General features: G+C 42.8%; 1 protein-coding gene across 6 annotated transcripts; it reads left to right on the plus strand.

The window, feature by feature from the left end:
* The first annotated feature begins 39816 nt into the window (after window positions 1–39816).
* CTPS1 (CTP synthase 1) lies at window positions 39817–60580 on the plus strand. Of its 6 annotated transcripts, none has more exons than XM_062593933.1 (19): window positions 39817–39892; window positions 40440–40617; window positions 41115–41285; window positions 42092–42192; window positions 43397–43513; window positions 46050–46133; window positions 46276–46356; window positions 48189–48340; window positions 49606–49738; window positions 51305–51393; window positions 52104–52198; window positions 52770–52832; window positions 53583–53626; window positions 54513–54609; window positions 54893–54948; window positions 55032–55128; window positions 55507–55651; window positions 57497–57587; window positions 59181–60580. In XM_062593933.1, exons 2-18 carry the CDS (start codon window positions 40452–40454, stop codon window positions 57579–57581), a joined length of 1776 nt encoding a protein of 591 aa, XP_062449917.1. In that variant the 5' UTR covers window positions 39817–39892; window positions 40440–40451; the 3' UTR covers window positions 57582–57587; window positions 59181–60580. The 6 variants fall into 6 exon arrangements, 5 of the variants coding, with proteins under 5 accessions (XP_062449917.1, XP_062449916.1, XP_062449914.1 ...); XM_062593932.1 differs by having other exon boundaries at window positions 39833–39892; window positions 40444–40617; XM_062593930.1 differs by lacking the exon at window positions 39817–39892 and adding an exon at window positions 40178–40260.
* The last annotated feature ends 368 nt before the right edge of the window (window positions 60581–60948 follow it).

The raw sequence follows: 60948 nt of genomic DNA on the forward strand, positions 1-60948 counted from the left end.
GATGTGCAGAGGAAAATGCTGCTGATGTGTGGAATTCAATGGTTCCATGCGCCACTTTCCAGGAGTTAAGAGGAATCAGGTATCCTTACAGGACACCAGTCCCATTTCACACCTTTGGCAACCTGCATATGATGAGTCAACAAGATTTTGCAGTTGACCTGCTGTATTAGGAGGTGTGAGAAACCTTTGGGAAGCTGCAGCTGACTTCTAGTGTAGTTCTCTGAACTTGGAGCTTGCTGCTTTGACGTTTTGACTACCCAGAAAGACACATGCACAGACCATGCTGTGGCCTGGGCTCTCTGCCTTGCAATCATGTCCTATGGCTACTTTCAGGACTGTAAGAGGGGCTGGAGTCTTTTCTAGATGACCTTGAATCCAGCTACAGATGGACTGGAGGAGCTGGATTCCAGGTAATATAGAAGAGTATGTATCACGGGCATACAGCACTACAGACTAAAGCTCCCTGGTAGGGTTGCCAGTGGATCCTTAACCAGGGACCAGGATCACAGGTCTGCATCAGAGGCCCTTGAAGCAGAAGAATCCTCTAGCTCCTATAGAGCCTGTTGCCTCCAGAACCTCACTGCAAGTGACTTCAACCTCCCAAGTGGAGGGGAACATTTCTGTTTGTCACAAGTGGGCAGGTCTCAGAAAAGCCTACTAAGGTCCTGGTTTTCTGGAATGGGACCTGCTGGGTGGCACAGAGCATCTCCAAATGGACTGTTACATCTCAGTGAATAGAAACATCCCCCTGAAGGTATCTGGAATCCAGTCTTGGTACTTCACTTAATCAGACACTCATTCATGAACTTCCTGCTTTCACTCTGACATGTTGATGTACTTTAGAAATAATGTGTTGCACAGGGGCCTGGAGGGCTGATCATTGACTTCTCAATGCACAATTTGCTTACACTGTAAATATGCCCTTCACAAACAGATTGGAGAGGAAGAACTGACTGAACTCTGTCATCATATGCATAAAAATACCAAAAATTTCTAGGAAATATACCTCCAGAGCTGCCTATTAGACAAACAGGTAGATACAAAAGGTGGCTACAATCCTACCCAGTGCCAATCTCTCTAGAGGCTGGGTCACAGGATCAGGGCAGAGAGCACAGAAAGTGTTCTAGGTTGCCTGTCATGCTCCCCTTTCTCTTGCAGGGCTGGCTAGTCAGTTGTAAGGCATAGGCTAGCTGAAACCAAGGCTAGTTCAGACTAAAAGACCTGCCCTGTCTTCCTCCTCAGGAGCTCCAGCCTTAAGAGGAAATATAGTCCAGATACAGTGATGACCTCCCCCATCCCTACAAAGATGACCCAGATAGACTTTTCACTACTCGGGTACCAAAGCTTATGGAGGTGAAGGGAAATCTACCATATGGGCTATGGATCAGGAATAGAAGTTCTAACAGCATTTAGCTGTTCAGAAAGTTCCGACAGAGAAGTATTGTAGGAAAGAAAATTATCTTGGCTCTTAAATCCGCTCGCACATTACTCCACCCTTTTCTTAGTATTTTCTTGGTTGTCTTCGTTTACTGACATTTCTAAAAAGGGATAACATGTTGAAGACACTCAGCCATTCCACGATGGTGTTGTTTCAGCTGTGCCTCCCAATACATTCCCTTCATCAGGTTGATGAATGTTTGCAGGGAAGATGCACACAGTCAGGGTGTGACTTCCCAAGCTGTTTTCTCACAGTAGCTATGAGGGATGGCTGAGTCCTACAGCATGTTTATTGTTCAGCTCACTAGATTGAGGCCAGGATGCAAGGCTGTACTTCAATGCTTAGGTCTTGATATTTTTTCTTCAGACACAAATAACTCTGCATTCCTGACCAACTGATAACACAAATCATCCTGTGGTGATGCCATCACATATTGGAGCTGCTTTTTAACAGCTCAGTAACATCAGGAAAGGACTCAAACCCTGAAGGCTAGTCTTATGATCCCTATAATATCTTTAGTATCATTCAATAGTGACAGGCCAGACAAAAAGCACTCTATTGCACAATGTAAAACATGTTCATCTGAAGCCTGAAAAAATAGGACAGGAGCTAGTGACTGATGGAAACAGGTTAAGAGAGTCCTTCGTCTTGAGTGGCTCTTTGTGTAACCCAACACAAAACTTTCCCTGGTAGCAAGTCCGTATTGTCTTACCTCTAAGATAACACATCCCAATAGCTCCTGCTCTCATTTAGAGCGTCAGCTTCCAGCTTCCTAATAATGTAGTGAATCAAATGGACAGCAATCAGTTAAGGAGGCCCCTGCTGTCACTAGGATCCTGATACTGAGATCAGGAATATGAGTATGCTCTGTACTCAGAGCACACTTGCACCCTTGCTCAGGAGACAAATCAAGTAGGATCCATCTCATCAGATGTTAATTTGCTACACATTCTACCTCTCCTCTAAAGTCTTCTGCGTTCTCTCTTTTGTTAAGGAAGCAAAGAGATACCTGCGGAGATGATTCATCCCAGCCCAAGATATCAAAGGAAGGCGGGAGACGCCTATCTCCTAATAACTACAGACAGGACTCAGAGGGCATATCTTAGGTACATCGCTTCCTGCCCAGAATGAGTGGGAACTGGCTATCCACGGCAGACTGACAGCAGTCTTTAGGTATTGTGACTGTAGAAGTCAGCTGCATCATCTCATACCACTGACCCTACTTGATGATCCATTTTCTATTTGGGAAGCTAGCATGGTAATAGCTTTAGTGTATGAGCTAGGAGGGCAGTCAATCTGAACAGCAGCCTAGGGTATGTGTTGAGCACTCACATGGGGAAAATTTTGCTGCTGATGGCACTGATGAGCTTCTTTGCAATTCAGCACGCTACAATACTGTAAAGGAAATGTTTCTTCTCTAGAAGGACAGTTCAAGCACTTGCACTTTAATATACAAACAAACCAAAAAAACATAACTTCAACCAAGAAAACACAGAAGATTCACTGGAATCTCAGATTTACCTTCTCGCAGATACAGCCCAAACTCCTCAGCCATCCTAAGCTGAATACAGTTTGTCTGCAGTGTACTCCTCACTGTGTAAAGCTGCTATTTATGCCATGTTGATTTTTTTTTTTTTTTTTTTTTTTGCTCCTTTGGCAGACATTTCTAGTATTATAAAGTAGAGTCTCTAAAGACATGGATCTTGGAGATAACAAGTGATCAGAGGTCACTGTGGTTGCCTGTCCTTCTCATCTTCATCTGGGAGCCTGCAAGTGTCTGTAAAACTGCCTAGAAACAGGAAAGCATAGTACCTACCTCCAGTACCTCTACAGCTTTGTAAAGGGACAGAGGAGATTGCTTATATGAGAAAAGATCAGACTTCAGAGGCAAAGCTTACAAAACTGGCAAAGAACTAGGTCAGGCAGATGACCAGCATACCCAGGGTTTCAAGGGACTGGGAAAGCCAGAAGACAGAGAAGAGAAGAGGATCAGTACTCAGAGACATCTGAGCATGAGTCTCGGGGAGAAGTTGCACTTGAATGGCCGTTGGAAAGAGGAAAAGTAGCCAAGGGTATAAGAATCCTTTAAGCCCTCTTAAGCCTTTACAGTGAATTGGTGCCAGTAGTCTTAGGCTTAGATCCTGTGCAAGCAGCTTGACACAAATGATAGACTATTTCGCAGGATATAAATGATGCAAAAAAACCCAAACCAAAACAACAACAACAACAACAAAAAAAAAAAAACCCAAAACCCCAAAGCCTGAGAACCAGAACACAGAGCCAGGCTTCCAACAACTGTAAACCAGTGAATCATGCTTGGTTTATATCATCTTTGGACGTGGCCCACAGTTCTGAAGCTGCAAAACAGAACAGAAAATGAACAGAAAGAAAATAAGACCAGAAATAAATGAGATGAGAAGTGAATGTGAGTACATATAAACAGATAAAACAACTTTTGCTGTTTACATAACATGTGATATGCAAAAATATCTAAGAAGATAGAAGCTCGTGGGGGTCTCATTAACCAAACAATTAAAATAATAGAAACAAAGAGGGGGGAAAAAGGAGAACAATGGAAAGTTTTGAAACACAAGGATCCCTTTACTGAATAGAGTAAACAGGGAAAGAGAGTACTTTCTTCAAACACTATCAAAAGCTGTTTCACTTCTAAAGGGCAGACACAAGCCCCTGGGTTTGATGAGTCTCTGCATCAAGATGTACCCTCAAATAAGTTCACAGAGGAACTGCAGGGAAGGCTGGATTAGCCTAAGATCTTCTCAAATATTAAACTGAAGAAGCATAAGGAAACCAAGAGGCTCCTAACTGAGCCGTGTCGCTTTCCTTCAGGCACTTGATGCCTTGCTTATAACCTGAATCCTGATGATATCTGGAATTAGGAAGAACATGGGAGCATCAGCTGGGATCATACAAATTATGGGAATGTGCAGAGATGTGGCCAGTCTCCTGGGGCATCATCCTCTACAACAGAATGGCTTTGCACTTGAGTCAAGTAACACTTATAGCTTCTATCACTCCCAAACAGTTTTCAGAGATAGGCTGCTCTTCCTGAGAGTCATCTAAATATTCCTCTCTTGAATTCACCCTTTAGCCATAGATAGAGAGACTGTCTTTTTCTCTCTTTGTTTTGTTTTTAGTTTAGTCAAGCTAACATTAATTTCACTCATATCAGTTCAACACAAATATGTTTCAGCCAACCTTAATGGGGTCACTTTAGATTTACAGGCAAAGGATAGCATGATCCAGTTCTTTCTGGATCATTATTGCGATCATTAATAATTGGTCATTATTCTGGATCGTAATTATTGCATTTCCTCTCTCTAACTCCAAATACTGTCTTCCACTGATCAAGGAACAAAATAAAACCTTGCCATTCCAGCCAGACAAAATGATCACACACTCCAAAATCTCAAGTTTCCGTGTTTTAACCAGTACCAGAAAAGTACTGGTTGGCAGAGAGGGCATATACATGCTGCCTGGCCAAATGCTGAGAACATGCGAACTCTATCCATTTGAGCAGACCAAATGCAGATCAGCTAGCTGTAAACATGAAGTCCTTCAACTATGTATGCAAAGGATGGATTCTCAGACAAAAACACTGCCTCTCTATCACAGCATGATCTTGGGATCAGTAATGCCCCAATCACAGCTCCACAGACCCAGCTCATGTCCACCCTGTACAGACCATGGACAAAAGGACCTTGTACAAGGCCTGCCTATAAACAGAAATGTAGACCTATCTTGTTTGCCTATGTCAATCAGTCCAAGATGAATCTTGAACTGAGTAAAGAGAGATAACTGGTGAAGATTAACCCTGAAAATTCACATTATTTCCACATGGCACAGTCAGTATCCTGGACACAGCTGAGATACACTTGAGCCTTGGTGGTGGTGTGATCCCATGCTAGCTCTCCCTGCAGGGCAGACAGTACAGCCCTGCTCTGTAGACCCACTGTGTGGGAGTGCCTCACCTCTCACACATCTGAAAATGCATTTGACACTTACTCATGAAGGAGAAAAGCCCAAAGCAAGCCTAATATCAACAATGTCTAAACAAAGTGCCCCACTCACCCCATTTCCTTCATACCCCATGATATTTTAACAGTATCTCCCTCTTTCTCTCCTCATTCCCTCACCCTACTCAGAAGAACATGTTCCTGAAGATTGCTTTGTAGTAATTAGCACATTGGTGGAGCTGGGAGTGCAGAGCAGGGAAGTGGAACAGGAGGAGAAGCTAACGAGGTCAGAAGACAGCATGTGGCATCCCCACAAGGAGAAGGAAGAGGATTCAAAACCTGCTGCAATCAAAGAATCACCTGCCTGGAATGAATCCCTGGGGCCAGGAGAGCAAAAGCAGAGGGAGTTTTCTTACTGTAACATACGGCTGCGAGTCTTTCTCTCCCATTTGTTTCAGAGACTAATTAGGTCAATGTTGCCCTTGTAGATTCAGCCTGGAAACCTGAGGCCTGCCTGTGCTCCAGTTTGTAGGATCTCAGCAGATGGGGGAGGGAGTGAGTTGGACTGCTGGTTTGCAGCTTTGTAAAGGGTGCTCAGCATTTTCTGTCCTTGGGTGCTTGTTTGATTTAAATGGCTTTTCACCCTCAAACTAAATGGCAGCAGGACCATGACACCACCTCCTTAGCAAGATCTGCTTACATTGGCAAATTGACAGGAAGGTAAAATAGATGTGATTCAAAAAAAAAAAAAAAAAAAACACAAGTATTTATATTTACAACCCACTGCAACTAAAGCTGAATATAACAAAGACTATTTTTTCCACACTCATTGTCAGTGGTGTTCGGCCAGTTTGCAAGGCTGTTTTAAGTCCTAGCATCTTTCACCTATAAATTTCTCACTGATCTGTGTTTCTTTCCGTTCCTAGATCTGTGGTCTTAGGGATTATCTCTCGAAATCTGAGCTTTTGGGGCATTTCACCTTTGTATTTGGTCACAGTTATGAAATGTTGAGCTCAGTGCTGGTGTTCTAAAGGAACAACAGAGTAAAACAGTGTGCCAGGGAATGCAGCAAAAACAGGACAGGACAGAAAGGGGCCAGAATGGAAGAGAAATCAAAAACGTCCATTGTCTCTTCACAGTATCTAGTAACAAAAGAACAAAATGCCATGAACTTAAAGAAAGAAAATTCAAGACTGATTCAGAAGAATCCTGTTTTCTTCAGTGCACAGTTTTCCCAGGGAACTCCTTACCGCAACCCTTCTTCAGAAAAAAAAAAGACAAAATCAAGATGTAACTTATCCTGATTCACAGTTTTATTTGACGATATTATAAAAAACATAAGCCCTAAATCCCTAGGTACCAAGGTATGAGGCAGCTTGCAGAGGGAATGAGAGAGGAAATTATTTCCTACAAGGATTATTACATTGCTGCATCCTATAAAATCCTTTCCTGGATCCTCTGGCTCACTCAGGACAGCTCAGAGTGGAGGGGCAGAGTCCATCAGTCACTGAACACCTGAGCCTGTTGGCTCCTATGTCCATTATAGGTCCATTGTTAAAAGACTAGGATGGCAGTGGCCCCCAGATCTGTTTCCATGAGGAACAGGCACATTCCTGGCAGACAGACAACTCCATTTCGGAGGCTTTAACATATAGAAGACTACGATCCTCTGAACAAGTACAGCACAACCCTGCTTACTGGGAAAAAGGAACTGAATGCTGATACCACCTAGATAAATAACCCTGGGGATTGAATTCTGGTCACCTGTCTCTTCTCTCAGTCTCTTTCTATCACACACACACACACACACACACACACAAATGCACGCACACCCTTCCTCTCTTTCCATTTCAGCAGAAGCTGGTAAGTGGGTCACCTTGTGACACCAGAAAGCTCCTCCTGTATCACAGCTATTCTGTAGCAACACATCAGCGTTCAGCCATCTCCAGCACTATGTTTGGGTTGTGCAGTCATTATCTCCTTCTTTATCAAGTCAGTCTCCACAGCATCTAATCTGGGGACTAATGGAGGTTGATTCCTGTAAAAGGCTCACTTCTTTATCAGGCTTGCCAAGTGCCATTAGATTGCCTCCATGCAAATGACATCCTGGGAAGCTGGTAGTATCCTTGTGGCTTTTCCAGATCAAAGGTGCTTGAAAATCAGAAGATGGTTTTCCTCCCAGCCAGCTTCGTTCTGTTGAATATTATAGGCAAGAAACACTGTACAGGTGCTGTCAAAGCTCTCGGGAGTCAAGGCAAGAGCAGCAGGCCCTCTGACTCCCTCCCAGTTGAATGAGCTCAGTACACATGCAATTTGACCACTATTTGGGTAGGAGTGCCTGTCCTCTTGTCATCTCTGTCATTCTTGAAGTAATGCAGGTGGTCCTCATAAGGACGATCATAAGGCAAGTCCTTCTCTGCCATCCTTCTCCTCCAGGCTAATATCAGGTAGTTCTGCTCCTCGCTTTCTGCCATGCTGCACATTTCCTCAGGGCTAACAGCAAAGGCATCTTACTCCTTCCACTAAAAGGGAGAGGTGAGAGAGGGATGGCAGGATTTACACTTCTCCATACAGTCTCTTTTTCACCAGCCTCTTTTTTTTTATTCTCTCCTTGGCTTTTGAATCCTTAATTTCTTCATGTCTAAGTTGACAGTGGGAAGCAGCTATCAGAAGACAGACTTCTCCCTTGCTATCCTTACCTGCCCTTCACATGCCTATAGACAACCTGCCACAGGACCTAGCATGTGCCACCATAGCTTCCCTATATAGACAGCTCCTAACACCCAGCATATTTCCCAAATCTACCACCCTAAAGATTTGACTTGGAAACCCTTAAGTGAGAAGAGAGTGCCAATGTCTGCCCAGGGTAGTGCTGAGGTTTGTTGCTCTGTCTTGTCTCCATTGTTGGAGGAGCAAATCGGGTTCCCTTATGGCCAGAGCAGGATGCCCAGGGAGGAGGCTAAGACCTTTGGGACAGAGCAGGATGCCCAGGGAGGAGGCTAAGACCTTTGGGACTTGTACTCTCAGTCTCTGGCCACTTTGCTCCAGGCAGACTTATAAATCTCTATCGTAGCACTACTTACCGAGGTGCCCTGCAGAGAGCTCCCACTTTTTCTCTGACCTCCATCCCCAATAAGAAATCTCTCTCCACCCAGCAGCCCCCTCCCCTGCTCTCTGCTCCTGTCTTGGCAATGGGTGAGAGGCAGGAGAGGAAGCAGAGACAAGTCAAAAACTGGAGATAAGTTCTGGAGACCCAATGCTGCAGAGAGAGCAATAGTTACAGTTGCTGTTGACTCTTACCAAAGAATTACAAATCATGAGTACCACAGCTCAGAGAGCATCTTTGTTTTGAATAAGTTCATCTGATGGCAAAATGTTTGCAAAATTTGAAGAAAAAATATGCCATTGCTTTTGGAGGCTGGATTATTAAAAATAAACCCTTGCCTGAAATATAGATACTGTTGCTGTAATTTCTTGGTGTGGAGTTCAAAAAATGATTTTTGGTGTGTGTGTCTCTGAGATTTTGATATGCTTGAGTCTCCTTGGAAAATTGCATGCCTGTGGCATGGACAAAACAGATTGTAATTATGTTGTTACACATGTTCTTGGTGCAGATAGCTTCAGCCCAAACCTTCCCTGTTTGGTCTGTAAGCACTTCTCAGGAGTACGATAGGAAGAGCTTTGAAACACAGATGTATGCCTGCCTCCAAGCGGAGCAGCTGCTGGATGCACTGGCAAAGCAAGGTAAGCCTGCCAGTGGAGACAGAGAGCTCTTTATTCTGCGAATTAGTAAGTATGAATAACACTTTAAAACTTTGATTTTATAAAAGTCTCACTCACATGATGCTGGAATGGAGAACAACAACTTTGCAGGCATCTCACCTTTCTAGATCCTTTGGCAAGTAATCTTACATGCTCAGGGCTCTCAGCTGTCTTTTGTGTTGCTTTTCATGTGCCGATTAACAGGATAGGAGGATAGCAAGATGAGTCAGTAGGTCACCTTCTCTCACCATTTATCATGCTTTCTGCATAACCTGATGGATTTCTGTCAGCTTAACCTTCATATTTAGCTGTACCATTGCTGAGGACATGGATGGAAGTGCTATATCAATAATTACAAACATCGCCTCCTTCACCTTCTGGCTAGGAGGTCATATCTCCTCTCTGCTGCTGGTATTACACATCCTCTGTGTAACTGCTGCTGACTGTCAAAGCTGCAGTAGTGGGATTTGCAGGGATGGTTCATATCTCCAGGTAAGAAGATATAGATGGCTGAGGAAAATCAGACCAGTTGGTGTAATAAAGTTATCACAAAGTTATTTCCCTAGAACACAGCAAGGTGCAATGACCTAGAGAGAACAGGAGGCTGTTCCCACATCCCCAGCTTATGCGTTAGCACTGAGACCCCCCCCCCCAACATGCACTTTCTTATCTGTGCTAGGACCACGGCCAAGATCCAAGTCTCCCCGGCATCACTTCTCCATTTCACAACTCCTGAAATGCCTCCAGGCACAGACTCGGGACTCCAGTACAGTTGTTTCAAATCTCACTCATTCACCCATGTTGCTTTTCATCTGGTGATGGTTTGTTTAGCCTGTCCCTAACAACTGACCCATAAGGATTCTGGCACTGTTTATGCTACCGCAGATTAGCAAATAGCCGTGTGACCCACTGGGAAAATCTAAGTCCTTGTCTAGCTGCTGACCCATGTAAATACTAAGAATTACTCCTCTAGCCACAGTGATATAGGTCTGAGGTCTGAGGATTAAGTCACAGGGAGTGAGGGCTGCTTTACTTCTCAGTGAGTGCATCTATACATAGATTTAGTGACTTCCACTCGCAGGCACTAACTTCCCCACTCTGGCTAACTCAGCTTTCCTGACTCTCATGAGACAGGACCAAAGCATCCATCTGTTTGATTTGCACCACTCATGGGCCCAGGAAATCAGCAAAGGTTGCAAAGAAAACAGAGGTCACAGAAGCATCAGAAAAAACAAATGAAAAGGAATGGGAGGTTCTCTCTTTGCCAAACTTAGGATATCATCACTTCCAGCAAATGCCACCTCTCAAATTATCAGAAATAACAAAGAAGAAAAGCATCTCCCTCCTCCAGAACATCTCCAGTTGCAGCTATAGTCGCTGGAACAGGAATCAGAAAGGAGTGGTCTCTGGGGGCAGAAAGAGAGAAAATAAAAGTTCAGCTGAGCATTACAAGCAGATATGATGAACTGGGCATGACAATTCTGCTTTCTCTGTACAGGCAAGACCACAAGCATGAAGTCTGCTCCAAGTTTCTGCTCAGGTCTTTTAAATATCTAGTTTCACCAAGTTTTCAGGCTGGCTGTACCTTCTATCCTTTTTCTGTTTGGAAATAATTATTCTAGCAAATTTGTGGTTATCCACACTGCCTAGGCAAATACCAAATCTGCACAAGCAAACTGACATTTCTTTCAAACACAGTGTTGCATCAGGGACACAAAATGAAACAATATCTGCTCTTCTCATTTGTGCTCCAGTTCTTCCACTTAAGACGCACAGGTAAAAGGAGAGAATCTCTTCTGATGTTTGTTAGCAAAGGGATGAGTGAGGTGCATGAAGGGCTAGGGTGCCCCAACCTTCACGATACAGACCAGGAGGAGAGGGCACAGCATGCAGAGCACTGGGCCCTGTGTCTGGACTGAAGGCAGAAGTACACTTCCTAGGTCCCAGTCCTCCTGTTGATTGGATGCCGCAAGACTATGAGGCCCCAGGTGGCCTCCATCCTTTTGTCCAGAGGGTGATGATTTCTGGTGCCACTTCCCAGAGACAGCTGTGGTAACACAGAGTACCCTGCCCAGGAGAGGTATTGGGCTGGTTTATACTCATCAGTGTATTTCATCTGATGCAAATCATGCTCTGTGATATTCTGTTTTTTCTGTGCCCAGGCAGATCTGAGAGGGCACGGAATCACATCTACATCTCCTTACCACTTCATCAACTGGACTATGGCAAATGATGAGAATCTCTGTGTGACGGCATTTCTCCACTATTCTTTGCTCTCCAGGTTGATGATGCAAACAGCAAATGAGCTGATTCAGCTAAGGGCTGGGTTTACAGAGAGTAGGAAACAAAGATACAAAACACAGAGGCTGTCAACTGAAGCTAATATTTTCTGCAGAAGTCTTTTCCTCACTTCCTCACAACTGCCTCTGAACTTGCAGGGCAGCTGGATGCTGTGACACAATTGTTCTGGCACACTACATCATCCAAAGAGGAGAATGGATTTGCTGGGATTTGGGTGACATTAGTATTTGATAGTAGTCCTGAAACAGAAGTTTCATCTGTACCTACTGGCTTCCTACAAAGAGAAGTCTCATTCCTGGAGCATCACGTCACCTTGTGGACCAGTAGCAGAGCTAGGAACAGCAGCTGCTGTCCTGCATACCAGGTCTGGGTCCTGTCCCTGGTGGTTCTGCAATACGTACATTGTACTAGAATGGGTCTCTCATCTTGTTGCTTGAACCTCCAATCCCTAACCACATCCAGGGGGTAACACAAAATTCTTTCCTTTGTCCCACTCTCATCTGTGAGCTGATAACCCACAGCAACTGTCTCTCACATAGCTGAAACTCATCCTTTACCTGGTCCATTGACCATATCCCATACCTGCTGCTTTACATTGGATCAGGCATAAATTAGGAGTGGACCTATTCTGGGAGATAATTTCTTCGCTTTTGTTGATCTGGGTCACTCATAAATTTAGACATGAGTTAAAAGCTGTCAGCTGTTCTGCTTGATAATTATGTGCACACAGGATTTGTCTCAGTTCAAAATAAAATATCAATTTCTTTGAGTAAAAGTTGTTTGGAAAAACTGTGGCTTAGAATCATAGAATCGGTAAGGTTGGAAGGGACTGGAGATCATCTAGTCCAACCACCCTGCTCAAGCAGGGTCACCTAGAGCATGCCAGACAGGGTTGCATCCAGGCGGGCTTTGAAGATCTCCAGAGAAAGAGACTCCACAGCCTCTCTGGGCAACATCTTCCAGTGCTCCGTCACTCTCACAGTGGAGAAATTCCTCCTCACATTCAGGCGGAACTTCCTGTGGTTCAGTTTGTGCCCATTGCCTCTTGTCCTCTTGCATGGGACAATTGAAAAGAGTTTGTCCCCGTCCCCTTGACACCCTCCCTGCAGGTACTTGTAGATAAGATCCCCCCCTCAGCCTTCTCTTCCCCAGGCTAAACAGGCCCAGCTCTCACAACTGTTCCTCATAGGGCAGACGCTCCAGCCCTCTGATCATCCTTGTAGCCCTGTGCTGGACTCTCTCCATGTCTCTCTTGTACTGGGGAGCCCAGAACCTGGCGCAGGACTCGAGATGAGGCCTCCCCAGGGCTGAGGAGAGGGGCAGGATCACCTCCCTCCACCTGCTGCCAACATTCTTCCTAATGCACCCCAGGACACCATTGGCCTTCCTGGCCACAAGGGCACATTGTTGGCTCATAGTCAGCTTGTCATCCACCAGCACTCCCAGGTCCTTCTCTGCAGAGCTGCTCTCCAGAAGGTCAGTCCCCAGCTTAGGGTTCCTAGGGTTATTTCTCCTTAGGTGCAGGACTCTGCACTTGCCCTTCTTGAACTTCAGGAGGTTCCTCTCCACCCAGCTCTCCAGCCTGGCCAGGTCTCTCTGAATGGCAGCACAGCCCTCAGGCGGATCAGCCACTCCTCCCAGCTTGGTATCATCAGCAAACTTGCTGAGGAGGCACTCTGTCCCCTCATCCAGGTCATGGATGAAGAAGTTGAACAGGATGGGAAGCAGTACTGAGCCCGGGGGATCTCCACTAGCCACAGGCCTCCAGCTAGACTCCACGCCACTGATGACAACCCTCTGAGCATTGTCATTAAGCCAGTTCTCAATCCACCTCACTGTCCACTCACCTAACCCACACTTCCTGAGCTTATGTAGGAGGATATTATGGGAGACAGTGTCAAGAGCCTTGCTGAAGTTAAGGTACCCAATGTCCACTGCACTCCCCTCACCTACCCAGTCATTCCTTCATAGAAGGCTATCAGACTGGTTAAGCAGGATTTCCCTTTGGTGAATCCATGGTGACTACTCCTGATCACCTTTTCCTCCTCTTCCTGGTCAGGTGGCCTATAGTAAACACCCATAACAGTGTCCCCTGTGTTAGCCTGCCCTTTGATCTTCACCCATAAGCTCTTGACTGCCTCCTCCTTCAACCCTAGGCAAATTTGATGCATTCCAGTTGCTCTGTCACATAAAGAGCAGCTCTACCACCTTGCCTTCCTGGCCTATCTTGCTCTAACTGCTATCCCAGCTCTAACTGCTCTGAGTCCTGCTTTATGCCTTCGTATCACATCCCTTTGTTATTCACCTAAGCACTCCACGGTTAATTGCAGAGCTCACACTTTTCCTTGGCTAGCTAACTTCCTGCTGTTTCATGATTCATTACTTGTAAATGAGTCCCCACGGTTCCACCGGCAAAGTTGATTCTCAGCTACTCAAAACTCTTCAAATTTGTCCTTTGGCTGAGGTGCTTTTGCTATTAACGCATGCGTCTGCAACTGAGCAAACGGCCGTTGAGTTACAGGTGGTAGCTGCACTTGGAAGAATTGTTTCATTTTGATGAAAAATGACTTTTCCAGTGAAATCCAAAAGTTTCTATTGACTCTGGGACTGTAAAGTGTGTTCCCTGCTGTACAATAGCTCCAGGGCAAGGGCCCAAGAAACACTGTCAGCTCTAGGCACAGGATTAGAGACAGACTATATGAATAAGACCTACCGACAGTACAATAGCACTTCCCCACAATCTCTATAGTAGCCCTCTCATGTCCGGTTTAGGTGCTAGTTCACAATTCCACTTGAGTCAAGATACCATCAGCACTCAGGGACAGCCTGGTTACTTCTTTGGGAACAGTCATTTAGCATGATGACTATTAAGCATCATCTCTGAACTGGAGCAATGATTTTTGATCACTCAAGACTGATAGAGAATAACTATTCCAAATTGGTTTTTTTTTCTTTTTTTTTCTTTTTTTTCAGTTTACAGTGAAATCCTTAAATTTCAGAGTGCTTCTCCTAGAACGGATGAAGCACCTGCTCCAGGATGCTGTGTCTGGCAAGCTTTGCTACCTGGGGCAGTGCAGTAGGCTACAATGGGGCAGGCCAGCAAGAAATGCTTGCTCCTGACCAATCGCCACATTCTGAGGGGAAAAAATTTTCACTGGGATTTGTGTGACTCATATATGCCAAAGGAGGCAGGACTAGCACAGCCTATATAACACATGCTCCGTACACCTATTCTGGAAACCCCTGTGGCTCTGGGCAGGTTCCAGTCTGTCACTGCTCCTGGACTTCAGGGCTCCCTCCCAGAACACTGTCTCCCTGCCTGGTAGCCCCTTCCATGCTTCCTGGGGAGGATGTTGCTATGGTAAGGCCTGCAAGCAGGGTGGACCCCCTCAAACTATGACAGTGGTTGATCTACTGTTTCCCTCAGAGCACCATGATTTAATTTCCTGGAGACTATGAGGCAGTTAGGATAAGGAGCACATACTTATACAGCAGTTTTTAACCTCTCAGAGAGATCATGCATCAGCCACAAACCAGGGCAAAGCAGGACTTCTTGGACCAACTCCCCTTGGGCCCAGCTCACAGTTCACTGAGGTGAAGTCTGAGATACAAATGCAAAGCAAGTCACTGTGTGTTAGCTCCTCACAAGCAAATGAACTCTCAGTGAATGCGTGAGCATGAGGCATGCCGAGCAGTGGCAGGGCACCAGCTGAGCAAGCTGGGCACTAGGAGCATGAAAACAGGACAGCATGTTCCCTGGGAAGGAAAGAACTGAGCTATATGCACTAACATCCAGGTGTTTAGGGAACAGTAGAACCCCTCCAGAAGGGAATCTGCCATCTCAGGATAGGCTTTTATCAAGTGTGTTACGTGTTCACAGCCTGCAGAGTCAGGACAATGTGGTTCACAGGGAGGTAGCCACCCATGAACTCACAGCTGGGAGTCACTCAAACTAATGGCTGTACATGAGGAGACCCATGTTCTTCTCCAAGCTTAGTGCCTCTATTTCCATTACAATTCCCCCCAAATTGATTGTTTTCTGATTCCAGACAGACTTTCTCATCTGCACTGATACAAGAGACATAACTGTCAACCCCCGAGAGAGCATCCATCATGCTAGGATGTCAACAGAGTGCCTTATGCCTGCCATCATGGCTGGTTGCCGTGGATATGACTGTAGAGGACAGAGCTTTTCAACAGGGCCCACAGTGCCCTCTAAGAGGTCCTGGAAAGAAAAGGAGGAGGAATGTGTGTTTCCATTACACGCTCTCACAAGGCAGTGGAGGGGAACCTTCTTCTAGCCATTGGGTTAAGAATATTCCTGCCTAATTCCCCATCTCCCAGCAACAAGTGAAGATTAAGTGTCAGTCAGTAGCTGGCAACCCAGTTTGGCACTCATTTGGGGAAAGATCCCTCACTTTGAGGGAAAATTTTGGAACACCATGCCCAAGAAGGGTATGCAAAGCCCCAGGGAGCGAATACCATAAGAATGGGCCATTTTCACCACCACTTCTCCAGGGTTTGACAGTATGTGAGTCAGACCTTTACACTCACAGCCATGTCCCCTTCCTATATGGATGTGTACATGATGGCTCACCCTCTCGAGTGGGTCTCAGGCAGCAGGCTGGCAAAGCAGGAGTCTTCATCTTTGGAACAGTATCCTCCCCTCTGTAGTTGGATAATGATGATGATTTCATTTTTGGTTCACTTTCTTCCTTGTTACTAACATTTCTTTTCTCCCTTTCTCCCTTTACAAATGTTAATTTCTGTCTTTGTCTCAGCTATAGCTGTTTCAGTGCATTGTCTTTTGCCAGCTGAAATGAAATCCTCCTTGATAGGCAGATCTTAGAAAATTAACATCATGTAGCAATTTGGAACAAACACAGCTGAAGCAGCTGCTCTGCTGAAGGGAAAGAGAGAGAGACAAGAACAACAGGACTGTCAGCTTGTAAAGCACCTCTGACCCAGAAGAGCTCTGCAAACTTGGGGCCATATTCTGCCTGTATTCATCAGTGGTATTACTTCCTCATTTGAAGCCAGGAGAAATACCTAGGGATAGAAAGTTAGGCTGGATTTTAAACTCCCATTGAATTTGCATCAGCTGGGGCAACAAGAGGGACCGGCAAGCAAGCCAGTCACTTGAGTGCCTGGAAAGGCATTGTAGCACACCCTCTTGTAGTTCATTTCCAAATATGTGAAGGAGAAGGAAGCAACCAGGAATCAAAGGCAAATCATACTCAGGCAATCTCACTATCTTTTATGACAATTGGCTTTGTGGACAAGGAGAGTGGTGGACACAATGTATTTTGACTTCAGCAAAGCTTCTGACATCATCATCTACAGTAGTCTCATCTGGAAGCTGAAGCAGTATGGGTTAGGCAAATCGACTCTTAGGTGGTTGAAAACCGGCCAGAACACCAGGCTTAGTGGTAATGAGCAGTGGACTGATATCCAGCTGGTGGGCAGTAACAAGTAAGTGTCCCTAGTGTGATACTGGGGCTCATGTACAACATCTGGATGATGACACAGAGCGCACCCTCAGCAAACATACAGAGGGTACAAAATTAGAGGCCATGGCTGACTTGCTAAATGGTAGGACATTGGTCTACAAGGATCATAGAAACTGGGGGGGGAGGGGGATGGGACCAACAGAAACTTCATGATTTCCCTAAGGAGAAGTGCAAAGTCCTGCACGTGGGGCAGAAAAACCCCACGCATCAGGCCAGGATGGGACCGATCGGCCTAAGCAGCAGCCTCGCTAGGAGGGATCTGGGCAATGCAGTGGACACAAGGTTCAACATGAACTCATACAAGTGTGCTCTCACTGTGAAAAGGGAACTACACAGCAACGTGGCTGTCAGACGAAGGGCAGTTACTGTCCTCTTTACTCTGCCTGGTGAGGCCACACCAGACTACTGCCTCCAGTATTGGACTTCCAGGTCAAGAGGGATGTTGGGAAATTGGAGAGGAATCAGCGAAGGGCTACCAAGATGACGTAAAAGGAGAAGCCAAGGGGGCCGGGCTGGACTGATCAAGCAAAGTGGGTAAGGGATGATCAGATGGCAGCCTGGAAGGGGAGTTACAAAAATGTCAGAAAAATTGCCAGATGGTATAACAAGGGGCAGCAGCCACAAACTGAGCCTTGGTGGACTGGGTTGGGCATAAGGGCAAAAATTATCACCAGAAGGGTGGTGCAGCCTTGGAACAGTACAACAGAAATGTAGGGAGTTCTGTTCTTGGAGGTTTTTAAGACTGGGTTAGACAAAGCCATGGTCATTTTGCTCTAGTGTTGGAGTTGTCCTGCTTCAAGTTGGACAAGCTGGAAGGCTGGACTACAGAGCAAAGATGAGCAGGCACCAGGAACTGAGGAAAAACACTAGATGGTACGCAGCTAAAATTGCCGAGGATCCATAGCAGCATGTTAAAGTATGGCTGAAGCATCTGGGTTAACAGCCAACATCCATGTTTAACTTAGATCTGGTAGGAGCAACTGGTTTCTGAAATGGTGCAGCTCAGTGCTAGATTTCTGATGTCTTATACAGTAGGGTTGTGAAACTTTTATTGTGGTTTGGACATTCATAATACAAGCATAGATTCTCTGTCATGTTTCCACTTGCCTTTCTTCCTTACAGAGGAAATATTTTGTTAACTTAGTTCAACTTTTCAAACTCTTTCAACTGAAGAGGTGGTAAAGTCATGGCTCCTAGAGAAAGTTAATACTTTATTCAGTTGCAGGATGTGTTTGAGTGATGAACTGTGGAAGGCTGGAGCATTCTGGGGAAGTGTCATGTATGCTGGCTTCATCTACTTTCTTGGGCATCTTCTATTATTTGCTATGTCATCTTACCAAGATAGACCTTTGGTTGGAAGAAACATGGAAAAGAGTAACAGTCCAGAGGCTGGAGAAGATGGCTGTGATGATACATCCCTGACAAGGATAATATGATTATTTATTACTTGGCAAGGTAAAAGCTACAGTGTCCATATTACGATGTTAACATGACCAGATTTGTAAACAAAGTCATGCTCATTTTTGTTATTTTTGCCCTGCTTTCATGAGACTGTCAGGTTGGTTTTCTCAGGAGATCAGGCTTGCATAAGAGCTGCAACAGATCAGGCTGACAAAAAGTTTCTACAGTTTAATTACAGAATAGTGAGAAAAACAGCACTTCTGTTGGCTCTCAACCTACCGCAGTTCAACGGGATGGCCTTAACTTCTCATACCATGAAGAACAGTGAGCAGTCATTCTTTACTCATCTTCTCTTAGTGGTTTATGGTTTTATAGACCTCTCTCTTATTCTCCCTCTTTTCAAAGAGAATGGGTGCCTGTCTGTTCAGGGCTCCTCAGATGAAAAACACTCCAGACCCTTGATCATTTTTGTTCCACTTTTCTGCACCTTTTCTAGTCCTATCGTATGTTTTCTTGTTATTTTCTTACCAGCTGTGAGTATAGCCAGACACCCCAAAACTTGGTGTGTGCCACAACTTAAAGGGATAGTGACATATGCCAGAGAAAGTTGGGGGCTGCAGAGGTGAGGGCTGCACTGAAGAATGAGGACACAGTGACATACATGCATGGAGCAGGCGAGGGCAAAGTAAGCACTGGTTACTGCAGTAGAATTGATGCAGACCTAGAGGGAATGAAGGCAGCAACCAGTACTTGTGAAGAAAGAGCTTGTGCCAGCAATGCTGCCTGCCACTTTTAGCTCCATGATTTCAATCTAGCAACTCATTTTCTACCACAATCACTCCAACATCCAGTGCAAGAAGGTACCTCCTGTCATCTACAGCTCTCAGAGACATCCCTGCCCTCCAGGAGAAGAATGCAGGAAGGACACTACAGCTCAACACACAGCTTCTTTTGATATTCAAGTTCCCACTCCGATTCTAGTTTCAAAACTTGGTTTCAAGCCTTTGCATTGCTACAAATATACGTAAATAGTTAGACATACTTTTTCCCTTTAGATTAAATATGTGGCTTTGTTTTATGCACTAGTTTTCATAAAGTCTTGTACTTTCCTCAGGAAGCCAGGAAAAGCTTTTCATTCATATTGTTGGGGAATAGCCAAAAGTCTGCATATCTGCATGTCAGAGCAAAACTCTCATGTGGCAAAGCTGGAAAATATAGAAGATAAATCCTTGGAAGCCTTGACTGCCAGGGCCAAAGGACTCAGCTGCTTTTGGGTAGGGCCTGCACTGTGAGTGTTGGGGGTAAGGAGCAGGGAGCAGAGTCCTAGAGCAGAGAGATGTGCAGTGATGCTTTTATGTTTTCACAGAAACAAATAAACATTACAAAATGGTTACAAATACATTGATGTTTGTTGTAGGTGATGTAGTGAAAGAAAGAAAATTCCTCTATTTACAGTAATATTTAATATGAAATGTCTTCTCTCACTACATTCAGCCAATCACTTGTAGATGGATTGGAACACTGTCTTTCTGCAAATCTCTGATCTCAGATTGCATTAATTGAGGATAACTTTCCTCATGTGTGATTCCCTTTTGGAGAATCTCTTTCTTGGATTCCTCGGTAGCTTCCATTCAGATTCATTGCCCTTCTCTCAAGGTTTCATCTCTCATTTGTCCGGTCTTGATTCTTTTCTGCTAAATTATGGAGACCCTCTTCACCCAGGAGATCCACTGCCCATCTCTTGAGTGATCTACTCCAGTATGCCACTGGCCTACTATCAACTCCTTGAGTGACCCACTGAGAAGGGAAACAGCCCATTCAGCCACCTACATTTCAGGAAGGAAGAGGCATTCTTCACTATACCTTATATTTAGATCAACTAGTAAACTGGCAAACATATCTGATACAATCGGGTTACTGAGTACAGCTCTGTCCCAAGATCGGAAACAACAGTATCACTTTGCATGATGATGTGTCTGAGATTATATCTTCAGGAAGTTATTCCTGCTGATATAATGACTCTGCTGATGTGGATGGGCTCAGCAGCAGGCATGTATTTCACTAGTGCATGGTTTTGCCAGCCAACAGTTATAGAAAATTGGGACACTCTCTCAGTATTGAGAGAAGTAAAGCAGCCCAAAATCAGGACAGAAAGATACTCCTTCATGTTGATGTATGGCAGGTGAATAGGACAGAGGGTGCAGATTTGGTCTAGTCAAGGGCTCAGAAATAGTTGCGGAATAGCTGGGTTGAGAGTCTTCAGAAGTGCACTGCTGACTGATCATTCAACACAAACTAGCAGTTTTTATACTGTGACTTATCAAGATCATCTTCTTGTCAAGTACAGATGAGAATGGCACACATCTCCCTGGACATCACTTTTCATTCTGAGGTTGTCTTTCTGCTTATGATTCTCACATGTTTAAAGTACAGCTCCCCTCCTGGGCCCCCACACTGCGCAGAACATGAGCTAGCACACCACTCCCTCACCATCAGGGAGGACAGCTGTGTATGCTGTACTGCCAAATCCACCTAGACCAAACTTCACTGCATGTGGTCCACACAGAGCAGGAAAACATGCTCCCTGTGCAGGGACTCTGCAGAGAGCTTTATTTCCTTTTGTAGAATGACCTTTGGAAAGGCAAAAATAGAACAAAACCTTTGCAATATCATAATGCACATAGGATCATTGCAGTTGTCCCACACTCACCAGGAAAGCCTTTCCAAGGTGATACCTATCATCCCCAATGACTTTTGATCCTCTGATAAATGTCTATAGATTTTGTCAGAGATAGAGGTCTCAAAGATCCTAACTTCATACAAAAGCAAAAATCAAAAGCTGGCTAGATCACAAACATCCCACCCACGAAGGTCTTTACATTCTACTTGGCAACAGTCAGCATATCAACCATCACATGTGTCTTGGCCAATCAACTATCATGTTTGTAGCCTTAGGATAGCCATAGCATAGGCTCTCTGAGCTGTTCAAACAGTGAATTATAGTAGATGAGGAATGGTGATAGCACACTGTAGGGTCATAAGGACCCTGGAAGTGACATGGTACCACAGTGGCACAAGGGACAGGGCAAGGACCTGAGGGAACTGAATTTGGGCATCTAGAGGGAAGGAGCTTGCGATACGCAGTTTCAGTATCACATGGTCATGGATAAAAGGGGGTGTTACTTCAGTAAGATGTAGTCAGGGCCTCAATACTTAAACTTGCAAGAAACAGGATTTTTGGTTCCTCTAATCCTGGCACAATCTGATTTGTCTTGAGGCAGACAAATCAGTACTACCATTTAAGCTGTATTAATACTCATACAAGCACACTGCTCAGGAATTGTGCAGGCACGAAATAATGAAGACGGACAGCTGCAGCTTTGAGACATGGTGAGAGGTTTGGCCTCACTCTCAATAGCTAAAAGCAAGGTCCTCTGTTAGTTGATTAGTAAATGTCAAGGTGAACACTTGAGCTGAGACCTGCAGAAGAACCCACAAACATTCTTCTCAAACTTTTGTTTACCACTTTCTCAGGGACAAAATGTTTTTGGATCATTGAAATTCAGGCAGCTAGGAATGGTGTATGAACCTATGGCAGTAAGATCTTGGTGCTTCTGGTAGGCTGACACAACTGTATGTATGAAAAGCCTATTAGTAACTTTAATAATTTAAAATCTGTAAGGACATGAACATGTTTCACTACTGCTAATAAAACACCCATGGTGTCAGCTTGTAGAAATCTTCATCTTAAATAGGTAAGTTACCATGACGGAGAACTAGTAAGTTTCAAGTGTCTTTTCCATGTTTCAGTTGCCTTGGAGTACACTATTTATAATTTAGGGATGATGGAAGACAAGGAAAAAAAAGATTTAAAAAATGCTTAAAAAAAATCTGCAGCTGATTGCAAAAGTCCAACAAAAGGAAAAAAGTCCAGACCTGTTTCTGCCCTCTTGTCCCACGATTATCCCATTACCTTATTCCAATTCACACCAGTTTGAATAAGACCAGAATAATCCCCTAAGATTTTGAGATAATCCCTTCAAGATTTTGTTTATTCATGCTATAGCTCAGGAGTCCAAATTTAATCAAAGTGCAGTTATTACCTTGCAGCTGCATTACCTTTTACAGTTACAATTTGCACAAATGCACTGAGTGACGTTTGAAATCTCTCTGGGTATTATATAGTTTTGAGAACAAAAGCTAAACATCTTCCTGGGATACTAAGACAAAGGCCAGAATCAGAGCTAATAAAAAGCACAATCAGCTGCAGCTGCACAACTAGTACATGAAGGGAAAAAAGACTTTTCAGCAGTTCCGCTTCCTAAGTGAACTTTTTCCCTTGAGCTGCAGGCAACACAACAGTTAAGCCATTAGGCAAGCACAGTGATAGTAAAGGTCTCTGCAAGATCTGCAAAAAGGACTGTTCTTTGAGGTTTCCAGCACCCACCACTACAGAGATTTCAGTGGATGTTGATGATATTCAGTTGTTTACAGGACTGAGTCCAATTACACAGGAAAGCTCTAGCTCTGGGAAGCTGACTGATTATGCTGTGGTAACCTGCAGAATGCTTCAATTAATTCCTCAATTAAATCCTCAATTAAGTTATCAGATGTAGGACATACTGAGCTGGACAAGGCAGTTGATGCCTCAGCAGATTCCTTTGCCATGCTGGAAGGAATGTGGAAATCATTCAGGATTAAAATTCCTCTGGTCCATCCAGATTGCCTCTCTGCAAACGCAGCAGGATTGCAGCCCTGAGGTGACAGTGGGGACAAAAGCCTGCTCTCTGATCTGCTGCTGGGACGCATCTCCTTCTCACTACTGGACTCTTAAGACCATGCTCAGGCTTATGCTAGAGAGATCAAGAGAGACAAGATCAAATAAAAATGCCAACTCATGTTTCATCATGAGGTGAGTAGGACTGAGTTTACACACCTGGCACTAGGGCCACCTGGCTTGGGCATTTGCAGCACCACTTGTTGTTGCATTTCCCCTAAAACAAAGGCTATGAATGGCACTCATTTATATCTGAAAACAACCCAGGTGTGCTTGCACAGAGCATTCCTCTGTTCCTGACCCAGTTTCTTCTACTCTTCCTGACTGAACCAAATAAATCTTATTACCCCTACACACTCAGCCTGTATATCACAGCTTATACAGCTTGCAGCTGTTCTCACAGTATCCATGCTGAGGTGTGGGTAGCTCAGCATGCAGGTGTTGTCTGTCTTTTCACACCTTCACTCCCTTTGAGCCCTTTATTCTTTTGTGTCTTTCCTAATTTTGGTCTCCTCTCAGTAAGGATTCTAGTTTATAACCTGCTCATACATAACAGCCTGTCTTATCTGCAGGCATGGAGTGGGGTTTGCAGGAATGTTTAACAAAAAGAGCTGGAAGCATTAGCTTGACTGCAGCTCAGCAGGAAAGCACACCAAAATCCTTTCACTGCACTTGAGGGTCTCTTCTATAATGACTCGCTTTGTGCAGGGAAATGTTATAAATTTAGGCAGAAATCAGTAGCATAAGTGTGTGAACGTTTCTTCATTGACAGTTAAGCAAAAACAGTATAAAAATTAGATGTGAAGTGGCCTCCAAATGAAAATGCCACTTATCGCTACATCAGCCTAGTCGAAATAGAGTGCAAATGGTTTTGTTTCAAGAATGCAAATGGTTTTATTTCAGGAGTTTTGATTGAATTAAATAGAAGTTCAAATTATCCAGCTATTTAATTAACTGAAAGTCGCTGTATTTCTCACACGTTTCATAAAGATGAATAACCCAATCATGTAAGATTTCAAAGAGTACTTAGCGCAGGATTTTGCTACATTTAAGACTGTACGAACTACGAATGCTTTGTCCTTTTCCATGCAGTCCACTTTCAGACATTCCACATTGTTTACATGATTCACTAATTATCCATCAACAAAGGTAGCATGTATGCATTCAGAAAAGAACTAACATTCCCCAATGTTTTGTCTCTTCCAGATTAGAAACTGAAGGGCAGAGAAAGAGGAAGAGGCCACCTGCAGAGTCAGATCCCAAATGTAGGGGTCCACGCTTGGCAAAAAATGAGTATGAGAGTGGAAAACATTTCAGACCTATGAGTCTCTTAAATGGCTCTGCATTGTGGAGCTGCTTCCAACCTTCACAATGGATACAGAGGTGTCATCCTGACAGGTCATGGAGCTCTTCATGGAGCTTCTGCTCAGTCATAATGCACATTTCAGTATACCTGCTATCTGCCTAGCCAAAGGTTTTGTAGGTTCTCAGGATTTTGATAAAAGAGTGTGTCAGATCCCATGATGGCTCATACCCCATCCAGCTAATGAAACAATCATTCCAGTTCTGCTGATAACAAGAGTTAGTACCAATACCTCCACTCATATTAGCAGCAGGGAGCCAGAAAGGCTGGCTGTTAGAGGCAAAGCCCAAGACTTTTGTGGGTTTCTCTGACTTTGGCCACCGACCACAGAAATCCCACCGGGTATTGATCCCATGGACGGGCCCACTGAGCGGCCATTTCTCAGTGCGGGACAACAGACCCACAGCTGTGGTGGGCAGAACATAAGTCCAGCTGCTTCTGTAGGTTTTCCTTCCACCTTTGCAAAAGTCTGTCCAAGAGTCACAGCAGGGCAGTCTTCCTCTCCTAGGTTTCACTGACAAACCGAATTTCCTTCATTCTTTCTCTTGAAGGGTCTCTGGACTCTGCCTGACCTAGGCTGGATGTTTCACAGTGAGCTCCTCCAGATAGTATGAGATCAACTTCCTAGTTCTCCCTTCTCCTCCTTCTGCCTGGCTTGCCTGGAAGAGAATCACAGGAGTGTCACCATGTGTCATGACCTTCTCCAGCCAGCTACCCTGCCCTGAAAACTCTTCAGTGAATACATTTGTTCATTTGGTTTCTTATACCCTCTGCTAATGCTGCTCTTCTCTCACTCAGACTTTTCTGTTTCCTTTGCACTTTATCTGTGGAGCTTCTTCTGAATGTGGTGATCTGTGCTGATCTGTCCTCTAACAAAGGTCAGGTCCCCCTGGCTCATGCATGTTGCTGTGTCAGTATTATCCTCTCCCCTGCCGACCATCACATATGCTCTGCTCCTAAAATGGAAGTAGAATGCTACATTTTTTAAAGGCAGAAGAACCTGAAGGAACGTGACGCTTGGGTGACACAGTCTGTATCATCTGTTCTCTGCAGGAGAGAGTGATCTTGTCAGATGCTTTGTTGTTTATGTTGTGGAGTGAAACATGGAGATTTGATCTCACTCCTCAACTCTGCCAGAAATCTTATGTGGCCTTCAGCAAAACACTTAGTGTCTTCATTCCTGGACCATCACCTTTAAACATGCAGACTACAAACTTGTGGGAGAACCCAGCTTCCTCCCAGTGCAACGTGACTGATGCTTGTCTCTGAAAGGTATTTCTCTTTGACACCACTGTTTGCAGTCTCAAATCTTCCCCTATACTGCAATGAAAAAGCAGCTCCCTTATGCCTTGGATAGAACTGAATCCTGCACTGGAGTGGGATCACTCCCAGAGGAATTGGGAAGTCTTGATGTTCTCCTGCTATCCAGAAATCACCTTTGCTACTAAGTAAATGTTGAGGTCAAAAATGACAATTCATTCATTACAGTGCAAATATCATAAATACAGGTTTAGAGATAGGGTACAGAAATGAAGAAGTATGCAACCAATGTTTTCAATTAGCTCCAAATAGCTCCAAAATAGCTCCAAAAAGATTGTTTCATGTGATTAGTGACCTGTCAGGAAACTTCTCCATGTGGAGGGGAACCAGTACTTCCACAGTCCTGAATTAGGGATGAGTGTAACTTCACATTCCCAATCCTCCTCTGGAATTTTGCTTCGAATAAAGCTTTTCCTGTTTACTTGTGATACACAAGTCTCGCCTTACCTGACTATGGACTGTTCCCACTTTAACAGCAGTGATGACCTTCGACTGAGACAACCACCTCCTCAGCAGACAACAAACAGACTGAGTAGCAGGACAGGGCTCACCTTCTGGCCATTACTTTGTTACATACACCACGTATACTGTATATAAACAGACACGTGGACAAATATACTGTCTACAAATATATCTCTGAAAATGTCTCATGGATCAAGGCCTAGACATGATGGCAGTGAAGAAGCTATTGGGGGATAATGAGCCTGGGGTATATTTCAATCCAAGGAAAAATATTAGAAAATCACACTCATTATTTTGTCTTTTCTATTTATATTATGAACTGTTGGGAAAGAAGTGACCTCTTGAAGTGTGTCTGCACAGTACCTCAATCCTTCCTTTGGGCCCTGGCACCCATGGCTAGTACAAACAGCAGATGTTAAAATAAATCTCAGTCATACTCTGTTTATGTATTGTACATTGCAAATAATGAGACCAAAATCTGTTTTGCCCCTTGGTACCTTGCTGCTTTGCTGACTGTTCAGTGTTCCTGCCCTGCTGGGGAGAAGTCATACTTCATTTTTTCTAAATCTGACTCTGTGCCAAGTAATTGCACAGAGCACTGAGCCCCTCTATTCTAATAGCAATGACCTCTTCGACCTCTTCGTCTCCATGTAAAAGATGCCATCACAGCAAGTTCTGCCCATCCACTAAACACCCAGTCAGATGAGCTTTCCTTGTTTTATCATGAAAGCAAGAGGTTAGTGTTTGCTTGTGGAACAAGATATCACACCTTGGCATCTCAGGGTGAAGTCACCTCTGCAAACTTCCTTACAGATCTTTTACCTAGTCTTTTCACCTCTCTTTATCTAGCCTCTTCTTCAAAACTGTTAATTGCCACAGCAGTATCTGACAAGTGCCCCTGAGAGATAATTTTATAATAGCTCTATATCATTACTAAAAAGAGGAAAGGGACTAATTAGTCTCCTCAGTCAACAAAAACAGAAAGCTAACAGATTTTCCCCGACAATAGAAAAAAATAAGCTAAGCATAAAAATACAAAACCTAATGACAGTACCCCTGGAGCTGGACAGCATCCTGAGAGACAGTCGAGAAATCCCTGAGATGGGCAAGCAGACAACATTAAAGAGGTAGGTTTAAATGACTATATAAGAATAGCACAAGCTGAAGAGGCTAGGTGATTCCAGGTAAAATCCAACCTCTATGTTGCCTGGGGTGGGAAGTCTATTGTCCCTATACCATTACTTTTCTTGAACTACCCACTATGAAGTCCTTTTATGAGTTTTCCTGGTCATTACTAGAGGCAACTTACTGGACTAGAGAACTAGCAACCTGTCTCAGCACTGTGGGTTGTTAGGAAATCTAAATTGCATGGTTCACATACAAGCACTAGCCAGCTCTCCTCGGAGCAGATGCTATTAAAGTTTGCTCAGCCATTCAGGCAAAGAAGAGGCTCTTGATAATCTTGCCTTTTGTCCTTGTACACCTCCTTAACAGACTTTCTGGCAGCTGGCTTTGCCTCTCCAGAGTACATGAGCTGGATATGTAGAATGCTGGAGGAGCTGAATGCAAATGCACTCAGTATTCTGATCACTTGTGTCCAACAAATTACTCACTAGCACCCCTCAGAGTAAGAAACTTCGGGTTTTCAAAGAAAAATGTCGCATTCTGGGTCTGCAAGTGGAAATTCTTTGTGGACAAAATCTGCACGAGTTGTGCTGCAAACAGGTGAATCTGTGAACTGCATCCTCACCGGGTTGTCCCAGCAGCGACCAGAAATTCAAACATGCAGCAGCCATCACCCCTTGAAAAGCACCTGGCTTTGGCGGATCTCACTTTGCTTCATGCAGGAGAACTGCAAACCTAATTGTAATTAGTAGGGCAATTGCACTAACTAATTGTAAATAACTATCGGTAAAATTAATTTAAATGAGGGGAACAAGCTAGTGCAAGATCAGGCCCCAGTTCAGCCATTCTCATAGTGGAAGCTAAAACCTCTCCTCTTTGTGTGTCTATGTAGGGAAGACACAGGCACACAAGGAGGCAGAGACCCAGTTACCAGCAGATTCAGTAATGAAAACATAGAGCCTTTTTAATGCTGTTTCCACTGTAGATCTCAAGATGCTGTTCCTAAAAGGTCAAGGTCTTTGGCCCTGTCCTATGCAGGAGAAATTGAGGCATAGAACCAAGACACGACTTCCCTAGCAGGTTATTGTCAAGGGGAGGACAGAAAGCCAGTCTCAATGCAGTACTTTATCCAAGGGCAGTACGGGCTTCATCATGCAGAGCTGAGGGCTTTAATCCCCAGCACATGCTGCCTTCTGCTCTCACCAAAATTTTTCTTCTCATCCATTCCCTTCTCTGGCAATGTGCTGTCCCTTCTTCAGCCATCCCTGCATGCTGCTATCTTCCTATCATGTCACAATCTTCCTCTAACCAAAATGCTTCTTTCCTTGCACCGCTGAACTCCACAGCACCCCCACTGGGTTCACTACTTGCTTCCTTGAATGGCCCAGCAAAGGGAAAGAAATTCCTTTTCTTCATGGAGAAAAAGTAGTAGATTGGAAGAGGCTTGCAGGTGAAGAGACCCCACCTGAAAGAATCAAGACCTACTAGCAAGGATCCCAGTTTCTCAATCCCAGCAGGACGGAGGAAAGCTACAGCTAGTCTGAGACTGCACAGTGAAAACTGGCACCCCAAAGGCCACTCTCTTCATATGCCATCTACTATCCACAGGGTATATGTGGTGGTCCAATAATTGGTCCTGTGAGCATCTCTGAGGTCTGCACGGATGGCACCACTGTCCGGCCGTGCTGTTTTGCTGCTTTAGAAACTGCTCTTTTGCTGTTCAATTCCACCATCTAGTGGACATTTTTAGCACAGCCACATACATTGTAAGACAAGAGGACAAGAGTTACTATAAAACTGGTAATACTAGTAATATGCATCATCCTCCGATTGCTCTTCCTCTTAAACTTTTTTGCATTCTTTGTAAGATCTGCCCAAACCTGTTTGCTACAGAAAGTAACAGATGTGTTTACTTAGCTTTTCAGTGAACTTCTGACCAAATTCAGAGCAAAAAGCTTCACTCCAGTAAAGGACTTGTACGCTTTACACTAAGCCTGTATTAATCCTGAGTATGGAAATCTAAAGTGGTAGAGAAGGCCCAAGGGGAATGTCCTCCAATATGAAAGTGGGGATGGACCCTGAGGGTACAGTTGATAGCTTCCTAAAAGGAGATGTTGTTCCCAAATCAAATTTCATAAAATCAACTTGCCACTTCTCAATGATTATACGTCACACCTGCTAAGTTTATGACAATGAAACACCAGACGAAAAACAGTGGTGAGCACATTTCCACCGATGGTGGAAATCAAATATAGAAGAGTTTCTTCAGTGTATTCCAAGGCCTGGCTGACCACTGCAACAGCTTTGACCCACATGTTGATGTGAATCTGTCAGGAGAAACTAAAAATGTTGGTATTTTCAGAACCTTCTCTACAGAAGAAAAAGTAGTGTAGTAACTCAGGTAATATACACCTCTGTTAATATGAGAGAGCTGCCACTACCATCACTGCAGAAGCCTTCTAGCAGATATTCAAATCACAGTAAGGACTATTCCATCACCATTTCAGCAGCTGCACAGTAATGATGCAGGGTAAATCTGGAGAGAAATGGCAGATTGCAGTCACACTCATGTCTTGACTTTTAGCTGCTTGCAACATTCTGCATTAAAAAAAAAAGCCAAGGATGTTTTCAAGAGGTGCTCAGGGACAGAGGTGTCTGGGGTACTTCAGCAGAACGTGAGATACTCCATTTAACCAACACATCTTGTCAGCAAGAAGGTACATTCCTCTGAGTGAAAGGTAGTATTTCAGGTATGTACTTTGCATAGCATTTTAAGTTGCTTCATGTGGTTTGCAGTCTATAGAAGCGTTAGTGCCAAATAAACCAGCTGGAGCTGTGTGAATTACTGCCTTCACCAGGTGTTGCTTTGGTGTGTCTTGCGCAGCATAAAGGAGAACAGAGAGGGTGAGGTGGGTCAGACAAATCTTTATTCTGGTGAACTGATGAATAGCTGGCTGCTGCCAATGCCTTCCATCTGGAAGAGTTCATTGGCTATACAAGGCATCATAAATGTTCTGTAGTTTTCTGCAAAGTTTTCAAACTGCATGGCAGCATCAGGTGAAAAAAGAAAAAAGAGAAAAGAAAAAAGAGAAAAGAAAAAAGAGAAAAGAAAAAAGAGAAAAGAAAAAAGGAAAAAAGAAAAGAAAAAAAGAAAAGAGAAAAGAGAAAAGAAAAAAGAGAAAAGAGAAAAGAAAAAAGAGAAAAGAAAAAAGAGAAAAAAGAAAAAAGAAAAAAGAGAAAAGAGAAAAAAGAAAAAAGAGAAAAGAAAAGGAAAAAAGAAAAGAGAAAAGAGAAAAGAGAAAAGAGAAAAAAGAGAAGAGAAAAAAGAGAAAAAAGAAAAAAGAAAAGAGAAAAGAGAAAAGAAAAGGAAAAAAGAAAAGAAAAAAGAAAAGAGAAAAGAGAAAAGGAAAAAAGAAGAGAAAAGAAAAAAGAAAAGAGAAGAGAAAAGAAAAAAGAAGAGAAAAGGAAAAAAGAAGAGAAAAGGAAAAAAGAAGAGAAAAGGAAAAAAGAAGAGAAAAGGAAAAAAGAAGAGAAAAGGAAAAAAGAAAAGAGAAAAGAGAAAAGAAAAAAGAAAAAAGAAAAAAAAGAAAAGAGAAAAGGAAAAAAGAGAAAAGAGAAGAGAGAAAAAAGAGAAGAGAGAAAAAAGAGAAGAGAGAAAAAAGAGAAGAGAGAAAAAAGAGAAAAGAAAAAAAAAAGGAGAGAGAGAAGAGAAAAAAAAAGGAGAGAGAGAAGAGAAAAGAGAAAAAAGAGAAAAGAGAAAAAAGAGAAAAGAGAAAAAAGAGAAAGAAAAGAGAAAAAAGAGAAAGAAAAGAGAAAAAAGAAAAAAGAAGAGAAAAAAGAGAAAAGAGAGAAAAAAGCAAAGAGAGAAAAAAGAAAAGAGAGAAAAGAGAGAAAAAAGAAAAGAGAAGAGAAGAGAGAAAAATAAAAGAAGAGAGGAGAGAGAGGAGAGAGAGGAGAGAGAGGAGAGAGAGGAGAGAGAGGAGAGAGAGGAGAGAGAGGAGAGAGAGGAGAGAGAGGAGAGAGAGGAGAGAAGAGAAAAAAAAAGAAGAGAGAAGAGAAAAAAAGGAGAGAGAAGAGAAAAAAAGGAGAGAGAAGAGAAAAAAAAGGAGAGAGAGAAGAGAAAAAAAAGGAGAGAGAGAAGAGAAAAAAAAGGAGAGAGAGAAGAGAAAAAAAAAGGAGAGAGAGAAGAGAAAAAAAAAGGAGAGAGAGAAGAGAAAAAAAAAGGAGAGAGAGAAGAGAAAAAAAAGGAGAGAGAGAAGAGAAAAAAAAGGAGAGAGAGAAGAGAAAAAAAAGGAGAGAGAGAAGAGAAAAAAAAGGAGAGAGAGAAGAGAAAAAAAAAGGAGAGAGAGAAGAGAAAAAAAAAGGAGAGAGAGAAGAGAAAAAAAAAGGAGAGAGAGAAGAGAAAAAAAAAGGAGAGAGAGAAGAGAAAAAAAAAGGAGAGAGAGAAGAGAAAAAAAAAGGAGAGAGAGAAGAGAAAAAAAGGAGAGAGAGAAGAGAAAAAAAAGGAGAGAGAGAAGAGAAAAAAAAAGGAGAGAGAGAAGAGAAAAAAAGGAGAGAGAGAAGAGAAAAAAAGGAGAGAGAGAAGAGAAAAAAAGGAGAGAGAGAAGAGAAAAAAAAAGGAGAGAGAGAAGAGAAAAAAAAAGGAGAGAGAGAAGAGAAAAAAAAGGAGAGAGAGAAGAGAAAAAAAAAGGAGAGAGAGAAGAGAAAAAAAAAGGAGAGAGAGAAGAGAAAAAAAAAGGAGAGAGAGAAGAGAAAAAAAAAGGAGAGAGAGAAGAGAAAAAAAAGGAGAGAGAGAAGAGAAAAAAAAAGGAGAGAGAGAAGAGAAAAAAAAGGAGAGAGAGAAGAGAAAAAAAAAGGAGAGAGAGAAGAGAAAAAAAAAGGAGAGAGAGAAGAGAAAAAAAAGGAGAGAGAGAAGAGAAAAAAAAGGAGAGAGAGAAGAGAAAAAAAAAGGAGAGAGAGAAGAGAAAAAAAAAGGAGAGAGAGAAGAGAAAAAAAAAGGAGAGAGAGAAGAGAAAAAAAAAGGAGAGAGAGAAGAGAAAAAAAAAGGAGAGAGAGAAGAGAAAAAAAAAGGAGAGAGAGAAGAGAAAAAAAAAGGAGAGAGAGAAGAGAAAAAAAAAGGAGAGAGAGAAGAGAAAAAAAAAGGAGAGAGAGAAGAGAAAAAAAAAGGAGAGAGAGAAGAGAAAAAAAAAGGAGAGAGAGAAGAGAAAAAAAAAGGAGAGAGAGAAGAGAAAAAAAAAGGAGAGAGAGAAGAGAAAAAAAAAGGAGAGAGAGAAGAGAAAAAAAAAGGAGAGAGAGAAGAGAAAAAAAAAGGAGAGAGAGAAGAGAAAAAAAAAGGAGAGAGAGAAGAGAAAAAAAAAGGAGAGAGAGAAGAGAAAAAAAAAGGAGAGAGAGAAGAGAAAAAAAAAGGAGAGAGAGAAGAGAAAAAAAAAGGAGAGAGAGAAGAGAAAAAAAAAGGAGAGAGAGAAGAGAAAAAAAAAGGAGAGAGAGAAGAGAAAAAAAAAGGAGAGAGAGAAGAGAAAAAAAAAGGAGAGAGAGAAGAGAAAAAAAAAGGAGAGAGAGAAGAGAAAAAAAAAGGAGAGAGAGAAGAGAAAAAAAAAGGAGAGAGAGAAGAGAAAAAAAAAGGAGAGAGAGAAGAGAAAAAAAAAGGAGAGAGAGAAGAGAAAAAAAAAGGAGAGAGAGAAGAGAAAAAAAAAGGAGAGAGAGAAGAGAAAAAAAAAGGAGAGAGAGAAGAGAAAAAAAGAGAACTTTTATAAATGTGCAAAGAGGGCAAGCAGCAGGGTTTTAAATAAAAGGGCATTTGATTTCACAGAACTTGGAGGATTTGGCTCACCTCTGATATTATCTCAGTCTCTTCGGGACAGATCAAGATTGGCTTTGGGCTCAGACAGAGCAGGTGGCAAGAGTGCTACGGTGACAGCCACCTGCTCTTGCTTAGGCCAGAAAAGCAGGGACCGAGAGTTCAACCTACCCCTCTTGATTCCAGCCTTCTCCTGCACAGCTTTCTGTTGCTGCCACCGAAGGAGAGATCAGGGTGGATGGGATGCCAGTTACTTCTACGAGAAGCAATTCCTCCTTCCACAACCCAGGGGCAGGAGTAGCAAACAGTATTTCCAGGCTTCCTCCTCTTAGTCCTGTCCCTTCATCTCCCCCCGGCAGAGCAGGTTCAATCCTACCCCCTCCTGCTCCCCACTGCTGCATCAGCAGTAGAGAGAATAGGCAGTTAGGATGGGCTGCTATGGGTGAAGGCAAGGCAACCTCCTGCGTGTGAGCGAGAAGCTGGGTGGCACGGGGCACGGTCTGCTCAGCTGAGGCAGGTTGCTGAACAAAGTGCGTAGTTGGCCTCTGCACCCAGAAGAACATGGCAGAAGCAGAGAAAGGGAGGGCAGGATAGAGAAGGAATAGGTTGTTCCATACCACCTCCCTGCCCCCACCCCCTCAGGAGGCTATATTAGGTATTCTCATCCACATCATTGCCATTTGGGTCACACAGAGGGCATTTAGGGCAGGTAGCACTCAAAACAGTATGAGCTCAACGACACATCTAAGACATGTCATAAATGTGAATACCAGTCATGTGTGGTGATATGCAATAACAATAACAATAAAGACAAAATGTTTTCTCTGCAGTGCTGCTCAGTGTTGGGCTGGCAGCAAGCCCACCAGGCTACAAGAGCCTTCTCTACAGTCTCAGCCAAGCTCCTGAATACCACGTCACTGCTGGCTGTCAGAAACACGTCAATGCAGGGCCAACCCTAAACTAGCTGTCTTTTTCATTGGTTAAAGCAAAGATTTACGTGCCTGAATGAGTATCTGATTGTCAAAATCCTTCTGTGATAGGTCACATTTTCATCTTCATGGCGTGATCATACTGGGAGTAGGCTGCAAAGGTCTCAAATGCACTAACCAGCTTTATCCTCATTAGAGAAGCAGGCACTTCTTGGATGTCAGCCACCCCTTCCCCAGGGCAGACATGCAACACAAGTCAGTGTCTGTGAGATGTGCACACCTTTCCACAGCCTTTAGCAGAAGAATAAACTACTAGTTCAGGGGAAAGTGTCTACACTGTAGGCTCTGAATATCATGTCAGGCATGTATGATTTCATCTGTTTTTACTTCTTCCCTGGCCATCCATTACCCCACTGACTACCCAATACTTTACAGTGTTCTGGCTATTCTGCTAGAAGAGTCTTTCCATTTTTTTTGACTCAGCTATTCAGCTCCATTTTGAAGTAACTGGCTTCAAGCACTTAGCACTTTCCTCAGTGAATGATGGCAAAAGCAGAGCTGTTCTTCCAAACTCAGATTTTTTTTCAATACTCATCTCCAAAAAGGCCCTGCTCATTGCACACAGCCCAGGAACTGCTGCATGGCAGTGCCTAGGTAGTGAGGGCTGCCTTCTTTTTAAATGGAACTGGAGTCAAAAAATGTAGCAAAGTCACAGCTGAAACACTTCACTTTGGCAGCAAGATCTTAGAATACAGGGCAACAGTGGGATTCAGAGTATTGGACAACTGGTTCATACCTGAAGGCAACTAATTTTGCATGTGCCTTAAAAATCATCATTTTTAGCGAATGCAGAGAGTGTGAAGGCACAGCTGCAATCCAAGAGCAGAGCACACTTTCCCATCACTTCAGCACTGCAGAGACGGGCACCCAAAATGGCAGTGAGAGCATCATTAAGTAGGAGCAAAAGGGTTACCTTACAGACATTACACTGTTACATCAGTCCCTTCAACATATCCGCCAAGTGTGTGTTTGTATGATACCCTCTCTTTCAACACACAAATCCAGCTTCCCTGTCCACATAGCAAAGATGTGCACAAACCTCTGATGTACAGAATTTTGCAGTAACATGGCAAAGAGAGGGCTACTACAGCTCTAATACCTTTACTGTAACACCATTTGGCTATTAGTTGCTTCACTGAAACTTATTTCTTATTATCACACCTGATTTTTACCAACTATCTCCTCCTAGAGAAAATGAATACTGTCAAGTCTCACATAACATTTCTTGGGTTAGTAAAAATTTGCTGGGGACACATTTGAGAAAACTTGGGATTTTAATACTATGCTCACTGCAGATTTTGATTCACCTTTTCCAATGATCTAAAATAACATTGCCCACAGAAGCCAGTTTGTTCTGTGGTTGCTCTGCCAAGAAGGTCCTTAGCTGCTTTGGCATGGCCAAGGAAGATACAAGACAAGAGACTTATTGGGCAAATATAATTGTGTTAAGACTCCTTTCTCCCAAATATGTTCAGCTCATTCCAAAGCAGTGATGGGAGGAAGACTATGTATTTTTGAGTGTGTGCTGTTATAAACTCTCTGCTGACTTGACTGGGGTGCCACAGCAGCAGGGAATTAATTCAGGGTGGGCCATTCAGCTTATGTAGAAGAAGGATGGCAAAGATAGGGGTGTCTGGAACAAAAGATAAGGGGAAAAAACACCTAAAAGCTACATGAATGGGGAATAAGGGACGGGCCTAAGAATTAGAACGGTCTATGGAAGAAAGATGAAGGTCCAGCAAACACGACGAGAGACTGGCAATGCCTGAAAAGAGCTCAAACTGAGGGAGATTATTAAGGAGGCGGGACAGAGGGGAATGCAGTTGTGCAGAACCTAGGTATAGACGAAGACTATCACCAGCTTAAAAATCTTTGTATTCACTTCTCTTCCCCATCTCCAAACTTTTCCACATACTCTTCAGGGGGATTTATGAGGGCTTGCAGAAGGACAGCACTGGTTTGGTAAGACTCCTTCTGCTTGTAAACCTGGGCCTCCATCTTGCAAACATTATAATTAGGGAAAATCAACTTTTCTGTGGAAATTATTTTAAGGTATAGAAAGAAAAAAGCAAATGCAAAAACAAGATGAAGATAGTGAACTTACTAAAAAAAAGTGCCTTTTAGTGGAAATACAAATCCCAATTCCTAAAATCTACAGCACTTCCAAGAATTCTACACTCCTACGCACCTAAGCAGTAAGAAACTTTGAATGAATATTTGAGGATTCCAACACATTTTTCCCCATATTATCATCATAATACTTTAACATCATTAGAACTCTGGCTCTCATCTGAGCCAAATGCTTTCCAATTCATTTGTTATGCTGTGGAACAAATCCTGTTGAATAAATAGACTGGATCTACTTCAATTCATTTTACATATACAAAGAATAGATATTCACAACCCATATTTTCCTGGGGGAGTTCCAAGAGCCAGACATCATAAGCGCAAAACTGTAATACAATTGCACCACTACTGTCTCTACTTCCCCCCAGAAAAGTCCATATAATTTTGCCCAATTTGAGATATTAATGATTTGACTTTTCTAGGTCATTGTTATTCTACACCATTTAATATTCACAATCAGCTCCCATTGAGTTCAGTTATCACTTAAGCACCACTGGCTATCTCACCCCTAAGGCCTTAATTAGGCACTGGGGAAATGTCTCATATCTCTAAAAGTAGACATCCACATTTAGGTTACATACATCTCCAAAAGTTAAGGGTCTGCCTTCAATCAAAATCAGTTGCCAGGAGCAGATAGCATATGCACTATTCATGCAACAGGAGATGCTGGGATGTCTTGACCCAGTCCCAGAACAACTCAGCCACGCAATGCCTTATCAGGATGTGCCATGGCACAGTCAGTGCATACATGTGTGCACACACAGACACGCTTTCCCACATTTCTGTACACTTTTGTCCCTTCATCGTACACTTCACCAGAACTATGACTACTCCCTTCTTAAAAAAGACCTGGGAAGCAAACGTGCTTCTCACTTATGAGCTCCCTGTGTAACAGAGGAAAACATGAGCACTTCACAGAGAGACAAAATGGCACTACCAGACAATTCTGAAAATTGCTGCTTTCTCAGAGAAGGTCTTGTCAAGCGACCTCTATCCCCCAGACTGGACAATGTACATTTGTGTCTCACCTGCACCAAATATTGCATCCATTGCCCCCATGAGACAGGAGAATTCACACTCTCCATGCTAGACAAGATTCTCCAGATACTTGCTATGACAGGCAAAAAAAACCCCTGCTGGAGAGTCTGGAGATTCCACAGCCCACCAGCTGGATTCGTGCAGCAACCTTCCCCTGTCTGGGAACAGAGTTCAGAGAATTTTAATGGCTTGGCCAAAAATGGAACACCGCCAGTGCATTACTGATGCCTTTGATTCCTACCAACACCTTCTTTAGCTAATTACACACTATGAGGGTCCCAACACTGTTTTAACATTCCCTTAGGCACAGCCACCAAACAAATATAGTCATCTTGTCGGCAAGCACAGAAGAAAAGAGATGACACAAACGCAGCTGCTAGGCATCAAAACAGCACTAGGACTCTATATTCCGTCAGCTGAATTGCAGAAAGAAATGCATTGCATGAGTTTTCAGTTAGGTGACTTCCCTGACATGACAGAGTAATAACAGGGCTACAATCGAGTTTTTATAGAAAAGCATTTTCATGAGATTCTCCTTTGTCTCTCAGGATCTTTGCCAAAAGGCCAGCAATCTGCTGCACAACCTTTTTCACATGGCAACTTGAAAAGGGGCCCTCAATAAAAGTTGTAGCAGCAATCAGCATTCTAGTAGAAGGAGTTGACTGGCTTCCATTCACTGTTCCTTTCTTTTCTAGCATTCGCATGTGGTACTATTGGGCACAGCAATTTTGTGGAGAGAGCATACAACTGGGACATGTTAGTTACAAATGGTAGCAGGGCAGTTCAAATTTAACCCATTCACACCAAGGTTGTGAACGTGCACAACGCCCACTAAAATGTCAAGAAGCTATTTGCAAAAGCCTCCAGGTATTTCGATAAGGGAATAGCATAAATGATCAAAAGATGTCTTTTGTGTAATCAAGGCAGCTCCCCTCACTGAAGAAAGCCAAGTTTGTAGTATAATAGAAGAGGTAATACATTTAACACAGATTAAAGAGATTAAAGAGCATGAACCGTGACAGGAAAAAAAAAGAAAAAAGAAACAGAAAATGAATCATGAGAATGAAGCTGATCCATAGTGCTGAATAAGAGGACCACTCACTGAGTCACCAAGATGAAAAGCACTATTCTTCAGCTGCAAGATCTAATAGCAAGGAAGATGCATAACAGACAAAAAAAAAAGTAGGAGAAAATAGACAAAACCAGCTTAAGGTAGCATTAGCATAAAATGAAGAGATCTAGTGATTTATTTAAAACTGTATTTCCCTGTAAGCAATTGCATTTGTCACACAAAAGCTAGATGCTTAAAGAATACACAGAACAACCTGTTTATTAACCCATAAGTAAAAATCTATGAAAACATTTAGGGTAGTTTAAGACTAGGTCACATTGTGCAAGCAGAAAGAGGAAAATGTGCATGAAGCATCTGGAGCAGTACTCTGACAACTGCATGGATCAGTCTGCCCAAAAGCCAAGAGAAATCTCTTCATTTGAGATTCCATATATCAGCCTAACTACATTCTGAAGGCAAAATGCTGGCCTACTGTAGAGCAAGGCAAAAATACCTTCTGACCTAACAAGGCCAGGTTTCCCCTCTATCCTCCTCTGCATTTGCTTGGGCTTATTCCTCTTCCCAGAGATCAGCTGCCTGGATCCCATCAGCCAGCTAGTAAGGAGGAGAGAGGAGGAAAAAAAAAAAATGGAAAGGAAAGAAAGCTTTGTCTGTATTTTGAGCCTCACAAGCTCCTTTCAGTTCTTTCTCTAGAAAACAAAGAGCAGCTGTTAATATCCAGTGTGAGGGAGGCAGATTCCTCCTCCTCCTGAAAGGACTACACCTTCCCTGTTTCTCTGCTTTCTTCTTGCATAGCCTCAACAGTCACTGCAAGAGTAACTGAGGCTAAAGCCCCAGCAGGACTGCAAACAGCCCACGCAGCCGGTTTCCTCTCGCCCAACAGCGACAGCACCCCAAGTCCCTGTCCGCGGAGGGAACGGCAGGGATCCCCAGCAAGCCGGCCACGAGACCTGCCAGTGCTGCGACCCGCGGGCAACCGATTCTTCCCGCCACGGAGGGCCCGAGCACAGAGCTCCGGGGCAGGAGGGAGGGACGAGGATGGGGGCCCTCCTTCGCTCGTCCCAGCCTTTCGGCCTACGAGGCCGCCCGGCCCGGCCCGGCCCGCAGCGCCGGCGGCATCGTCAGGCGTCCACCTGACAGGCGCGGGGTGCGGCAACCGCCGCTGCCGTTACAGGAGCGCGCGCAGCCTCACCAGCCCCGCCCCGCCCCGCCCCGCCCGCGAGGGTCGAAGCGCCGTAGAGCGCTCCCCACTACTGCGCAGGCGCAGCCCTCCCCCGGCGCGTGCGCTCCCCGGCGCGCCGGCCTCATGCGCTTCACAGCCGAGCCGGCTTGCTGCTGCCCCCGCGCGCGCGCGCACGGCCGCTCCCTCGCGCCCTCCCCTCCCCCCCGCCCGCCACGCAGCCTCCTCGCGCCGCCACGGGGCCCGGCGGGCACAGGTGAGAGGCGAGGGGAGAAGGCAGAGGCGGACGCGACCGCGGGAGGGGGAGAGTGGGAGGGCGCCGGCGGACGGCACCATGTGGGCAGGCGCGGGGGAGGAGGGGGGAGAGCAGGCGGGACCATGCGGACCCCCGCGGTGCGGTGCGGTGCGGTGCGGAGCGGGGGAGGAGGGAGCAGATGGCGGGGCCGGTGGCCGGGTAGCGGGCGCTGACAGCTCGGCGGGCCGGCGGGAGGGAGGGGCCGGGGCGGTCAGGCCCCGCCCCGCGGCGGGAACCTCACCGGAGCGGGGGGGCAGCGCCGCTGAGGCGGGAATGGGGGGAACCAGCTCCTCTGAGAGGCAGGAATGGAGGGAGTCCCTTGCTGACAGGTAGAAATGGGCGACGGGGGAGGGGGGGCACGCCGAGGGGTGGGAGCGGACGAGGGCTCTTCGCTGCCTGGCCAGGACGACTCTTGCTGCCGGGTGGGAGGGGGAGTCCCTCAGGCGCCAGGGCTCTCGTAGCCTTCCTGGGGACGGCAGCCAGAGCCCTGAGCCTCCGGTGGTCTCAGGCAGCGAGGCAGATGAAGTACATCCTGGTCACGGGCGGGGTGATCTCTGGCATCGGCAAGGGCATCATTGCCAGCAGCATCGGCACCATTCTCAAATCCTGCGGGCTGCATGTCACCTCCATCAAGATCGACCCCTACATCAACATCGATGCTGGCACCTTCTCCCCCTACGAGCATGGTGAGTGGGGCACAGCAGGACCAAGACTGGCCGCCTGGGCTGGCAGCCAGCCCTGAGCTGTTCACCAGGGTGTTCCAGGTGGGTGCTGGGTGCTATGCTTGCCTGGTAAGGACCAAACTGTTTTTCATGGCAGAAGCATCTGGTCCTGCAGAGTTGACCATACTGCAAGCTGAGCCTGTCAGCATCCCCAGAGGGGTGGATGGGAATGATCATGCCACCATGCGCCGAGTAGCAGAGATGTACTCTCAGGGGCTTTGTGTGCTTAAATCATTGCAATCTATGAGATTGCTGCCTCTGTCCAGGGATTTAGTTTTCAGTATATCACTCCTCTTTGTTAGGCAAGGCTTTTAATTTCAGTAGCCACCCCTAAACTTGCTGTAGCAATTGAAGAAGCTCTTTCCTTATGTGTAGTTCTTCTAGCTTTTGCAGGCAAAACCAAGATGCTGGTGTGGACTATATCTCCTTGGTGTGTGTTTGCCTTTTCCTATGTGCTATAGGAGAAGTGTTCGTGCTAGATGATGGAGGGGAAGTAGACCTGGATCTTGGTAACTATGAGCGCTTTCTTGATATCCGACTCACCAAAGACAACAATCTGACTACTGGGAAAATTTATCAGTATGTCATCAACAAGGAGAGGAAAGGAGACTATCTTGGCAAAACTGTCCAAGGTGATATGAAGCTTCACTTCTTATGCTTAGAAATATATGTCATGTTTATATCTGGCTTGATGCTTTTGTACTTCATTTTAATTTCAAATCTTTTGTCTGATCTACACTGTTCTTATGGTGCTGGGTTTTTCTTTCCTTTTAAACGGGAGGAGGGAAGCACACCAATGCAGTAATACTGTTGTTTGCCTTAATGAATCAAGTTACCTCTTAACATCCTCAAAACCCAGTGCTCAGCACCATACTGTATATTTTGACCTTTTTGCTGTTCTTAGATACAACTTTCTAACATAGCAAATACTAAATGTAAACAGACTTCTCACTAATAGACCTATGCATTATTTATTCGCTGCTTAAGATAGTTATTGCTTTTTATAAGTCATTTACATGATGCTCTTGTTTCATTAGAAAACCTAAAGGATCCTTGAGGATTAGGTCAGTCCCTTCCCTTTTTAAGCATTCACCATAGTTGGTTTGGGTAAAGATTTTTATAGACAGTTTTAAAATAGAATAATTCTTTCTGCTTAGTGCATGGAACTGTTTGTACTGGAATCTTCTAGCTTAAAGGGAACATTGCTTACATGTGTTTAAATTGAAGTAGGATTACGTTTCTTGCCAAAGCCCATCTCTTGAAAATCACAACCAAGAATAACCACTTTAAAAATGCAGTCTTTAAAGACACAAATCAGTACTTGGAAGTGATTTGTGAAGCACTGCCTAGTTATTTTCAATCACTTGCTTTATAATGATTTAAAAAGAGAAAGGTGCATGGGTTGTGGCTTTAACCTTTGCCATGGATTCTTTTTCAGTTGTTCCCCACATCACAGATGCTATACAAGAATGGGTAATGAGGCAGGCACAGATTCCTGTAGATGAAGATGGCATTGAACCCCAAGTGTGTGTGATTGAGGTTTGTAGCTCTTAAAACTATAGTTTTATGTCTTGTGTGGAGCAAACTGACATGCAGGCAGGTTTTGCTTAATAAAATATTTTTCAGTAATATTCAACTTTGCATGTTGTTGAGCTGGTTAAAAATTCCCCTTGTTAGCCTAACATATTCGCTGTAATTTTTTAGATGCTTTGTGTCTGAAATCATAGATAAAGACTTGGGTCTTGGACACTACCATTTTTGAGATGCTTTATTTTTTGGTGTAATCTGAGTTAAGCCTATAGAATGAATTTCATTTTCTCTAGCTTTATACATCTAAATCTGAATTAATCATGCTCTGCCCTCTTTTTACTTGATGGAGAGAGGTGAGTCAGGTAAATCATCCTCTGGAAGTATTTGTCTTTCCTCTTTGGCAATAAAGAGAGCCTTGGAGTGACTAGGTCAGACACAGACCTGTAAAAGTGATCCAAACAGGTTAGCGGTGACAAAACGCTTTCTTTTTCCTGTGTACTGAATGGGGCATCCTGCTGCCAGAGGTGATACAGTAGCACTAAGGCTGTGAGCTGGTGCTGCTGAGTTGGCTAATATGGGAGAGAGGGAGGCTGTCAGAGTGCCCATGTCATGGTGACATGGAACTCTCCCTCCATTTCTGTTCTAGGATTCATAACCCTGCATCCTGAAGCACTTTCTTAAAGCATGCACAAGCTTCTCATTGTTCCAGTGACTGCTTGCGTCTCTGTTCCTGTGCGTGTCCAAAACGCAAGCAAAGGATCTCTGGTTACTTAAACTAGCAGAAACTTTGCCTCTCAGTGCCACCTAATGTTCATAAATGATAATTTTGAGGATTTGTGATGGCAATTCACCAGCATTTGTACCTAGGTCTTTTCCCAGAAGAGAGAATAGAGGCAAAGTTAATGGCTGTTTATATCCGTCCCTAAAGAAGTGCTGCCCATTATAAGAAGCTGTTTTTCTTGTGGCTTTTTGATCTCAGGAAAGTCATAAAGATAAAATAGTTGTTGGGATAGAATGGAGACCATGGAAGTTCTGCATGCAACTGACAAATTGTGGTGCTTTTCGTTCTAGTATTGATGCTCCTTTAGGGAAGCAGTGGGATGTGCTGGGGAGATGGCTTAGTATCCTTTAAAGTATGTTTTTGCATGTTTTAGTATACCTATTTAGTATAGGAAGTTTTGGTGTTAATTCTAAATGTCTTTGTCTTTTTTAGCTTGGTGGAACAGTAGGTGATATTGAGAGCATGCCTTTCATTGAAGCTTTCCGCCAGTTCCAATTCAAAGCCAAAAGAGAGAATTTTTGTAATATTCATGTCAGTCTAGTACCCCAGGTGAGGATCTGAAACATTTTTATATCAGAAATGGTATATCTAAAGACACAATTGTATTTGTATTTCTGTATACAGAAGCTTCTGGAAGAGATAGAGAATATATAGTTACTTTTTAAAAAAAGGTTTGCAAGAAGTAAAACGGAAACTTTTCAAAGCACGTTACTGTGTAATAGATCGTTGGGAGTGCAGCAAATACAGTTTTGCATCTTTAACTGCTGTTCTTCTTTCCATGCAATTTGCTCTTAGCTTCTAAAGTTCAGATTGCTTTCTAGTGCTGAAACTTTCCATTTCCCTTCATTTGTACACAGTCTTTCACTTCTGTAAAGCTAATATAAAGTTCAGTGATAACAGACAGATTTTACAGCCGTTTGAACTTATTAATAGGCTCATATTCCAAATTCTTCACGGAGATGTTTAATATTTCTGTTTGTCTGTTCTTTTTTTCAAGATTTATGTTATCTGTACTTGATGAAATAAATTGGGTTAATTTTGTAATTTCAAAACATAACACTATTTTGGAACAAAATCTGATTTGGGATTCTTTGTAAGTGATATTTTTTCTACTTGTTTTGATCTTTAACAGCAGTTTAATAGACTCTCAAATCTGACTGCTGTGTAAGCCATAGCAATCTGAGTGGCAGTTGCCCTTGGTTTATAAATTTAACTAACAATAGGTATTATGAGGCTGTGATGTGATAACAATCAATTAATTAGGGATCAAAAAGAATTACAGGATACCCTTCTGTGCCAATTATTTGGGATGAACTCCAATCAATACTAAAGCATGTCCAAGGCTTTTGACACTGTCTCCCATAACATCCTACTAGAGAAGCTCTGGAAGTGTGGATTAGATGAGTGGACAGTGAGGTGGATTGAGAACTGGCTGAATGGCAGAGCTCAGAGGATCGCCATCAGTGGCATGCAGTCCAGTTGGAGGCCTTTGGCTAGTGGAGACCCCCGGGCTCAGTACTGCTTCCCATCCTGTTCAACTTCTTCATCCATGACCTGAATGAGGGGACAGAGTGCCTCCTCAGCAAGTTTGCTGATGATACCAAGCTGGGAGGAGTGGCTGATCTGCCTGAGGGCTGTGCTGCCATTCAGAGAGACCTGGACAGAGTGGAGAGCTGGGCAGAGAGGAACCTCCTGAGGTTCAAGAAGGACAAGTGCAGAGTCCTGCACCTAGGGAGTAATAACCCTAGGCACCAGTACAAGCTGGGGGCTGACCTTCTGGAGAGCAGCTCTGCAGAGAAGGACCTGGGAGTGCTGGAGGATGACAAGCTGACTATGAGCCAGCAATGTGCCCTTGTGGCCAGGAAGGCCAATGGTGTCCTGGGGTGCATTAGGAAGAGTGTTGGCAGCAGGTGGAGGGAGGTGATCCTGCCCCTCTCCTCAGCCCTGGGGAGGCCTCATCTCGAGTCCTGCGCCAGGTTCTGGGCTCCCCAGTACAAGAGAGACATGGAGAGAGTCCAGCACAGGGCTACAAGGATGATCAGAGGGCTGGAGCGTCTGCCCTATGAGGAACAGTTGTGAGAGCTGGGCCTGTTTAGCCTGGGGAAGAGAAGGCTGAGGGGGGGATCTTATCAATGTCTACAAGTACCTGCAGGGAGAGTGTCAAGGGGATGGGGACAAACTCTTTTCAGTTGTCCCATGCAAGAGGACAAGAGGCAATGGGCACAAACTGAACCACAGGAAGTTCCGCCTGAATGTGAGGAGGAATTTCTCCACTGTGAGAGTGATGGAGCACTAGAACAGGTTGCCCAGAGAGGTTGTGGAGTCTCTTTCTCTGGAGATCTTCAAAGCCCGCCTGGATGCAACCCTGTCTAACATGCTCTAGGTGACCCTGCTGTGCAGAGGCGTTGGACTAGATGATCTCCAGAGGTTCCTTCCAACCTTACTGATTCTATGGTTCTATGAAAGTCTTTTATACTCTATAATGTCTGATATAACAGAGATTTCCATAACCAGATGATGTTAACTGCCCTCTTTTTGAAGATATTTTGTAGTCTTAATACTCCCTTGTCCTCTAAACCCCTCACCAAAACCTCTACTGCAGGAGTTACTGCTAAAAATCATTTCTTCCCTTGTTATGTTAGAAGTACTAGAGAGCATGAGTAAGCCTGGGACTGGGTTCAACGCAATTCAGTGGAGTTAGTGGAGTGGAGATCAGTCTTTTTTCCTCATCTCTCTCTTTCTTCCTGCTCCGTCCAAGTCAGACGATTTAGGGAGAGAAAATAAGAACTTTCAAACATTAGGTACTTGGAGGGAGCAGTGGGTAGAAACCTTAGGATCTCTGATCTTTTCTACTCTGAATGTAATGCATGCTTATTTACTGTACAGACTTGAACACTGGTTTATTCTTACTGCCTTCAGTCCTTGAGATTAAAATGGTGGTATGCAGAGGTATTTAAAGCTCATGTGAAACGTCTAAAGAATGAGTCAAAGCTTTGCATGATGAATAGGGTAGAGAGTAACCTGGTGAATCTTTGCCATGTTTCATCAGAAGTTAATATAAAAAATTCTGCTCTTTTCTGACCAGCCAAGCTCTACAGGAGAGCAGAAGACTAAACCTACCCAGAACAGTGTTCGTGAACTCAGGGGTCTTGGTCTCTCACCAGATCTGGTAAGGTTTAGAACATGTAACTGTTTGTTTCCCTCCCACCACCCCCCGAGTCATGGAGACTTTGCTTATTTTAGAGACTGGTTATGCGAGTGTGTCGGTACTTCTATTTCACTTCACAGCCTTGATGTTGCTGTTCTTTTAGATTGTTTGCAGGTGCTCCACTCCTTTGGATACCTCAGTAAAAGAAAAGATTTCCATGTTCTGTCATGTTGAACCAGAACAGGTAAAAGATTGCTGTCTGCTCACTTCCTTAGAATAAATATTCTAGCTGTTTGTCAAATGCTGAGACTGGAGTTTTATCTGAAGCCTAATGTTCTTGCATTCTAACTCTGTCTTTTTTTAACTGCATAATACATTTGCCTGTTTGTCTTACTGCATTCCTTAAATATGTAACCATTATAGAAAGACTCATTTTTATGCCAATATCCAGTTTCTCTGAATAGGTAGATGTACTCTAAGAGGCTTAGAGGAATTTATGGAAACCAAGATATTTTCCCAGTAGCTGATTTTGACCTTACTTATCTTTCCAAATTCCTTCTGTGAGTTCAAAAGAATGAGTTTTTTTTTCAGTAATTAGAATCCAAAGAGTATTTGCCCAAAATTGGATTAAAGGGATATGTGAATTTATTTTGTGCACTGCTTCTCTCACAACATTATTTTTCTGCCCAAAATTGTCCAAGAAGAAGTTGCACAGGAAAGTTTAAATGCTATTTAAGAGGAGTCTTATTTCTCTTGAATGTTACGTGATATGCAAAAATTCCATGTTAATGTCACCCTTTTTATACCAAGGGTAACCTGTATAGTATAGACTGAATTAAGCCTTTGAAGTCCAACTATAGCTTGTAAAATTATGTCTTTCTGTGAAATATGAAATACCACTTCACAATTTTAGGCTCTGGTCAATTTTATTAATTTCCTGTAAAATAAGATATGAAACTGGGTCTTGTAGTTCCATCTAGTACACTCAGAATTAGTTAGCAATTATATTAATATGTCAGCAGCACAATATCCACCTATACTAACTCCTGTTGGCCAGCAGTTTTAAGTAAATTGGCTCTAGTTAGTCACTTTCTAGGACGTTTAATGCGATTTTGCATATTTATTTCTCTAACTGTGGTTGTACTTTAATTAAGAATTAAATGATATTGACTACAATGTGGGAAAATTTGCATTTTAGGAGATTTTAGTGGGTGGAGAGTTGAATTCTGCTCTCATTTGAGTCAAGAGAAATGAGAATTTAAAAATAGATGTGCCAGTATATTTTTGATCCTTAAAATACAGCTGAATTCTTGATGAACATGTGACAGTTGTCCAGAGACATCTTTCCTTTTCTGCTGACGTCCATTTCGGAATGGACTAGAACTGCTGAAGTAAATATTCCTCGTTGGTCTAAGAATTACTTACAGTAAAATTGTATGTTTAAACCTAAGTTTGATGAATGACAACCTGGAAAATTAATTGCTGAATTGAGATCATGCATTTCCTTGGACTGTAATCAAACTGGGAGCTGTGGGCAAGACAGAGCAAGAATCGTGGATGAAGGATGAAGGACTCTGTTACACTGGAGGTGTAATTCTAGAAGTATGAAGACCTTCATTCCTGAAAGCTGATGATGTCTGTTCAGGCAGAGAGACAAAGAGTAGGTGTGACTAGGCTTGTGGCCAGTTTAATTCCAATTGCAATTAAAGTTACCAAGAATATAAAATGAGAGAAGTTTCTGTGATGTTCTTTGAACTTGGCTGTGCAACTTGCGTAGCAGCTGATTTTTTTTATTGCTGTATCAGCCTGTCATAGTCTTTCCCAGGGAGCTCCAGTGAGCAGTAGTGACCTCTGAGAAATCATACAGCTTGAGAAGCAGTAATGGATGACCTTTTCAGGTATATGGAAAGTAGCATTAAGCTATTTAGGCAATTAAACAGATGTTATTTCCTGGAGGAAGTATGGGAAGTGGCCGTATAGTTGTCCTCTAGAGACAGAAAGTCTCAGAATATCTATCTAAAAATAATTGCATAGGCACTTAGATCTATTTTAATGACGTTCGTATTTTATGAACAGGTCATCTGTGTTCATGATGTCTCTTCTATATACCGAGTTCCTCTGTTGTTAGAGGAGCAGGGAGTTGTTGACTACTTCAGGCACAGGCTTGACCTTCCCATTGAGAGGCAGCCCAGGAGGATGCTCATGAAGTGGAAGGAAATGGCTGACAGGTGAGCTGCATGACAAGAGTGTAGTTTGAGCCAAAACTCCAGACTAGTTTCTCTACTCAGTCATTGATTATTAGGAGACTAGTGTTATGACTTCATGTTTCTCCCATGTTCTTCTATACTCTATTTTTTTCTTCTTTGTATTTTACTACAAAACCCATTTCCTTCCTAGATGTTTTAACTATTTGGGGGGGGGAATGTTGTGAGCATAAGAATCCTAGTAGTCATTTTACTGCGTTTCTTGTTATGTGTTGATAGTGTACTGTCTATGTTAATACGCATTTGAAATAGTTTAAAAGTTGGACAGCTCTGTGCCCCCTTTTTATACAGAAAAACCTGTGTTATGGTGACGTGTTGAAATCCTTTTATAGGCCTACTTAGGAGTCATTAGGAGTGTCAGTAAAAATGTACTTTGAGTATGCTTTCAGGCAAGTGAAACAACTGTTTTGTAACTGTTCTGTCCAAGACTCTTAGGACACAGTACTCTCTTCTTTTGGGGAAAAGGCTGCTTGCTTCTGGAGAAATAGTGAGTTGATTCTTTTTAATCAGCATCTCTGCCCTCCTAAAGCCTTAAATATATTATTCCCTGTAAGAAATTCATTCTCTAGACCAAGGTGCTACCATTTATTTATATACAGTAGCACCAACACAGGCCACAACTCCAGAGAATCTCAATAAATGCCCTCAGTAAATGGCTTTTTTGTATGTATGCAGGAACTCTGAAACAAACTTCAAACATAGCTATAAACAGGAATGCTGCACAAATCCTGTGCTGCTAGATGCTGAGGATTCATGTATGTAGGCAGTACTACTGTAGGAATCCAGAAGTCCTTTCTCTATTTCTAGCTGCTGCAGTGAATTCAGTCAGCAATGTAGGAAGAGGCTGTTCAGTATAAACATATGCGGAGTTATGCTTTGATCTGCTCTCTCAATAGTTTACTCCTGACTTTGGATCTAATACAGTTTCTTGAAAAGACTGTTTTTGAATCTATTCAGAATTGCTTTTCAGTGTAGTGAGGGACAAGCTAATTTATATGTAACTTTCTGCAACTTTTTTTCTCTATCTTTGATCTTTATTTCTTCCATTCCTGTGCATATGTTTGAGTCAAAATTGTTGTAATAGCTCAGTTCTTCTGAAGTGGTTGTGTTTCTAGTGGGACAGGCTTTCAAGAGTCTGGATGTTTATGCTACTTGAAAATCTGGATAGATTTGAAACTATTCTTACCATCATTTCCTGTTAATGGTGAAAGAACCTATGTTTTGTTTAGGTATGACCGTCTTCTTGAAACATGTTCCATTGCGCTTGTTGGTAAATACACCAAGTTTTCAGATTCCTACGCATCTGTCATTAAAGCTCTAGAACACTCTGCACTGGCTATCAACCACAAACTTGATATCAAGGTATGTGTCTGTGTTGTATATATATATGTATTATGTATATTTAAAATATGCAAATATACTTATGTATATTTAAAATATGCAAATATACTTATGTATATTTAAAATATGTAAATATACTTATAATAATATAAAACAGTAATATATATGAGGTGTTTTTTTCTACTTTTTCCACCTACAATGCTATTTGTCTTAAGTAAGTTGATCACAAATCTATAAGCAGTAAGAGAAAGTTAGTACAACCATTGAACTTAAAACTTCTTGTTAGTTTACAGCATGCAAACGTCTATTGTCAGGCATAAAACAGTTTCAGAGCAAACCAGCCTTTCATCTGGTAGGATATGCAGGGTATCTATAGAATTGATCAGAGCCCTTCAGTGCTCAGTGTTACGTGTTGAACTATGATACAGCAGTGGATATATTTGAAGAGGGCACTGTTGCTTTAATTTCTGATAGAAAGTAGTTCTTTTCTAGAGTTGTTGGTGTTACTTTGTGGTACTGTCTGATTTTATGACACTTCTACCTCATACCTGATTAAGGTCTTAATGCTGGCTGGCTGCGCAGATAACTTTTAAGAGTCTTGGTCATAGCTAGATCTTCTGAAGAAGTAAAATACCTAACTGTTGCCTGAAACTTTACCTTTTGTTTAAATGCATTTTTTCAAATGCCAGGCAGATTCATGATGCTAGTGAGTCATGGAAACAGGTGCTTGATTTGTAACAGCATTGTTTCAAGTCTAAGTTTCCTTTCAATCTGCCTTTTATTTATTCTTCTTTTTTGTTTTGCTGATTTTATTAGACTTTGGTGAAGGGTACGTGGATATTTCTATGAATAGTTCTGACAAAACAGTATTTATAGGGTTTAGAAGGGAAATGGATTTCTCAAGTCCTGTGTGTGAAGATCTTATGTCAGGTTAAGGAGCTGTTTAGCAGAATTGCAAGCTTAAAAGAGAAAAACAGTTGTTTGAAAGGTTAACAGATTGACAAAATATCCAGAAGTTCAGAGATACTGGAGATGAGAGACTTGAAAATCTGTAGTTTTCGTTATGCGGAACATTGATCATAGCATTCTTTAATTAAAACAGCCTGTGTTTCACAATATCCTGTTTGTTCTTCAGTCCCTCTTGAAGATTTGTTGATGTATACTTGATGATATTGTGATTCAGTTATTTCTTGTTGTATGATTGTTTGTCTGCATTGCTGTATGTTCTTGTCACGTTCATTGTGCTCCATTAAGACTTTGCATTTATGAAGCTGGGTGATGAGGACTTCAGCTTCATGTCTGTCACTGCAATGGTCCAGAGAGGGGAAGATACTAGAAAACATGGTATATGTTTATGCATCAGTAGAGTGTATGATAGTGGTGAGAAAGCAATTTTGTTGGTTAGCATACAGAAAATCAGATTAGAAAAATTGTAAAAGCGAATATCTAGTAGGAAACAGTCCAGAACTGTCCAGGAGGAATTATGATTTCTTAATTTAATAAGAATTATGGAGTACTCAATATTTGCATGCTTGTGGCAGTATCTCATCGTCCTTTTTTTTTTTTTTTTTTATTATTTCTCCACAGTATATTGATTCTGCTGACTTGGAGCCAGCTACTCTACAGGAAGAACCTGTCCGATACCATGAAGCATGGCAGAAGCTATGCGGTGCTGAGTAAGACTCTTATAATCTGACCATTTCCTCCAACAGTGTCTGATAAACTTGCTGCCGTTGCCGGTTTTTGAATTGTTACAAGCCTTGTCAGAGACCCTTCTATTGGGCACTGTACCAACACATTCTGACACTGCCCCGGAGAGCTAATGGCAAAATCTAGAAATATCAAATAAATGAGGGAGATCGTAAAAGGCAGCAGTAGGGGAGATGATTATGTACACGAGGATATGCACAGACTTAGTGGGGAAACAGAGAGGGAGAGAAAATAACGGAAAAGGATAGATGCTGGCAAAACCTGTTAAAGCCAAAAGGAGGAAAAGGAAGTTGTCAGTGCAGCAAAAGTTTTTCAAAACTTCCTCAGCATGTGCCAGGCTGGGAGATACATTTGCAAATAGATGTTTGATGCAGGGGGTGTGAGTTGTGCAATGTGAACCATTCTATGACAGCCTGCTTTCTTGGGAAGATTAAACGCGTACTTGGAAAATACTTCCCTGAATATTCTGTCGGTTTTTATGTGGCAGCTTATGTGATGTCATATAGAAACTGTGCTGCAGACAGGTCTTACCACTTAGAGAACTTAAAGGTTCTTTCAAGTAGTGAATCACTGAGGCCTGTAAATCCAAGGTTTTATAGAAGGGAGGTGGTACATGATTAGATGGTGATATGTTGGTGAGCCCTGTGTGAATGCACTCTTTTACGTCCTTATGCAGTGGAGTTCTGGTTCCTGGTGGATTTGGCGTTCGAGGAACAGAAGGCAAAATTCAAGCTATTTCCTGGGCAAGGAAACAGAAAAAACCCTTCTTAGGTGAGAAACATGTTTCATCCATAAGAAAAAAAAAATAGCCTAACTTGTCTGCAGCAAGAGCGCTGCTGCTGACTTTCATTAGGATCTGAATGTACAGTTTTGAAGATACTTGGCTGAAGAAAGCAGTTGTCTATGCTCAGCTTAATTGGATAATACAGCTGTCATCTTTAGTTAGCTCTGGAATGGTCGGTGTTGGCTGGGATGAGATAACAAGAAATCTCTGCAGTAGAGAGATAGGAGTCTCACAGGGAATTTCAGAGGAGACTGTGGTGATCTTGGCTCCTGGAAAAGATGCAAAGGAATGTGTGACAGCATGTAAACCAAATGGACATGGTGGGAGACTGGAAATGGCTTGTGAGCAGAGTGGATGTGGAAGTGAGATATGGAGGTAAAACTTGTCAGAACTACTTGGCACAGTGTGAACAGCCCCCTAAATCCAAGTCCCAGTCAAAGCCATCACCACAAGATTTCCTGTGCATCAGGACTGTTCTGTGAAGATGCATATGCTTTGTAGTACAGGCATTATGGTCACTGTCCTGACTTGATCTTTGTTCTGCCTTTCCTTCTACAGGGGTTTGTTTGGGAATGCAGTTAGCAGTTGTGGAATTTGCACGCAGTGTTCTTGGTTGGCAAGGTAATTGCAAAAAAACCTTTGTGAACTTACATAATTTTTTTAAGTGATTGGTAATATCTGTATTTTTTTTGTTTTGTTTTTGATGGGTAGGGAGATTTAATTTTTTTTAACTTACAAAATTCACCTGTAAAATGCCCATACATGTTGGGCAGTGTACGGTGCCATGATAGCCAGCAGGAGTGAAAATCAAAAAGCAGTTCAGCTGACCAGGCATTTGCACATGCTCCAGAGAGCTGATTTGCTTTCTGGGCTCCACTGCCTGAAATAACTAGATTCCTGTTGTCAAAGCTGCCTTTACAGTCTTTTAAATGTAATCTCTTAACCTGATTCTGAGTCTCATTAGTAGTGAAGGTGAGGGAAAATGTCTCAGAGTACTACTCTTCCCTTCTCCCTCCCTAGCTTTGTTTTAAAATACTGTAAGCTGTTGTATGTGCACTCCCTCACTGATTCTTCATGAACCTTGTTGTTATCACTGATTGCACTAGCACTGGTGCATTGCACCAGTATTGCACCGCTGTATTGCAGCCTCTGGGCAGCCTCAGAAAATCACATCAGACACTGGTGATAGTCTCCTATGCCTCTCCTGTCTGGGGCTGACAGGCCTGTGCAGGTGAATGGCTCAGAAAAGTTAAGGCTGCTGCTTGCCAGAAGTGTGGGTATGAAACACAGCTGTAATCAGGGGAGATGCTCTGTACGCATGTCAGAATGTGAGGGACTTTGTGTTTCTAATCTATGAATGTAACATTGCAGATGCTAACTCAACAGAATTTGACCCCAAAACTACACATCCAGTGGTGAGTATATGGTGACTTGCTTGTAGCATTCTTACTTTGCTAGACTTCTCTCTGTGTACCTGCTGGTACAGAGACGAGCTTGGATTAGCTTTTTGGGGGGTTTTAAGTCTATCTTTCATCCTTTATTAATCTGAGGAGAAAATATCTTTGCTTAATTAGCCCTATGGCAGTTGTTGCATCTTAAGATTGTTGTGCTTGTAGTAGGTAAAATACTTTTAATTACACTTTTTCGTAAAACCGGATGTTTTCTAAGAGCTGAAATGTTCACAGAGTAAACAGTAAGGATTTGGTAATATCCAGATTTCACTGCATAGCAGTGTTTAATTATAAACTCAAAAATTAACATGGTCAGACATGAATTCTTTGAAAAATTTATATGTGGCTGGACTTTTATACCTACAGTCCTCAAACTGCAGGCTGTTTATGCCTTGGCCAGGGTGCCTGGCTGGCTGGCTTCAGCTGAATGCTACTCCAAAAGGAGAACATTTCCAGAAAACAAGTTTATGAAGTTATTGATCATATTTAAGTGACTCTGATTTTGACGTTTTGTTTCTTTGAAGTTGTTTGGGTTTCTTTTTAAGTTTGAGTTTAATAAATAGTATGTTGATAGTGCAGTGGGATCTTTGTGTAGGCTTTGACTCAGACCATTTCTTATGCTAAAGCTTCCCAAACACCTGCAAACCTTCTGTATGTTTTGTACAGTTTTTATTAGAATAAGCCTCAGCTGCTGATCTAGTTCTGTTGATTTGCCTTATCAAGACAGTGTTCCTGCAGTTGATTTACTTGTTTTCTGTATGGATTTTGACTTTTTTTCTCCTGTTAATGTTTCAAAGTCTGCCCGAGACTGTTGTTGTTCTCTCAGTTACACTTCCATTTCTTTTCCTAGGTCATAGACATGCCAGAGCATAATCCTGGACAAATGGGCGGGACCATGAGGCTTGGCAAGAGAAGAACACTCTTCCAAACCAAGAATTCAATCATGAGTATGGCATTTCTTACCTCTGTTGGAAGTGATTCCTGGGAATGAGGTGCCTGTATGGTGGGTATGGGGAAGTGATACCTAAGAACCAAGCATGTGTTAAAGCATCCGTGAATGGCAGGTGTTGGTGGATTTGTTCTGGTAATGAAATGGAGATCAGTCAATCTGGTCCCCTCTAGAAATGGCAGATTTTGGTGGACGCTAGTCGTATTAACTTGTTAAAATTTGGCATCATATGAGCTGTGCTTGGTATTTGCTCTAAGATAGTAACTTTTCTTTTGGTGTAGGGAAGCTATATGGGGATCATGATTTCTTGGAAGAGAGACATAGACACAGATTTGAGGTAAAAATGCTGTTCTGAGTTTTGGGCTTTTCTGTGGAATCCAAGCACAAGAGATGATGGATTTGCTGTTTCTGGTCTTCTAGGTCAATCCAGAATTGAAGAACTATTTTGAAGAGCAAGGTTTGAAATTTGTAGGCCAGGATGAGGAGGGAGAGCGAATGGAAGTGGTTGAGTTGGATGGTGAGTACTTCAGCAGCTGGATTGTGAGGTATTTACAAGGGAAGCCATTCTGAGGTTAATCAAGCAAGGACCAGTCCAGGTTCTCTCCCAGAACCATTCTATCCATAAAATGACATTTTGAATTAAACTAAAACAAATCCCATGGGCCTGTCCATGTAGAAACAAGAGACAGAATATGAATGAGAGTTCCTCCCCATCACCAGAGTTCAAACTCAGTCAGCGCTTTCAACTGCAGGAATAAGTGGGCTAGTTCAGCCACAGTGAATATAACTACAATGAACTGGCATTTAGGAGGCTATCAAAAGGGCCTTGCAAGCAAGGATGGACTTAACAAGAGACTTGACATGAAGTGTATGTGTGTTCTGTTTTTCCCTTTAGAGCATCCATTCTTTGTTGGTGTACAGTATCACCCTGAATTCCTTTCTAGACCAATTAAGCCATCTCCACCATACTTTGGCCTCCTCTTGGCATCTGCTGGAAGGCTAATGCATTATCTACAAAAGGGCTGCAGGCTCTCACCCAGGTAGGTTGAATGGGGATGCCAGTCTGACCTTTCACAGACCAGGGCTGCTTCTTATAATGTAAACTAGAGAATCGTCTTGGCTCAGAGTGGGGCTTTGCTGAACTCATAACTAACTAGCAGGTGCTTGCAGCACCTCTTCCTTTTCCTCTTTCATTGAAACCTACTGTCTTGCATTTTAATATTGATTGTAGTGCCATAGAGTTGCACTGTGCCATGGTAAAGTCTTGACTTCAGGGAGACTGTCTTGCAGAGTCCCATTGGGAACTGGAGTTGTGGGAACTGCAACTAGGCTGCTCTTTTAGATGCTTGGATGACTGGAGACCTCACTGTGTTTTTTTTCCCATGCTCCTGTACAAGTCCTAGGTACAGGTTGAACTTTTTGCTTTAAGGAATGTGCCCTGGTTGTTCTGGCTAACATTTTTTTTTCTGCTAACTCAAGCTTTCTGTTGGCTCAGTTTGCAAAGTGATTAATGTTTGGGATAGATTTAACAATGTATTTGCTTCCTTCTACTGCTCTTTAATGTTCTGCAGTTCTGCTTAGTAGACATGGGAATGTACAACAAATAAATACCCCTTTGGTGGTGACACTCACTCCTCCTTATCAAGGACATTGCAGAAAGCCCCTTGCAAAAACACAGACTGGGTCTGGGCAGCTAGGGACCAGCTTTGCTGAAAAGGCCCTTGGAGTATTTTCAGCAAGCTGAACATGAAACAGTAGTATGTCCTGGCATCAAAGAAGGGCAACAGCATCTTGGGCTATATGGACAGGAACACAGCTGTTGTTGATAATCACTTGCAGGAAATGATTCTGTCTTTTTACTTGTCATTGACATTTGTTAGACCACATCTAGAATACTGTGTCCAGTTTAGGGCTCTTCAGTACAAACAAGACATCAATAAGCTGGCGGGAGTTCAGTGAAGGGCCAGCAAGAAAGTCAGGGGGCCCTGTCACTTGCCCTGTGAGGGGAAGCTGAGGGAGTTGGATTCCTTCAGCCAGAAGAAGGGAAGGCTTGGCGAGGGGGCAAGCTAATAGCAGCTTACCAGTACCTACAAGAAGTGCATGGCAGGAGGATGAGACATAACAGGCATAAATTGAAATAAGAGAGGTTCTGACTGGACACAAGGAAAATCTTTTTCACTATTAGGTCAGTCAAGCTTTGGAGTGTGTTGCCCGGAGAGGTTGTGCAGTTTCTGTTCTTGGAGGCTTTTAAAATGGGACCAGATAAAGCCCTGAGTAGCCAGGTCTGATCTGATAGCTGAACTTGCTTTGTGGGTGTCCTGAAGTCCCTTCTAATCTGAATTATTCTGTGGTTCTGAAAAAGATGTTTACTGGCAATCAGCTGTTACTGGGAAGCTGAAATAGAGTGGCTTGTGGATGGTTAACCAATTACCTATTTCCTATTTATTGAATTTAGTTTGGATTAACTTTGCCTTTATAAAGTACCTATTATATATATACTAATTTAAATGCACAAACCTTAAAAATAACTGTAACTGAGCCCCATTTCCAAAGAGACAGCTGTAGGAGTTTTGCGTGCTTTGCATTTCTGTATTCTCTTACTAGGCATTTCCTCCAGAAATCCTTAAGATGGTTACAGAACCCTTAAGATTGTTCCTGTGTTCAAGAACTGGTTCCAGGCTCCCTGATGTTTGGTTAAAACATATGTTGACTTTCCTAAGGCTTTCTTAAGTTCTTAGTAGCTCTAAAGAAAGATAGGAACATAACAATGTCATCCAGAACCTCAACCAGCAGTGGTTTCTGCCAGAGCCCACTAATTCCTGGTGCAAAAATAGGTCTATAAAACACTTGTGCTCCATAAAACAAAAGCTTTCTGAATTCTGCAGGGACACCTACAGCGATAGAAGTGGCAGCAGCTCACCCGACTCAGAGATTACAGAACTGAAGTTTCCATCAGTAAATCATGACTGATTCCTGGTAACTTTTAATGACCTCAACATGTTTCCTTATGGAAAAATTCCTTGCCCAGTCTTTCCTCCTAACTTCTGAATGTTTCGAATCAGTAGGTAGAAAACTGGCACAGTATGAAAAGTCCTGGTGCTCACAAATGTGGTCCAGCTGTGTCAAGGGATGCATAATACCTCATGTCTAACAGCTGTGGATGAGTATTTCCTTTGCAAATTGACACATAATAAAGCATAAAAATATATGTGAGAGTTTGGGATTGACATCAAATAAAGAAACAAAATACAAATATACCACACATTCTTGAAAACGGAGGCAAAGCTGAGCAAGGGGTTATTGTACTTAGAAAGTTTAGTATTTTCAGAGCAATCTCAGCTTTGCCCAAGGAAAATTATTGAACTAGGTCTTTTCCCCTCATTGTTTGAGACAGCAAGATTCTGTGTCAAACCAGTGGGTTTGAGCTTTGAATTGTAATAAGGACCATAGATGTTATGTGCCTGTGAAAACTGGGTATATACAGTCCAATCTTGGAGGGGAGGCACTAACCCTAGCATTCAAACTTTCAACTGTAGATTTTTGCTGATGATTTTGAAATGAATGTTCTGTCATGTCTAAGGATACCTATTCCATGAACACTTTTTCCCGCTGTTCCAGCTGTGTTCTTTTGTGTGGTGTTTTCCGACAAGTTAAGCACCATCTGTGTACGTGCATGTCCAGAGAGAGCAAGATTTTATTATTGAGTGCCAGTGGGTCAGGATGGCCAACTCATCATTCCGCTTGCCTTTCTTTCTTTCAAGTGACTGTTATATGAACTGCAGAGTGAAACTGAAGGTTAGCCCAAATCTAGACTTCCGTACTTCACTGTGCCTGAAGACATCAGCACAGAAATACTTGCCCATCCTTGGTCATGGGACTAGGCCTTCATTTGCCAGGCTGAACATAGTTGGGCTCACTGAGTACTGGATTGTTTCAGATGTGCTGCAGTAGCAAACTGAAGAACTCTGCTGTGTAAAACTTCCTCCTCCTCCCAAAGATACCCTGAAACTTGGGCTCACTGACAGTGTCTAGAATGCCTTCTTGACATGAAAAATAGCGGGTGCTGCATTGATCCTGATGGATGCTCTGCCTGCAGGCAATCCCCAAAATAAAGAAGTTGTAGGGAAAAGTCATTGGTAGGTGTGCTGCGTCTTCTGTCTGGTTGACAGAGGTACTGGGTACAAGTCTCAGCTCAACTCGCTGTTAAGAACTGCAGAAAAATCAGGTTTTTCTTTTTGGTACAGGCAATACTAATCCAGGGCTAGGAAAGGTTTGAAGTTCATTTCTCAGCTTTGCAGTGCTCACTTCCTAAATTTTGTTTTAATGCTGACTTCTAGAATGAACATGCTTTCATTGGGGATGTATTATGTTACTTTTAAAATTACCACAATGTCCCTATAAACTAATAGATGTCTTTTTTCTGGGAAAGAGGAGTCTTGTCAGGTCCTAAACATTATGTTCATCTGGGATGATATATGTAAGACTCAGACTTCAGTGTGCTGTGTGGTTCCAGTCTGTTGCTCTTGACTATCAGTAATTCCTTCTCCTTTTCATTCTCTCTTTCTCCAGGTGGATCTTCACTGGAAGAGAAGAGCCTTCATTAGATTTTTCAGACATTCTTACAGCAATAGCTTGAACACTGTCAGCTTTGGGCTTTCTTAAGTTATGGTTTTATAATTTTGTTATGAAATCCTGTTCCTTTATTTCCTCAGTTCTTCTCTTGTTTATATCCTATATGGATTCTGATTATTTCTGGAGGAGAGCTTATCACAGCGCATACATCTCTAGACTTTTTTCAGTTAGCACTATCTTGGAGATAAAAAGCAAATTTGGATATGAGATTTAATGTGTTAATGTATTGGAAAGAATCCAGTTGCACACTTCCTTCCTGGTGCATGGTAATACTAGCATAAGTTTATGTCTCAGACACACTGGCATTTGAGTTGCTTTCTTCAACTTCTCTACTCCTGAGCAATCTTTATTACTTAGTTGTGAAATTATTTGGATGATACTAGATTTGGTGGCTGTCTTCATTCAGTTCTTGAGCTGTGCTGTGCTGCAGAGAATAGGCCTGTTAAGCTTTATGCAGTCTTTATTTGAGGAGGAGGGAGTTGGATTTGTTGTTTTTTTTTCAATAATATTTAAAAATATTTGGCACTGGTGATCTTGGTGCATTCATTGCTGTCAATGAACCTTTAACCAGGAAAATCTTATTCCTGGAATAGAAGAGTTAATCTTGAACCTGAACAACTCTTTAACTGTGATATGTCACTCTGCAGGGATGCAATTAGCTTAGATCATGTGAAAAAAAGCAAAACTGTCAGGAAACCCCATCATTGCCTGAAATGAGGCGTAACTAACTGTTAGCCCTTTATATGCCAGTGTTTGCTGGTGCTGCTTCCTAGGCTGGGAAATTTCAACTCCTTGCATCAAGGGGGAGGTACAGAAAAGAAAGTGAACTACTTTCAGATGCTGCCTTTAAAAGCTCCCATTGTAATTTACCTTGGACTGAACAGTTCATGGTGCTTTTTCTTTAATTTGAAGTGGAGCCTTCCTTTGCCTTTTTTAACGCTGCGGAAACATGAGTGTTCCCGCGCTCAGAATGCAATACAAAAGTGCTGTTTCCTGATAAAGAGGCCTAGCAATTTGCCTACAGTGTTACTTGGTTTAGTTTGTAGATGTGTGCTGCCTTACCATGATTTGCTCAGCTTTGCAGTCCTGAGGTGGAACATGACACTTTTTCTTTTCTTTTTTTTTTTTTCTGTCCTTTACTGCAGCGTAAGTGACACGATTTTTGGTCTTTGGTAATTTAAAAGAAAAAAAGAAAGTTTCTCTATTGTCTGAAGTGTCATGTTCAGAACTCTTCAGTTCATTAAGGTTTAGAGAAAGCTGTATGTCTCAAGCCTGGCTGAGTACTAACTCTCACATTGTCTGATGCCAAACTTCATTAAACACTGTTCTGTCTTGTCTTAAGTGGTCTTTTTCACAGTCCCTCTTGCTTTATTTCTTAATTATTTCAAGTATAAGCTGCTTTTAGCCAGGGAAGATTTAAGCATTCTTCGTGTGTGCCAACTAAAACAGTTTTGCAAAAATTACTGACCAAGTTGAGATGTTCTCTATACTGAAGGAAACACCAACCATAAAATGGCTAGTTCTTTAGCAGTGTGAGATTGTAAACTGTAGGACGTCTTTGTTTTCTTTCTCATGGAATGTCTTTATTTTGGCCAAGAATGTAACTGACTTCGTCATGAAATGCTTATTTGTAATAAAAATAAATAACTAGCCAAGAGCTTGCTATATTACTTCCATATTTCAGAGGGAGAAAAAGAACTAAATA

This window comes from Rhea pennata, chromosome 23 (assembly GCF_028389875.1).
Source record: "Rhea pennata isolate bPtePen1 chromosome 23, bPtePen1.pri, whole genome shotgun sequence".
In the NCBI taxonomy this organism is placed as follows: Eukaryota; Metazoa; Chordata; class Aves; order Rheiformes; family Rheidae; genus Rhea; species Rhea pennata.

Bases quoted from the DNA above. Each gene is read 5' to 3' on its own strand.
- CTPS1 (XM_062593933.1), top strand. From the start codon at position 40,452: ATGAAGTACATCCTGGTCACGGGCGGGGTGATCTCTGGCATCGGCAAG. The intron at 54,949-55,031 runs GTAAAAATGCTG...CTGGTCTTCTAG, and splicing joins GACATAGACACAGATTTGAG to GTCAATCCAGAATTGAAGAA. The intron at 55,652-57,496 runs GTAGGTTGAATG...TGAATTCTGCAG, and splicing joins GGCTGCAGGCTCTCACCCAG to GGACACCTACAGCGATAGAA.